Here is a 72,089-nt window from a genome sequence, read left to right on the forward strand (position 1 = left end):
TTTGAAATAATCATTCACCGGTATTTCTTGCTCACCAAGCTTCACTACACTCCCATCACTACTTCGTTGCTTACTAAACCGACATTCCATATATTCAGTCTTACTCTTACTCAACTTAAAACCTCTAGCTTCCAATGTCTGTCTCCATAATTCTAACTTAGCATTAACCTCAGCTCTAGACTCATCAATCAAAACAATATCATCAGCAAACAACATACACCATGGTACATTTTCTTGAATTGATCTCGTAAGCTCATCCATCACTATCGCAAATAGGAAAGGGCTTAAAGCAGATCCTTGATGTAACCCAACCGTTATCGAAAAATTGGTTGTCACCCCTCCACAAGTGCGGACATTGGTTACTACTCCTTCATACATATCTTTAATTATACTAATGTACTTGAGAGAAACACATTTCTTCATCATTGTCCACCAGAGAACGTCCCTAGGTACTCTATCGTATGCCTTCTCTAAATCAATAAAAATCATATGCAAATTTTTGTTCATCTCTCTATATCTTTCAATAAGTTGTCTAAAAAGATGTATAGCTTCCATAGTTGATCTTTCAGGCATAAAACCAAATTGATTCTCCGATATCATGACAACCTTCCTTAACCTAGACTCAATCACCCTCTCCCAAAGTTTCATAGTATGACTCATGAGTTTTATACTACGATAGTTTGTGTAATCTTGTATATCACCCTTATTCTTATATAAAGGCACCAAAGTACTTTTCTTCCACTCATTAGGCATCTTATTTGTTCGCCAAATCAAGTTAAAAAGATTTGTCAACCATTCTAAACCTTTCTCTCCCAAGCATTTCCAAGCCTCGATAGGTATACCATCTGGGTCAACTGCCCTTCTTGATTTCATTTTCTTCAAAGCCTCTGCAATTTCTTTCTTTTGAATCTTGCGCATGAAGTCACGATTTATCTCATGAAAAGGAATGAAGAAGTCTCCAAGATCTTGAGCATGACTATCATTAAATAGCTTATCAAAATAATCTTTCCATCTCTCATTAATCTCCTCATCTTTGACTAAAACCCTTTGTGTTTCATCTTTGATACATCTAACCATACCCAAATCCCTCGATTTCCTATCTCTCATCTTTGCAAGCCTATAAATATCCTTCTCGCCTTCTTTGGTATCCAACTTGTCATAAACCTCCTTATATACCTTAGCTCTCGTGTTTCAAACTACTTTTTTAGCTTCCTTCTTTGCTATCATATACTTCTCCAAATTTTCATTATCACGACTCTTACTTAGATTTTTATAACACTCTCTTTTAACCTTAATGGCTAATTTGACATCCTCGTTCCACCATGATGTATCCTTACCTAGTGGTGCACCGCCTTTAGACTCACCCCATACCTCCTTAGCCACTTTTCTCATGCCACCCGCTATCTTATTCCACATTGACTCTGAATCCTCCTCGAGACACCAATCAGCTTCCTTAACTACCTGCTCTACAAACATTCCTTGTTTAGCTCCTTTCAGTGCCCACCACTTAATTCTAGGATCTATTCTATGTCTATCTCTTTTGCGGCATTGTCTAATTCTAAGATCTAAAATTAAGACTCTATATTGTGTAGCTACACTTTCTCCCGGTATAACCTTACAATCGATGCAACAACCCCTATCTCTCTTTCTAAGTAGGAAAAAATCTATCTGACTCGTATTAACCCCACTTTTAAATGTTACTAGGTGAGACTCCCTCTTCCTAAACCAAGTGTTTGCTAAGATCATATCATAGGACAAACAAAAATCTAAAATCCTTTCTCCACTTTCATTTCTTTCTCCTATACCATAGCCTCCATGGATACTCTCAAATCCATCCCTACTAATGCCTATATGTCCATTAAGGTCACCGTCGATGAAAAGCTTTTCTCCATAAGATATCCCTTGTACTACTCCATCTAAATCTTCCCAAAATTGATGCTTAATGGAATCATCTAAACCTACTTGAGGTGCATAAACACTAATAATATTAATAATATCCGTACCTAATACTAATTTAATAAGTAAAATTCTATCACCCTTCCTACGGACCTCAACTACATTATCTATAAACTGACGACTCATAACAATCCCTACTCCATTCCTATTCCTATTTATTCCTGTATACCAAATCTTATATCCCCAAGGTTCTATCACTTTTGCTTTCTCACCTACCCATTTGGTCTGCACAGACCGAGTCGGGTCTGTGTTTTTTCGACAGATTGACTCAGTCTAGACAAACTGAGTCAAGGTCTCTGTATGGTGACAGACCATCTCGGTCTAAGTAGATCGAGTGAGATTTGTATTTGTAGACTGATTCAGTCTAAACCAAAGTCGGGCCCAATATGGGTCAGACTGACTCAGTCTAGACCGAGACAAATCAAACTTGTGAGGTATATAAAGATATGTGTGCATGTGATTAATCGAGTGTGGTAGAAAATTTGTGATAGCAAAGACCTTGATTTTTTCATTACATGGTAAAAAAATTGAGATAGCAAAGACCTCAATTTTTTCATTACGAATTGGATCCAGGTTTGGGTCCCAATTGAGATCCAAAACTCAAGTTGGATCACGAACACCCAAGTAGATTCGAAACTAAGTGGACTTATTAGAGTTTAGTTCAAAATCCAAGAATGCTCAGCATAGACACCATGCATGTACCAAATCATCACAAATAGGTTTTGATCAAGTGTACCAGATCTAAGATCTAAGATCTAAGATCTAAGATCTAAGATCCAAGATCCAATTAGAATTTTGGTTAAAAAACCTAAGTGATCCATTTTGAACTCAGTGTGGATTTGGATGTAGAATTTAATACAAAGTTGACATGGTGTAAAGAAGTAGTGTACAAACGACATAGATGTTATGAATGGTTGAAAGAGCAAAAGGACTATTTTACCCTTGGTATGCCTACATAATAGATAAGGCATAATTTGGCACCCAGAAATCGGATTTAGGTGATTCTTAAGTCCTTAGATTCTACTGCTTGAGTAGAATCCATTAGTAAGGGATGTGAAGATAAATTCTAAAAAAATAGAGTCAGAGTTTGACAGTTAAGTCTAAGAGTATTTTAGTAATTTTGATAATGATATGAGGTATTTATTGATTTCAGATCAAAGGCTACATGAGACTAAGAATTAGAATTTAAGTGTTTCAAGTGAACATTTGCAAATTTCTTCTTAGTTGATTAAAATATATGCTAGCTAGTTTAGGCATCTTTTTATGTGATTCCAAGTATTTTAAGTATGCTAGTATTGTTTATTGTGAATAGACACTGTTTTGCATGCTTAGAAATCTATAAAGTTAAAGTGTGATGCTTAAACCTGATCATGCATATTTCTTGATTTATTATATAAATGTAGCATAACATAATTACATGTAAGAGATTGATGTGTTATGTAAGAATTGAGAGTAGAGTTCTAAAGTCTTAGGGTAGGTATTACCCTTAAAAATGTCACGCTTATGTCTTGGGAGGGGCATTGCAAGTGTCATAAATTAATCTATAATGGGTTGTCATCCTTAACAGTTTAGACATGTGAACATGTGTTAAAAACTAGTTAGTGAACATACATTGATAATTATATAACGCACTAACTTCAAGATGTGAATATTGAGAGAAAGTTGTGTATAGGATAATCACACAGAATATGATGGAGAACTCTACTAGGAGGCATGGTCTGTGACAATGTTAAGGTATGTACCTCTTGAGTAACTTGAGAATACCTGAGATGTTTTTAGCTGACCCTTAGGGGTTAAAACGTTGTCCACTAGACACATGTAGGATGTAGCATGAACCAAAAAACCTTGAGGGCAAATATAGCTCATTGAGACACCTTAGGGGCAGGTTTAGCCACCCTAGCTCTTCAGCTAGCTACCAATTGAGCTCCTTTGCTCCCAGCTTGCAACCGGCGAGCAGCTACAACACTTGTATCCATAGTCTGAGTCAGTTTAAACTACGTTGTTGTGAGTTGTTCATATGTCTGGCCAACACCGTAGACTCTGAGTTGTCTATATGGGTTGCTACACCTGAAGAGGCTATGTCCGGAACAGCCGACTAGAGTAAAAGATGTGCTTAAGAATAATGTTAGAAATACTAAAAAGGAAGTAAAACTTATAAATAACATGTGTGTAAAATAGTAAACTAAGTTAAGACTAGGAGATTATAGCTCACTACAGTTGCAACGGTCGTGTCTTAATGTGCATGTTTCATTAATGAGATCGCCAGAGTCCATGTATCAGTCTTTTCTGACAATGCAAAAATTGACAACACAAATTTTGGAGTAAAAAAAGTAATGTTTTTTCATTGTAAAACACAATACAAGGGCTGATTCCCACTTAATTAATTACTATGTTGAACACATTTAAGAGGTTAGTTCAATCAAAATGACTTGCATTATAAGGCTCTGAGTTACATTGGGCATGCCACTGATAGTCTATATATATGTACAGGGAGAGAGACTGAGAGTAAGGGGTAGGTGCCTGATGCATTTTTATGTCTACCGCATGTCTATCGAGCTTTGAAAAGATTGTTTCTATTTTTTCTAAAAATTGGCCATACAGATGTGATCTACATGCTTGCTTTTGTGAGAATCGACTTTGGATCGTCCAATTTCAACACCAAGTTAGGTTTTTATAAGATTAAAAACTCAATGGTCTATAATTTCAAAAAATAATCAATGCTTAGAGAATCATTTTTTTTTTCAAAAAAACATGATACAAGTGTGATTTTATAGTAAATCAATCATGCAGAACACATATGCAGGGTCAGATTTTAAAAAAACAACCTGAAAACCCTTATTCAAGCTCGCTAAGCACAAATAGGGCGAGGCACCTACCGTTTTTCTTATATATATATATATATATATATATATATATAGAAAGAGAGAGAGAGAGATAAATGGGTAGGTGCAAAATTGATACATGATAAATGGATTTTTCTACTTTTTTGGTATTTTTTTCATAGTTTTGACCTCATAAATGTGTTGGGCATGGTCAATTTATGAGAAATCTACACCTGGATCATGTGTTTTCAATAAAAAAATGATATTTGTAGCCTAAAATTTTTACAAAGACCCATGTGTCAGAATTGAACACTTCAAGAGTTGGTCCCTATAAATCAAGTACATAGAACACATCTATAATGTTAGAATTTAAAAATAAAATTAAAACCCTCTGAAAAACTCCTTTAGCACGTATCATTTAGCAATACCTATCATTTCCCACCTACTCATTACTCACTCACTCACACACACACACACACACACACACACACACACACATATATATATATATATATATATATATATATCATTACTAGAATATGAGAACTGAAAATACGAAAACTAATGTGTGAACTGCCATTTCATGGGTTTTTTGTTCTTTTCTCTTGAATCTAACCATATGGATGTGATCGACATGTTTGGTTTTATAAGAACCGACTCTTGAATCACCCTATTTTGATGCATAAATGAGGTTTTTTTAAGGCTTTAAAATCAATGGCTTATAATCTTCATAAATATTCAAGCATTCAAAAATCACATTTTTTCATCGAAAATACACTATCCAATAGTTGATTCCTAGCAAATTCACCATATGAAGCACATCCACGTGGTTAGATTTGCAAAAAAAGTGTTGAAATGCTTATATTTCTAGTTCTCATATTCTAGTCACTATATATATATATATATATATGTACCACCGATGATAATCGACATATATCATTCATTCTTTAACAATCGAGTTTTTCGATGATTATACTTTATATATTGGATTTTTATCATTCATTTAGTAAGCGACACGTTTTGGATTATGAAATTTTGATGTTTAGATTCATTTTTTAAAGCCCTAAAAATCAATGGCTAATAATACTTTGTATTGTAAAGTTTTAAATGCAGTGTGGATATTTTTCACGTTTCACAAAATATTTCTATATATCGGAAAGTCTTCATGTAAAACATATTTTTAACTAAATAAATTATAAAGAACAAATATATGAGGTCTGATTGATGAGTTGATCAATCATTAGAGGAGATCGTCCGACCAGTTATAGATTTTGGGCCTTCCATTGGTTGGATCCCTTTTATATATATATATATATATATATATATATATATTGGGGGTGTCAATGGGTTAGTTTTACCTGGACCGGCCTGAAACAAACTCTATAGGGTCTTGGATATGGTGACAAATAAGAAGACACGGGTTCAAACCCAGACTCGACCAGAGTTTTGATTAATACCCATAAATTTTCAATGTAAAAATGATTAAAAAAAACTTATTTCACAGGGTATGGTCCAGGTCTGGTTCATGTAATCTTTATCGGGTCCAAATATAGTTTCTCTTATAGTAGGCCCGATTAGACCCTAGTTTGGACCCAATACCATACTCAAAAATCTAGTCTAAGTCTGGTTCCATTTGGGTCCGAACCAAACTTGAAAATCTAGTTTAAGTCTGGTTCCATTTGGGTCTGAATCAAACCGGCCCGACCCATTGACACCCTTATGTATATATATATATATATATATATATATATATAGTCACTAGAATATGAGAACTAAAAATATAAGAACTAATGTGTGAACCACAATTTTCATGAATTTTTTATTCTTTTCTTTTGAATCTAACCATATGGATATCATCTACATGCTTCGTTTTATAAGTACCCACTCTTGAATCATCTGATTTTGATGCATAAACGAGATTTTTTTAAGGCTTTAAAATCAATGGCACATAATCATCATAAATATTCAAGCATTCAAAAATCATATTTTTCATAGAAAATACATTATCCAACAGTTGATTCCTAGCAAATTCACCATGCCAAGCACATCGACATAGTTGGATTTTACAAAAAATAGATGAAAATGCCCATATTATTAGTTCTCATATTCTAGTGATTATATATAGATATATATAGAGAGAGAGAGAGATGTGGGTTTTGAATGCCATAAGTCTAAACTAGCTGCTAGGGATGCACCGAGTTCGAGCTGAGCTTGGGCTATTCAAACTCGGCTCGTTTCAAAATGCCCATGCTCAAGCTCGGAGCCGAGCTTCAACAACAGCTTGAATAACATTCTAAATAGTATATACAGTGAGAAGGTGAGATTTGAACCCTGACCTTCCCTAACATTGCACAAACAACCCACCACTTTGCCAGACATTGTTTTTCTATATTTTGACCCAGAGAAATATACAAATACTAAAACCCTTAGATTAGCCTCCAGCGTAAAAACATACGAGGCACAGGACTTAATCTCAGCACCTTTTGCAGAGGCTAACGTCCTACCCAGTCAGCTAACGGTAACTCTTACGCTTTAGGTTGGTATATATATATATATATATAGTTATAGTTATAGTTATAGTTATAGTTATTTATGCCAGCCTAATCGAGCTTTTTGAGCTTAATCAAGTTGAGCGGCTTGATCAAGCTGGGCTCGTTTATGCACACTGAACCTGGACTTGTGTTTAAGCTCGGCTCATTTATATTCACGGACGAGCTAGAACCAAGCTTAAACAAGCTGAGCCCGAGCCGAGCTGGTTGTGCATCCCTACTAGCTGCGGGCACTTTAAAGGTCTTTGTCAACTGTTTTGCACGGCAGTAAAGATTTTGTTTTTTATGTTCTTTTGATCGATGGTTTATATTGTTCATTTAACGTAATAGTGTGTATAGTTTTGCTGATTTAGCAGCCCCACCACTAAGCAAAGGATTTGGCTTTAGGAAATTAGGAGATAAGGAGAATATTTCATTAGGTATCTAAAAACATTTCAACTTCTTTCATTTTTGCAAGTGGTGCTCGTCTTTTTGTTAGAAAATTAGCAAGATGGGCCATATATGTATACCCAGCCTGGTATTGTCACTATCTTCAAACCACTCTGTTCCTCCTCAGCCGTTTCTAATCCACTTGCAGGAATAAAACAATCAAGAGTAATATTATGCCAAGCGTATGCTGTGGCATCAGCTGTTCCTTTGGTTTCGTCTAGTATTGTTTGTATATGATCCAATCAGCTTCAATCGGCCGATTCGAACTGAATCAGCACTTCCCCGATTTATTGGAGTTTGTCCTGCTTTGCCATTTTCTTTTTAATATTTTGTGATAATTATGATATTGGTTTATTATTATATTTTAAGGTATTAAATGCATGTTTTCGAAATTGATTGAACTTCTAACTCATCATTTACTTCATTTCTGTAATTTTCCTTTTGTATAGGTAAACTTTTTTCTAAATTTGTTAATTTTTGAGATTTTTAATGATTTTTAAAATTTTCCTCATCTGCCGAAATGAATTTTCCAAGGAAAGAGGTCCTTCTGTTTGTGCGAAAATGCAGGGAACCTTTTGTGTTTCCGCAGAAACACTCCATTTTTTGTGGCATACAGTCGTGCCCGAAGGCTAATTAGGATAAAGGCTTCAATAGTAGCAGTGAACATAACCAAGGCAGTGGATCATAATTAGTCAAAAATCTCCTGTATAAAAATCAATGCTTGATGCACTCTTTCTTCCATTTTTTGAGCAAAATGTGGCAAAAGGAGCTACTGGGGCCTAACTAAAACCACTTCAAAGCTAGGCCCTTTGGTTCATCTCCAATGGTAAACGTGCCAGATGAACCAAAGAGAGGGTGTCCAAGCTTGGCTCAATTCTTGTGTCAAGCCGAGTGGAGGTTGAGCTCATGAAAAGCTTGAGCTAAAAGAGTCGAGCACAAGCAAGCTCATATAGGGTAGGTGCCTGATGCTTTTTGTCTTTCAAACTTGGATAGGGCTTTTATGTTGTTTTTCAAAAATCTGATCCTGCAGATGTGTTCTTCACGATTGATTTGTTAGGAAATCACGCTTGGATCATGTTTTTTGAGAAAAAAATGAATTTTTAAGCATTGAATATTTTTTAAAATTGTAGGCCATTGATTTTTTAATCTTATAAAAAACTAACTCGGAGTTGAAATCCAACAATCCAAAAGTCGATTCCCACAAAATCAAGCATGTAGATCACATCTGTATGGTCAGATTTTAGAAAAAAATAGAAACAATCTTTCCAAAGGTTGGTTGGCACGTGGTAGACACAAAAAGTATCAGGCACCTACCTACCTATATATATAGTTGAAAAAAATAGAATTTATACCTTAAACCTACTAAGCTAAGCTCAAACTAACTCGTTTACAAAATAAAGAATTGTTTAGCAATAGGACTTGAACTCTAAAACTTATTGCTTGGAGGTCGAACACTTCAACCATCTTCATTCTATGATATAAAATATAAGTAAAATGTATATGTGGTTAATAAACAAAGTCTATACAAGCCAAGCCATGATGAACATTGGTTGTTCGTACTCGAGCTTGTCGAGCCTACACTACAACAGAGCAGTAGATTAGCGACGACCACCTTTCGTCGCTAATCCGTCGCTAATCCGTCGCTAACCATGTTAGCGACGGATTAGCGACAACGCGGCGACAGTATGCTTACGTCGCGAATATTTCGACGCTAACTGGCGACGGAATTATTCCGTCGCCAAGTCCGTCGCTAATTGCGACGGAATAACGAGCGCTATATTCCGTCGCCAATCCGCCGGTACTAAACGGCGACCACGGCGTGGCGACGGATTTAATTCCGTCGCTAAGCCGTCGCTAGATTAATATGAATAGCGACGGAATCATCCGTCGCTAATCCGTCGCAAAAACGAAAAAAAATCAAAAAAAATTTATTTAAAAATTAATTACGGAGAACTGTACAATTTATATTTCCTGTACAATTTATATTTCCTGTAAATAAAAAACAAACCACACAAAAAAATTCATATAACAAGTATCTATAATAATTAATCGTTCCACCTTAAAACTAAGAAGTTTAATTATTTACAATTCAACAATTACAATTAGGAAAAATAAAAAAAATAGAACTTCTTCAACACAGTCCTCTAATCATCGCCAAGATTTTGTGCGTCTTCTTGTTCATTGTCTTTATCTGTCCCTTCAGCTCCACTACCCTGATTATCGCTAGCAGCCTACACAAGAAAAGAACAGTCAGTATTGATAAACAAAATATAATGAAATAAATTACACACTATATGTGATTCTATCATGTGCTCATGTGTGATCTAAGGCAATAAAAAAACTCTATATGTGATTCTATCATGCTCATATGTGTGCTAAGGCAGTCAAAAAATTGAATATGTGATTATAGCATGTTCATATGTGTTCTAAGGCATATAAAAAAACTCTATATGTGATTCTACCATGCTCAGATGTGCTTTAAGGCAAGCAAAAAACTATATATGTGATTCGATCATGCTCGTATGTGTGCTAAGGCAGTAAAAAAATTGAATATGTGAATATAGCATGCTCATATGTGCTCTAAGGCAGGCAAAGCCAAAAATTTTATATGTGATTCTATCATAAATGACATATAACATGTTCATATGTGTTCTAAGGCAGTTAAAAAACTCTATATGTTATTATAGCATGTTCATATGTGTGCTAAGGCAGTCAAAAAACAGAATATGTGATTATAATATGCTCATATGTGTTCTTAGGCAGTAAAAAAACTGAATATGTGATTATAGCATGCTTATGTGTTCTAATGCAATCAAAAAAACTTTATATGTGATTCTATCATGCTCATATGTGCTCTAAGACAGACAAAAAGTTAAATATATATATATATATATGTGATTCTATCATGCTCATATGTGTGCTAAGGCAGTAAAAAAATTGAATATGTGATTATAGCATGTTCATATGTGTTCTAAGGCATCTAGAAAAACTCTATATGTGATTCTACCATGCTCAGATGTGCTTTAAGATAGTCAAAAAAACTATATATGTGATTATACCTGAGAGGGACCTGGAATCGAAGATCCCCTATCCTGAACAGCGGCCTTGATCTCATTTCGGAGAAAGGGGGCGACGGTGTATTGGAAGTAGTTATTCAGTGATTCATTAATGATCTCGCGTACATCATCACCGGAAAGAATAGTCGGCTGCTTGGAGCTTATGTCGGCGCAAGAAGTTGGTGAGCCGTAACTGGAAGAACCAATAACTGGTGAAGTGTTCATATTACTCCCAAACCCGAACACGCGACCTTTTTTGGGTTCACCTGCTGCAGTCACCCATGCTGTAGGATCAAATGATGGATGCTGAGTAGCGTCTTCACCATATCGCTCTACCATTTGTTGCTCATATGCCTCCTACAAAATAATGTTTAAAGTATTCATTAATAATTAATGATAACATTATGATGACTTGCATATATATTGCAATGATTATTAATAGAATTAATACATACCGTTGTCGTTCTCGCCTTCTCTGATACGAAGACTCCCGTGGTCTTCCGTTTATGTGTTTCTACAAACACATCCTTATATGGTACACTGCCTCCTTTTTCTGCTTCCTGCGAAGTTAAATGACAAAAGATTTAGTACACAAATTTGCAACTATACTTATAAAATTAATATTATATATTGATGAGTTACCATTTTCTTTAGGTGGCTCCCAAATGTCTTAGATCCACCTGTGTGTAGATGGGCTTCGGGCATCTTCGATCGATTTTGTGAAGCCTTCGTAGAGCGATTTTTAAATGCATCTCCCGCCCACATATCGCACATTTCATCCCAGTAATCTCTCCTGATAGTAATAGGACCATGGCCCTTCCACAGTAATGGATCATCTACTACGCCAGATGCTTTTTTTGCTGCAGTCTTCATAGTGTGCAACATGTCTGCAAATCGATTGGCAGCCACCTTCTGCCACACCTTCCTTGCATCATTTTCTTTCACCGTAGTTGCAAAGCGATTCGAAGCCTACAAATATTTTCAGAAAGTTAGTAGACATTGCTTAAATAAATTAAATATGAAACACATTAACTATGAGGAACAACTGTATACCATGAATGAGGACCACAATCTGTCTAATACCTCCTTTGGGTACTCTTTCCATTGAGCAACTGGTCCTGGTAGATGTTGAAGAAGTGAATTCCTAATCTCCCGTACTACTTCTTGTGGCTCAAACCTCGTGCTGCACATGAATTGTTACACAGTAAATATCAATATAAAATATTTAAAAGATATGCAATAATTGAAAACAAAATACTTACGGTCGATTATCGATATACACTATTCGAATGAGTCTTCTTGTGCCAGCCTGTGAAGACCCTGTTTCCTGTGTTGGCTGTTGACTTGTGCGATCAACTGGTGTAGGTGGGTCGTATACAGGCACAACATCATCTGTAAAAAAATACACACCAAGTTCTCAGAATGTGCATTTGAACTAATCAAGCATCTAATTAGTTATATGATATACCTATCACAGGAGCCCGTGAAGATGAAGGTTGAGCCTGGCTACTACTGGATGAGCGACCACTATAACCTCCACGAACCATATTCTAACAAATAACATATGTCATACAATACATTCAAATAATTCACATCAAGTATTACAATGCATTCAAGTCATTCACATCAAGCATTGCAATGCATTCAAATAATTCAAATCATTGACATCAAGTATTGCACTAATTCAAATCATTCGTTAATTGCATAAATTATAATACATTCAGATAAATTACAATGCATTCGAATCATTCGTATCAAGTATTACAATACATTGAAATAAAATTTTTAATCATTCACACCAAATATTGCAATACAACTCACATCAAGTATTACAATGCATTTAAATAGAGGTTTGTAGTATAAGATTTTTTTCACTAGCTTGAGAATTCTTCCTCGTCACTAGTTTGACTTTCTTCTTCTTCTTCTTCTTCTTCTTCTTCTTCTTCTTCTTCTTCTTCTTCTTCTTCTTCTTCTTCTTCTTCTTCATTGTTTGCCCATCCACTTGGTACATCATTTGGATCACATTCCTCTATGAATGTTTCATCAGCCAATGGAGATATGACATGCATATCATGCGCAACATCGTGACCATAAGCGAAGTCACAGACATCATCTGATTGATAGTAATCACTGTCTTCAGCTAACTCATCTTCTTGTAACTGATCATACTCGGGGTATAGTTTGGATTTCACCTTGCAAACTGCCCACCATTCATTTCTATCTGACTTTTTTATACTCGGATATGAAGTATAATAAACTTGTTGAGCTTGCGAGGCTAATATGAATGGTTCATATGTTCCAAACCTGGATTTATGATTCACCTCCACAATGCCTGAAGCTTTGTCGAGTCTTGTTGCAGTTGGATCAAACCAATGACACTTGAATACCGTAACCCTGTTATTCATGCCTAAGTAAGTCAACTCCATTATTTCCTCTATAACACCGTAGTAATCATGTTCATTTTCACCGTAGCTGCTACCCTTGACACACACGCCACTATTTATCGTTGATTTGTTTATACCGTAGTCTTTTGTATGGAATCGATAACCATTTACGATATACCCGTTGTAGCATTGCACAACTTTGGTCGGACCATTTTCTAAATCACATATTCCTTGATCTTTAACATCACCATGGCGAACCTACGCACAGACATAAACAATTATTGTGATCATGATCAATTAAGTAACTTAGTGTTGTTTATAAGTACAAAATTTATGTTAGCTTCTTTACCAACTGTTTCAACCACTCTACAAACTTAGTTTCACGTTCTTTTTGTACTTCTGCATTAGTGAGATGTGAAACTTTGCTTTGCAACTCCAGATCAAATCGTCTGCAAACCACAAATACTTATATTACCGAGCCATGTATCCACATATAGAACATAAAAGGATTTATAATTGAGTTGCATATACATATACTTACTCGATGTATGGGTCGATCGCTGAACAATTAAAAAGAATATAGATGTGTGCTGCATCTTGCTCTCGATCTGTCAATAGCCTTGATCGGCAACTACCAAATGCATGCCCAAGTCATTGAAATATCGACAGCTTGTCAGCTACAGTTACTTGTTCTCCATCATCGTTACGGGGCGGGCATGTGTAACGTGTTGAAATATGAGGTTCGAAGTACATAGATGAGAAATTTGAAATCTCTTCTAAAGTGTACGCCTCACAAATAGAGCCTTCTACTCTTGCTTTATTACGAACCTTTTTTTTTAGGTCGAACATGCATCTGACAAGAATATACATTTCAAATTTTAAATATCTGTCATTAAAGAGACAAATATAAAAAAACATATACCTTTCAAATGGGTACATCCATCGATATTGCACAGGGCCACCAACCCTTAGTTCATATGGCAGATGTATGATCAAATGTTCCATAACATCGAAAAATGCTGGCGTAAATATCTTTTCTAACAGACAAACAGTGGTGATGACAGAGTCCTCGAGATTCTTTACATCTGATACAATGACCTCCGATGCGCACAATGTTCTGAAAAATCCGCTCAACTCAGACAATACCCCCCATATAGGTTTGTCTAACATATCATGGAATGCTAGGGGTATCAATCGTTGCATAAAGATATGACAATCATGGCTCTTCAACCCATATAACTGTCCATCGTCAATCTTCACAGCCCGAGCAATGTTAGAGACATATCCATCTGGAAATCTCAGTTGTCTCAACCATTGACATACATGTTTTATTTGATCAGGTCCGAGCACGTACTTCGCCTTTGGTTTCAGTACTTTGCCATTATACTCTTTGAGTTCCAATTCTGGTCTTTTACATATTAATTTTAAATCCATACGGGCCTTCGGATTATCCTTCGTTTTTCCTTTAATATTCATTACTGTATTGAACACATTATCAAACACATTTTTCTCTACATGCATCACATTCAAATTATGTCGTATCAATAGGGTCGGCCAATACGGTAGTTCCCAAAAAATAGATTTTTTCGTCCAATTGTGTTCCTTCCCAAATCCACGGAAGGGTGTAGGACTGCGGGCATCTGTTAATACATTTGGAAAGTATCGCAATCTTCTTAAAATCTCTATGCCAGACAATCTTGAGGATGGACCTTCCATTTCAGTTGTGCCTGCTGTAAATGCATTCTTTTGACGTCGGAACGGATGATCGCTGGGTAGAAATCGACGATGGCAATCAAACCAGCAAGGCTTCCTTCCATGCCTCAATCTAAAAGCTTTGGAATCCTCCATGCAGTACGGACAAGCCAACCTCCCATGTGTGCTCCAACCAGATAACATACCATATGCAGGGAAGTCACTGATTGTTCATAGAACAGCGGCCTTCATGTTGAAATTTTGTTTTTTGTGGGCATCATACGTGGTAACACCGTCATCCCACAGTACTTTTAATTCATCAATCAATGGCCTTAGATATACATCAAGATTTTGGCCAGGTGAGGTCGGACCAGGGATCAACAGAGACAAGAAAAGATTTGGACGTTTCATACACAAGCTTGGTGGAAGGTTGTATGGAGTTACAAATACTGGCCAGCATGAGTATGGAGTTGATCTACCCCCAAATGGATTAAATCCATCTGTACATAGACCGAGTCTAACATTTCGCACTTCCATTGCGAAGTTCTGATGAGTACGATCAAAGTGCTTCCAAGCTTCAGCGTCAACAGGATGCGTGATCTTGTTTTCATCGTGTCGAACTTTATTTGCATGCCATCTCATGTGTTTAGCTGTCTTTGAAGACATATACAATCGCTGCAATCTAGGAGTGATAGGAAAGTAGCGGAGCGACTTGTATGAAACTTCCTTTGATCTCGTGCTACCATTGCCTCTTGTCTTTGGCTTGAACCGAGGATGCCCACATGACGGGCATGATATGTCGTTTTCCTGCTCCTTGAAATACAACATGCAGTGATTTGGACAAGCATCAATCTTTTTGTAACCCATACCTAGAGCGTTGACCATAACTTTCGCACGATAGAAATTTTGTGGCAATTTCTCATCTTTAGGCAACATACTCTTCACAATCATGCACAAACGGTCAAAACATGATTGACTCAAATTATACTCGGACTTCAAATTCATTAGTTGAAGAACTGCAGACAAGATAGTGTGACTCTCACAACCGTTCCAAAGTGGCTCATCAGCATCTTTAAGTAAATCATAAAATCTACTAGCTGCATCGTTTGGTGATTCTTCATCTACGACAGTTCTTACATCACTAGAACTCATAGCAGAACCCAATTCTGTTCCTGCAGCATCAAATATCAAATTCGTATATGGATTATCGTGCACCACATTCACCCGTGCATCAAAATCGTTTCTAAATTCTTCTCCATGAAACGCCCAGTTCTGATAATCACTCACAAAACCCTTCCTGTATAGGTGATGTCTAACGCCATGAGGTTCTACAAATCGATTATTCTTACAAATCTTGCAGGGACACCTAATCCGACCTGTGGGATCTACCGTACTGACACTCGCCGTTGCAAATTCAATAAAACTATCGACACCATCCATATATTCATGCGATAACTCATTGTCCACTATCCTACGGTACATCCATTCACGGTTTGCAGTCATTCTGTCGTATGATGTTACGAATAGTATCCTAACGAATTAAGAAAAAAACAATCAGAATGCGACGATGAAGAAAATATCAAATTTATCATGCAATATACTATGTCAAACAATAACAAGAATTTTGATGCATGCATTGATAACTTAATATTTTCATGTGCAAACTATTAATGACATGATACAATCATTTGAAGCATGCTTTTATTATAAAATTTAACATGGAAGTCAAAATCAAATTGAAAGTAACTACATGCAAGCATGGATACAATTACATCAAATATTGCAATACATCATAATCATTCATATCAAATAAATGGCAAACATGTACCTGCAGCAAACACACTTCAATATCTCACTAACTACTACCATGCTTAGCATGGACTCCGTACTCCAAAAATAAGAACACTTCCATATTTCTACATTAAAATCATGCTCAGCATGATCTCCGAACTCCAACAAAGCAGTCCTAGATATCAACAACTAAGTGAGTGTGTGAACAATAAAGTGCTGCATTCAATAAATTAAATAACATGTGATACGTTTGCATCACTTACTCACCACGGGTATTTACCCGATTTGCATTGTTTTTGTCATTTACTTACCACAGGTGGCCGAGCACGAGTTGGTTCCGTTGAGAAATCTGCACAAAAAAACAATTTTTTAAAATGAAGTCACCACGGAAAAAAAACTGTTCTGACAAGGGGTCGACTCCCCTGCTGTTCCGACAGGGGGTCGACCCCCTGCCCGGGTCGACCCCCTACCGGAAAGGCAAGGGGCAAGGGTCCTCTGCCGAAAAATGCAGGGGGTTAACCCCCTTCCGGAAAACGCGGGGGTTAACCCTCTGCCGAAAAACGCGGGGGTTAACCCCCTCCGTTTTCCGGAAGGGGGTTAACCCCCTGCCAAAAACGGGAGGGGGTTAACCCCCTGTGAACCGGGAGGGGGTTAACCCCCTGCCGGAAATGGCAGGGGGTTAACCCCCTGCGTGAAAATGGGGGTTAACCCCCTGCGTGAACCGGAAGGGGGTTAACCCCCTGCCGAAAACGGCAGGGGGTTAACCCCTTACGTCAAAACGGGGGTTAACCCCCTGCCGGAAACGACAGGGGGTTAACCCCCTGTGTGAACCGGGAGGAGGTTAACCCCCTGCCAGAAACGGCAGGGGGTTAACCCTCTGCATGAAAATGGGGGTTAACCCCCTGCCGGAAACGGCAGGGGGTTAACCCCCTATGTGAACCGGGAGGGGGTTAACCCCCTGCCAGAAACGGTAGGGGGTTAACCCCCTGTGTGAAAACGGGGGTTAACCCCCTGCCGGAAACGGCAGGGGGTTAACCCCCTGTGTGAACCGGGAGGGGGTTAACCCCCTGTGTGAACCGGGAGGGGGTTAACCCCCTGCCGGAAACGGCACGCAGGGGGTTAACCCCCTGCCGTTTCCGGCAGGGGGTTAACCCCCTGCGTTTTCCGGCAGGGGGTTAACCCCTTGCCGGAAACGGGAGGGGGAGGGCGTTACCTTTCTCCGGGCGGCGAACGGTGGGACCAGCGGACGGTGGGACCGGCGGACGGTGGGACCGGCGAACGGCGGGACCGGCGAACGGCGGGAGCGGGACCGGCGAACGGCGGGAGCGGGACCGGCGCAGGAGCAGCGAAAGAAGAAAAGGAAAACCTGGTTGGGATTAGGGTTATTCGAAAGTTAGCGACGGCTTAGCGACGGATTAATTCCGTCGCTAAGCCAACGTAAAATCAAATTCACGAAAATAGCGACGGATTATATTCTGTCGCCACATCCGTCGCTAGTTAGCGACGGACTAGTTTCCGTCGCTAACGTCGTCGGTAAATGGTGCGATCGTACCGACAAAACAATCTGTCGCAACATCCGTCGCTAATTAGCGACGGACTAGGCGACGGACTATCTTCCGTCGCTACTTTCTTAAGATTCAGTGATAATAGCGACGAATATTTGTCGCTCGCCAATCCGTCGCTAACTAGCGACGGAATCTTTCCGTCGCTAACGTCCGTCGCTAACAACCTATTTTCTTGTAGTGCTATTTCATGAGTTCAGATGAGATCTCACTACAAGAAAATGTCATTTAGCGACAGAAATTTATGATAGAAATAATCCGTTGCAAAGTTGCGACGGATTAGCGAGAGAAAACTATCCGTCCCTAAAATTGGAATTAGCTGTAGAATTAGCGACAAAAAAAAATTGTCGCAAATGTCGTCGCAAATTTGCGACGGATTAGCGACAGAAAAATTTCATCTCACACTCTGTCGCAACTTCGCGACAGATGAGCGACACCATTTTTTCGTCGCTACTCCGTCGCCAATTGGCGATGGCATTTGCGATAGAATTTTACCATCGCTAAATTTCTCGTAAAACCCTAATGCGAGCCCCCTTTCTTTTCTCTTTTTGTTTCGTTCATCGCACACCCCTGCTCTTTCTCTCGCTCCGTTGCTCGCCCTCCTTCTCCCCCTTCCGACGATCGCCTCCCTCTCTGGCAGCTTCGTCGGCACCACCTCATTGGTCATCCGACCTTTCTCTCGCCCTCTCTTGCTCGTCTCCTCTCTCCTTCCCTCTTGCTCGTCTGCCGACATCGGTGACCTTTTCCCTCAGGTACGTTCCCTCCCTTCCCTTCTCTCTCTCTCTCTCTCTCTCTCTCTCTCTCTCTCTCTCTCTCTCTCTCTCTCTCTCTCTCTACCCTCTATCACCCATCGGAAGGGGTCGGGACCCCCCCCCCCCTTTTTCTTCTTGGTCCAGCAGGGGCCATCGACCCTTGCCTCCTACTTTTCAAGAGCCATAGGGGCCTTTGGTCCCTGTCCCCCCCCCCCCCCCTTTTTCTTCTTGGTCCGACAATGGCCATAGGCCCCTGCCCCTCTTTTATTTTCGGCACGGGTCGATGCCTCTGCCCCTCTTTTTATTTCTGGCAGGGGCTGATGCCCCTGCCCCTCTTTTATTTCTAGGAGGGGTTGATTCCCCTGCCCCTCTCTTGCCCTTTCTTACCTTGCTCGCTCGATGTAACCCCAGCCTCTGCCTCGCTCTGCAGCCAACCCGCGATCGGATCCCCTTCATCGGTGAGTTTGCAGGTATATTACATCTCTCTCTCTCTGTCAGGCAGTGGCGGAGCCCCTGCCGCCTCTTGATGAGTTGCTACCCCTCTCACATATAAATGTGCTTTAGAGGTGCGTAGATGAGCTAATTGCACGATATTTAGTGCTAAGCATCGCATGCGGCTAAAAATGCAATGCAAAAAGAAATAAAAAAAATAGAAAGGCAATAACATGCAAATCGGGTAAATACCCGTGGTAAGTGATGCAAGCGCATCACAGGTTATTTAATTTCTTGGATGCAATAATCTTTTGTTCACACACTCACTTAGTTGTGGATATCTAGGACTGCTTTGATGAAGTTCGGAGATCATGTTGAGAATGATTTTAATGTAAGAAAATAGAAGTGCTCTTATTTTTGGAGTTCGGATTCTATGCTAGTCATGATAGTAGTTAGCGGGATATTGGAGTGTGTTTGCTGCAGATATATGTTTGACATTGTTTTGATATGAATGATTTGAATGTATTGCAATGTTTGATGTGAATGTATTCATGCTTGCATGAAGTTATTTTCAATTTGATTATGCCTTCCATATGAAATTGTATCATGAAAACATGTTTCAAATGAATGTATCGTGTTATGAATGGGTTTGCACATGAAAATGAATGATAATTTATCAATGCTTCAAATGAATGGTTTTGCACATGAAAATATTAAGTTATCAATGCATGCATCATAGTTCTTGTGATTGAATGACATCATATATATATATATATATATATATATATATATATATGTGTGTGTGTGTGTGTGTGATATATCAAATCATTACATCCACCATGAATGCATGATAAATTATATATTTTCTTCATCATAGCATTCTTATGATTCTCTTTTAACTGGTTAGGATAATATCTATAACATCATAGGACAAAATGGCTGCAAACCGTGAATGGATGTATCATAGAATAGTTGACAATAAGGTATCGCTTGAATATATGGATGGTGTTGACAGTTTTATTGAATTTGCAATGGCAAGTGTCAGTACAGTAGATCCCACAGGTCGGATCAAGTGCCCCTGCACGATATGTAAGAACAATCGATTTATAGAACCTCATGGCGTTAGACATCACCTATACAAGAAGGGCTTTGTGAGTAATTATCAAAATTGAATGCTTCATGGTAAAAAAATTTGGAACAATTTTGATGCACGGGTGGATGTGGTGCACGATAATCCATATATAGATTTAATATTTGATGCCGCAGGACCAAAACTGAGTTCTGCTATGGGTTCTAGTGATGTACCAACTGGGGTAGAGGAAGAAGCAGCAAACGATGCAACTAGTAGATTTTATGATTTACTTAGAGATGCTGATGAGCCACTTTGGAATGGTTGTGAGAGTCACATTATCTTGTATGCAGTTTTTCAACTAATGAATTTAAAGTTCGAGTATAATTTGAGTCAATCTTGTTTTGATCGTCTGTGCTTTATTGTGAAGAGTATGTTGCCCAAAGATGAAAAATTGTCATAAAATTTCTATCATGCGAAGGTGATGGTCAACGCTTTAGGTATAGGGTATCAAAAGATAGATGCTTCTCCAAATCACTACATGTATTTCAAAGATCAAGAAAATAGCATATCATATTCGTCATGTGGGCATCCTCGGTTCAAGCCAAAGATAAGAGGCAATGGTAGCACGAGGTCAAAAGAAGTGTCATACAAGTCGCTCTGCTACTTCCCTCTCACCTCTAGATTGCAATGATTGTATATGTCTTCGAGGACAACTAAACAAATGAGATGGCGTGCAAATAAACTTTGACATGATAAAGACAAGATCACGCATCTAGGACCGATCACTCAATGGAAAGCGTACTCGAAGGAGGTGTTGGACAGATTGTGGTCCTCACTCATGGTATACAATTGTTTATCATACCTAATGCGTTTCATATTTAATTTTTTGTTAGTCATGTCTACTAACTTTTTGAAATTATTTGTAGACTTTGAATTGCTTCGCGACTGCGATGAAAGAGCAGGATGCGAGACGAGTGTGGCAGAAGGTCGCTACCAGTCGATTTGCAGACATGCTGCACAATATGAAGATTACAACAATAAAAGCATCTGGTGGGATAGATGATCCACTGCAGTGGAAGGGCCATGACCCTCCTACTATCATGTCAAATTTTTGAGATGCAATGTGCGATAAGTGGGCGGGGCATGAATTTTGAAACCGCTCAGCAAAGGCTGAACAAAACTGAGCGAAGATGCTCGATGTCCATCTATACAGAGATGGATCTAGGACTTTTGGGAGCCACCTGAAGAAAATGGTAACTCATCAATATATATATTGTCAAATTCATAAGTATTGTTGCATACTTTTTAAATGATTTTTTTATCATTTAAGCTCGCATGAAGCAGAAAAAGGAGGCATTGTACCTTACAAGGATGTGTTTGTTGAAATACATAAATATAAAAGTATGGAAGAGTTTGTATCAAAGAAGGCGAGAGCGACAACAGTATATATTTATTATATTAATAAACATTGTAATATACAAGCTACCATGAATATTTTTATTCTTAATTATTAATTCATACTATAATCATTACTTTGTAGGAGTCATACGAGCAATAGATGGTAGAGTGATATGGCGATGACTCCACTCAGCATCCGCCTTTTGATCATGCAGCATAAGTGACTGCAACCGGTGAACCAAAAAAGGGTCGTGTGTTCAGGTTTGGGAGTAATATGAACATCACACTAGTAGTTGCCTCCTCCAGCCAAGGCTCTCAGAGTTCTCCCATTAGCATCAACTCCAAGCGTCCAATTGACTCAGCTAATTCTTGGGATGGTATCCGCCAACTTGTTAAGGACATAATGCGTGACTATTTACATGAAGCAATTTTCGACGTTGTCTGTAATAAGTTATGCAACTTTTTTCAGAACAGGAGAACTTCGTCTGTAGGTGCCTATCAAGTATGAAAGTCCTGTCATTTGTTTCATGTCATTATATTTTAAGCTAGTATATGTATGATTTCATCACATATGAGTATGATTTCATCACTATAAAAGTTTTTTACTACCTTATAACACATATATGCATGATTGAATCACTATGAAAGTGTTTTGACAATATTAGAACACATATAAGCATGATTCCATCACTATGAAAGTTTTTGACAACCTTAGAACACATATATGCATGCTTGAATCACTATGAGAGTTTTTTGACAATCTTAGAACATATATATGTTTGATTAAAACAGTATGAGAGTTTTTTGACAATATTAGAACACATATAAGCATGATTTCATCACTATGAAAGTTTTTGACAACCTTAGAACACATATATGCATGCTTGAATCACTATGAGAGTTTTTTGACAACCTTAGAACACATATATGCTTGATTGAAGCATTATGAGAGTTTTTTGACAACATTAGAGCACATATAAGCATGATTTCATCACTATGAAAGTTTTTGACAACCTTAGAACACATATATGCATGTTTGAATCACTATGAGAGTTTTTTGACAATCTTAAAATACATACATACTTGATTGAAGCGCTATGAGAGTTTTTTGACAATAATAGAACACATATAAGCATGATTTCATCACTATGAAAGTTTTTTGACTACCTTATAACACATATGAGCATGATTCCATCACTATGAAAGTTTTTTGACAACATTATAACACATATGAGCATGATTCGATCACTATGAAAGTTTTTTTACTACCCTATAACACATATATGCATGATTGAATCACTATGAAAGTTTTTTTACAACCTTTGAATACATATATGCATGATTGAATCACTATGAGAGTTTTTTGACAACATTAGAATACATATAAGCATAATTTCATCACTATGAAACTTTTTGACAACCTTAGAACACAAATATGCATGCTTGAAGCACTATGAGAGTTTTTTGACAACATTAGAACACATATAAGTATGCTTTCATCACTATGAAAGTTTTTGACTGCCTTATAACACATATATGCATGATTGAATCACTATAAAAGTTTTTTGACAACATTAAAACAGATATAAGCATGATTCCATCACTATGAAAGTTTTTTGACTGCCTTATAACACATATATGCATGATTGAATCACTATGAAAGTTTTTTGACAACCTTTGAATACATATATGCATGATTGAATCAATATGAGAGTTTTTTGACAATATTAGAACACATATAAGCATGATTTCATCACTATCAAAGTTTTTGACAACTTTAGAACATAAATATGCATGCTTGAAGCACTATGAGAGTTTTTTGACAACATTAGAACACATATAAGCATGATTTCATCACTATGAAAGTTTTTTATTGTCTTATAACACATATATGCATGATTGAATCACTATGAAAGTTTTTTTACAACATTAGAACACATATAAGTATGATTGAATCACTATGAAAGTTTTTTGACAATATTAGAACACATATAAGCATGATTACATCACTATGAAAGTTTTTTTACTGTCTTATAACACATATATGCATGATTGAATCACTATGAAAGTTTTTTGGCAACCTTTGAACACATATATGCATGATTGAATCACTATGAGAGTTTTTTGACAACATTAGAATAAATATAAGCATGATTTCATCACTATGAAAGTTTTTGACAACCTTAGAACACAAATATGCATGCTTGAAGCACTATGTGAGTTTTTTGACAACATATGAATACATATAAGCATGATTTCATCACTATAAAAGTTTTTAACTGTCTTATAACACATATACGCATGATTGAATCACTATGAAAGTTTTTTTATAACATTAGAACACATATAAGCATGATTCCATCACTATGAAAGTTTTTTTATAACATTAGAACACATATAAGCATGATTCCATCACTATGAAAGTTTTTTTACTGCCTTATAACACATATATGCATGATTGAATCACTATGAAAGTTTTTTGACAACCTTTGAACACATATATGCATGATTGAATCACTATGAGAGTTTTTTTACAACATTAGAACACATATAAGCATGATTTCATCACTATGAAAGTTTTTGACAACCTTAGAACACAAATATGCGTGCTTGATGCACTATGAGAGTTTTTTGACAACATTAGAACATATATAAGCATGATTTCATCACTATGAAAGTTTTTGACTGCCTTATAACACATATATGCATGATTGAATCAATATAAAAGTTTTTTGACAACATTAGAACACATATAAGCATGATTTATTCACTATGAAAGTTTTTTTACTGTCTTATAACACATATATGCATGATTGAATCACTATGAAAGTTTTTGACAACCTTAGAACACATATATAAGCATGATTTCATCACTATGAAATTGTTTGACTGCCTTAGAACACATATATGCATGCTTGAATCACTATGAAAGTTTTTTGAAAACCTTAGAATACATATATGCATAATTGAATCACTATAAGAGTTTTTTTACAACATTAGAACACATATAAGCATGATTGTGATACAAAAGACATTTATTTGATAGCCTTATAACACATATATGCATGCTTGAATCACTATGATATTTTTTTGACAACCTTAGAACACATATCTGTATGATTGAATCACTATGAATTTTTTTTTTCAGCCTTAGAACACATATCTGAATTCTACTAATGTCCTTCACTTTATTGCTAGCTAGTCTATGTGTAATTCATTCATGTTACTTTGATTGCCTTAGATTAGGTGCATTGCATATAATTTATTTTATTATATTTTGTTTATCAATACTAACCTTTCCTTTCTCTTGTAGGATGCTGGGGATAATCTGTGTAGAGGAGCTGATGGAGGCATGGATGAAGGGGTAGATCGAGACAATAAAGAAGATGATGCTCAGATTTTTGGCGATGATTAGATTCATGTGTTGAATTTGTTGTACCTTCTTGTTGTTTCAAAAGAAACTCTTTGTAAATAATTAGAACTTTGCGAGGATTATAGTGGATCGATAAATTTTTTCACCGTGTATCTTGTGTTAAATTTGTTTCAGCTGCTTTGTATATGTATTTTTTATGTGTACTTTGTTTTTTATACACATGATATATAAATTATATAACGAGAAAAATTTTCTCGATATTTATATTTTAAATACTCTTTAAAAAAAATAATTTTTTTACAACGGATTAGCGATGAATATTATTTGTTGCTAATTATTATTGGCCTCCATTTTAGCGATGGATTAGGGACGGATATTTATCCGTCGAAAAACTGAATTGATCGATGTTTTGCGACAGATTGTAATCCGTCCCAATTCTGTCGCTACAATAGCGATGAATGTGTATCTGTTGCAAAACCAAATTTATGCGGATTAATGACGGCCTTGCGATGAATTATGGCATTCACTAATTCATCACAATTTAGTGACGGAAGTAGCAAAAGATATTTTTGTCGCTAATTAGCGACTAAGAAATTGTGACGTCAGTTATCTGTCGCTAAACTGTTCAGCGACAGATTTGCGTTGGATTACAATCGTCGCTAATCCACAGATTTCTTGTAGTGTCTTTATGAGCCGGACATGAGCCAAGCCACAAGTGGCTCATCTCGTTTTCCAGCTTTACTAACAAGAGAGCTCCAGCTTGACTTTTCACAAGCCTGAGCTCCACCACTGATTCAGCTTGAGCAAGCCGAGCTTGCCCTCAGGCCAAGCTGGGTTCCTTTGGCTGGTTTAACAGCCCTATCACTAGGCAAGAGTTTGGCCATAGGAGAATATTTCTTTAGATACACGCAGATCATTTCAATGTCTTTTAGTGCAAGTGGTGCTCGTCCATTTGTTAGAAAAATAGCAACATGGACCATACTCGAAACCAAGCTGGTGTTGTCACTAGCTGGTGGACCTTGATGCTTCTTCGAACCACTTCAGACTGGGCCCTGCTCAGCCATTTCTAAACCACATGAAGGATTATTGAAACAATCTGCTTTGCACTATTTTGTATGTCGACAGGCCAAGCGTGTGCCAGCTGCTCTTCTGGCTTCATTGACCAGCCGCACACCCTTCACTATTACTCAATGGTGGAATTTAAAGTTGAGAGACAAAGAGAAAAGTTTCCGTGTGCACCAAATTTGTCAGATTATGAGTAGGGTTGTGGGTTCGGATTCGGATGGGATGTGACCAATATCATATATCCAACTAATCGGATGTTGGTTAATCGGATTCGAGTAGTGAATAGCTCATGATAAATCTGTTTTTTTTCATGTAAATGGGTTTGGATATTCGTCAGATTCGGTAACAAATTGGAACCACATTTGCATCCAATTATAATCGGGCATGGTCTTGGCTTACCAAATGCAACTAAATACAGTCCAATTCAGTCTGAATATAAGATAAAATCCGATCCATTGACATGCTTCATTACGAAGGCAAAGAGGGAAATGATTGCAATTTTTTCAAGTTTGATACACCAACACTGACAAAAGTCTTCACCAAAGACTCCTTGCACCTACTGAGTTGGCTCAAGGCATTCAAATTGAACAACATCAAGAGTTCAATATGTGTGTCCCCCCTTGCACATGGTTAAAGCAGCAATTATGAAGGAGGAAAAAAAAAACGGCAGACTCCATTATGGTCGAGGGGGCTGGCTGAAAGGTTTTAACTGCCCGAAGGTGGTTGAGGGGGGCAGCTGAAGGTAGGGGTGGGCATGGGGCCGGCCCGGCTTGAGCCCATTTAGAGCTCGGCCTACCGGGCTTTATGTGTGGCTCGGCCCGGAGATGGCCTGGCCCGTTTACTAATGGGGTGGGCTTTGGCCCGGTTCTTAACGAGCGTGGGTTTGAAGAGCAGCCCATGACCTGGCTCATTGGCCCAATGTGAAGGGCCGGTCAAAACCCAACTAATTAGTGCAGCTAATTAGGTAAATAATAAATAATTAACAAGTTTTCATGTATCAAACTAATTATCTTTCTAGTTTTCATAAAATTAATGCAACTAATTAGGTAAATAAAAATAGTTACCAAGTTATTATGCAATTAATTATTATTTTTTATTTTTATATTATGAATAATTAATAATAGCTCAGGCCCATTAGCCTGCGGGCTGACCAGACCCGGTCAATGTATATAACAAGCTGGGTTTCAGGCCTGTAGATAATGGGCCCAAGCCTAAAACCTTGACCCAAACCTGGCCCATGGTGGGCTGTGTCGGCTTGGTCAATCGTCCGCCCGGCCCGTTGCACATCCTAGCTGAAGGGTGGGTTTTAACTTGGCGGGTTTATGAAATTGGATCATCATATATCATATCCACCCTTACCGATATCCACATTAACTTGTGAGTTGAGAAGGGTGGTGGCCGGCCAAGGAGCGGGTAACAAGGTGGCTGGAGTGCAAGGCGAGTCTAGCAGGACCACGGTGGAAGGCAAAAAAAGAAAGGGAGATGAAAAGATGGTGAAGAAGATGGAAGGAGAGGGAGTGAGGCTATCGTGAAGTAAAGAAAACAAGAGGGGTTCCCTCCTATTTATAGGGCAAAGAGGAGACCTCAAGGTCGCCATGTGAAGGTGGTGAATTAGGTGGGAGCAAAATTGGCGTGCTTCCCGCAAGGTGTGGATAATGAATCTGGATCTTGGGTAGATCCAGATCCATAGCTTTTGTGTGCCCAACCATATCAGGTCTGGTTAGGTAGAGGGCTAACCAGATTAGTTGGGGTCTAGTTTCCCCAATTAGATCCACATACATTCCAACAAAATATATTTTTAACTATAATATTTATTATTATTATATGTTTTTCTTTTATATAAAATTATAAATAGTGTTTGACTGAGATTAGTCAACATGTGGATGGATGGATATGACCCTCTGGTCATAGATATTCCTGTGACATTTATAAAATGACTTTTTTATTTTTGAACTTTTTGGGTGAATTTCAAGAGCATGCAAGCTATATTTTTTTGAGGAACACTTGAGTTCTTTTCGGAATTTTGATGTGGTCGCAACCGTGCATTCTAAAATCATAAAACAAGTCATAAAAAATATTCATTTCATTTGATATTTATATTTAAGCAAAATTTATGAAAATTATCAAGTATTACATAAAGAGATAAGTGAGAAGTGACAATAAGGAAAAGGAAAAACGTTAAGGAAGTGGAAAGGAGTCAGTTTGAGAAACAAAAAGGAAGTGAGCTTCTCACTAAAGGGAAGCAAGTTTCTCAAAGCTTTCCATCCTTTTGGGAAAGTGAAGTTACGCCATATAGCAAGAAGCTTCCAGTAACTATATGGTGGATCCTCAAAAAACAAGTTGATGATATGAATTTTATAAGTAAAAGAACAAAGAGATTGAGATAAAATCTAAATTTATCTGAATCCGGGACTAAATCCAAAAACATTGCAACCACGGAAGTCCAAATCTAATCCAAAAATACGTCCAGCTTCTGTCCTAAGACCCATATCCGAACATAATGCATTGGATTTGGACCAAATCCTACACACTTTGCCTCTATTAGAAAATACAATATTAATTAGAGAAAAATACATTTAGGTGACAGCCTTTTGCCCCTAATTTCAAATATGGGTCTCACGTTCCTGAAATTTCAAATAAGAGCCCCAAAGGGTTTGGCATAGTGGGATGGGACCAAGGCTGCTAGGCAGGTGGTATAGGTTCAAATCTCATGGGCGTCACCTGTTGCAGTGACTCCCTGAGTCAAGGGTCAAGCCTACGGAGTTTTATGCTGTCAGGATAGCGATCGTAAGTACAACAGAAAGAGCCAACGTGGCTAGGTCTCTAACACTGGGGGTGGTTTCTCCGTGTAAATATATAAAAAAAATAAGCCTCCGTTATCCAGAAAACTGGCAAACAAGTGTCTGCATTTATTATTGTCCTTCATGAATATTGAATGATTACTTTTCAATTTTCAAGGGACAATACAAGAGACCAAAGATGAATCACATTTTTCCAATATGATAGATCTTCATATGAGGTTCTTATTGGACTGTTTTCAAGAAAAGTTTGGCTCATGTATGGAAATTTAGATAAGTATGGCCCATGTCTGGAATTATAACCCCTAAATGGAATTTTTCCCTACTAATTACCAACACAAAACAGACTACTAGAAAACACGTGGTTAAATCAACATGGTCAAGTTGAACTTGTTTTCTGGAAAATGTTCTGTTTCAACTCAGAGAAACTCCAATTACTCATTATACTTCGACAGCTAGATATTTGAATTGGCATCAGTGGTTACTCAATACAAGAGCTCACGGTTTGTTTGTCTTAACCTTCAAAAAACAAAATCATAATACCAATTTCTATAATGAAAAAACTAAAGGAAAAACAACAAAGGGCCAATAAATTCACAAGAAGCTTTTGGAGTAATAACAAATCAACTCCAATGTAGCAATGATCAGGAGTGCTAACTGTTTCTGTGAGTAGGAGTAGAAGCATCATCATCAAATGAGAATCTGAAAGTGTCAGCTGCTCCAAACTTCCTCTTCCCCTCAGATTCCTCATCAGACCCCATGCTGTCCTCATCATCTTCCTCCTCATGACCATGAGAGGGAGAGCTAGGGTCCTGTATACTCTTGGCTTTGCAATCATCAGTAGCAAGCATGCTGACTTGACCAAGATGTGAGATCTCAACCACAACAGTGTCATCTTCACTAGGGAGAGGTTGTTTCCATGGTTCTCCATCTATTCTCATGAATGTGTGTTCTGCTGCACCCTTGTGAAACTCAAACCGGATACGATGCGCCTAAAGACAATAGTTCAAATCAAAATTATTCATACAAATGGTAGACCTATCACATTGTTTTCAATAATAAGCACCAGGTTCAAGAGATGTAGGGATTCAGGTTAAAGTAAAGAGTTTGTGAGCATAAGAATAAGGATGAACACTCATAATCACTCAATCAAACACCATAATTGTCTGATCAAATCAACAAATTCCTACCTGTGCAAGCCGGGTCCCATGTCCTCTAGGGGCAAGCAAAACAAGTCCATGCCAACCATCTCTGAATCCAACCACCTCAAGAAGACCATCATCTACAAATGGTGCAGTCAAATCCCTCTGCCAAGGGTCACAGTTCATGTCAAAGTCAAGAAACAGTTTGCAACTAAAACGCTTACAGCCAAATAAAAATTACAGAAATTGCAAGCACTCACATCCTTCTTTTTCTTACTATTTGGTGTTCCCCATGGATTTAACCCACCAGAAAAGCTAGGCAAGTTTAGACATATAACGGATCTGATGCTGATGATTGACAATGAAAAAAAGAGTGAGCTCAAACACATCAATGACAACCAAATTGATAAGGATTTAGTAAACCCATTGATCTGTGCATGAGACACGCCTTGAGTAAAAGTAAAGCAAGCTCTGCATTATTTTGAAGTTTGCCGGCATTCAATTTCAAGAATTTGTATTATCTTTAATTATCCAAATAAAAGCAGCATATATCTCCTCATACGACCAAATCAAAGATCCCTATGTTGGGTCTATGAATATAGCTAGAATCTTGTGCAGTGCACCAGTTTTGGTGTATGTCAACAAGCTTGAAAAACTTTCCAACCGTAACATTTTTCAGTAACTTCATGACTATGCATTCACAATAATCTTGTCATTGCTATTTGCTAATAACGATGATGAAGAGAGATATGAAGTGGAAAAATGAGGTTGGATGTCAACAAGCTTGAAAAACTTTCCAACTGTAACATTTTTCAGTAACTTCATGACTATGCATTCACAATAATCTTGTCATTGCTATTTGCTAATAAGGAAGATGAAGAGAGATAGGAAGTGGAAAAATGAGGCTGGATGTGCCAGGAATCATACATATCTTTTATCAATATGAAAGTATACCCAGACAGACTATTACAAAAAGTATTAAACGTGTAACATCACATATAGTTAAAACTAAATAAGAAAAAAAAACAATAAACAAACGTTATTAGAGCTTCATCAACAAAAAAGACATTCGCCAATGATATTGAAGCAATGTTTTAATGTATATACTAATTTTTTAAGATACCTTAATTCCCAAACATGATAACAAATGTCATACATTTTCCAAATTACACAAAATACTTTTGATTGTATAAATAAATGGTACTTGAAAGGTAGATAACCTTCCTCTGCACTAATATCAATTGACATAAGACATGATTTGTGATGTCTTACTAAAATTCAACATGGAAGACATCCTCAAAATAGAGAAAGGACAGAGAACAATCAAAATTACCTGTGTGGGATGTGAAGGTCTTCCCAGTGCCCATTTTTCATTATCTTCACTTTTGCAAGTTGAGCAATGTTACTGCAAATGCATTTGGCAGGCCTAGTCAAATTAGCTGACAAATAAAAGGGCATTTTCCATAAATGATAAGCTAGACATCAGAATGAAATCAAATATGACAGGTAGGACAACATAGTTAATTGGTATCTTGAATACTTCATTTTCTGTTTTTTTTTTCTTGAACTGAGTAAATATTGCTAAATCCAATATCAATGGGTTTCAGAAATTTACAAAGATTGAATCAAGATCAGCAAAAACAAAAAAGTATATTCAATATTTTAATGCAAATATATTCTTAATGATGTTATAAAATAAATAACCAACAGAGTGTGAGCCCAGCAAGATAGAATATGGAGGGACCTATTGGTTTGTGATTGTTTCACCATTTTTCTCCTGACATGAGTGGTTAGCAAGGAATTTTGTTGCTCCCCCAACCCTACCCATATCATCTATTTCTAGGGATACTCCAATTCATTCCCATGTTCTGTCCCCTTTATTTACCACTTTAAACGGAAAGTACAAAAAATTTGTGCCCTATGATCTTTTAGCCATGTCCATAAGTCTACAGTAAGTGTATCTGGGTATTTTAGTTATATATAGAAAATCCTGTTCCACATCAATAACCTAGAAAAGAAAAGTTTCCTACAGTGCATTAGTGGAAGAATGGTAGTCTTCTTCCAATCCTTTCCTATTCTCTTCTTTTATCTCTTGTGTCTGATTTTTACACTCATAGCCACCATTATTAATTAACATCAAGTACTTAAAAATTTTGTAGTTAATATTTGTGACATATATTTAATTAGCAGTTCTCATTCAACCAGTTAGAACTGAACTTCTAGAAATAGTCAAAATGTATAACTCTAAATTTGGAGTAAACTCATACGTAAGGTAACCTTTTAGCATCCAGATGTATTCCAGAGAAAATGTCATTCAGCAGCATATATAACCAACCATAAAGTTTTAGGAACTTATTCATAAATCAGACAGGTGCCCGAGCTGTTCTAAAATTAACCCACTTTAGAAACAAATAGCTTGATTCATTTTATTCCTAAGCTGGTGGTTCCCAAATCACAAAAATAAATTAGGCAGTCATTTTCAAATTGTTAATAGTAAGAAACATACAGCGATGATGGATGAGAAAGAGAAGTACAAAACCATCCCTGTGAGAAACTAAGCCTTGCATAGGTGCTCTGAAAAATTGAAAGAAATGTCATCAATACAAGCACCTAGAACAAATATTTATGTTCCACTCAAGCATTAAATAAATGAATATCACATAGTATGCAAGATATTCTACAATATTAAAAAATACTTGTGATCCGTTAATTGTTGCCAATAATAGTCAGTCAAAGTAAAGCACTCGCTAAGACGAATAACTACCCATCTACCAGCGTGAAAATTTGCATCAAATGCCACCAAGGTATTGGTCCCAAATCTTACTCATCCTACATATCATCATCAGTGCCTAAACATGTACAAGCCTAACTTTGTCAGTGAGCTACATGACTACTAAGCTCGATATTTTAAAAATATCATGATATTATAGGTTTTTAAAGTAAGCCAAAATTATCAGAAAAACATCACGATATTTTAAAAATTATTACCAAAAAATATATCTCCTAATATTATCGTGATATTTTTGCGAGATTTTTGAAAAACTTCTTATTTCTATATATTTTAAGCCTATATTTTCTTTTTTCATTTGTTTCTTTTGTATTCTAAGAACTTCTCTACTTGTTTCTTTAGATTTTAGCAAGAAAAAATAACACAAAACATTTCTTTCTTACTTTTTTACTATTCTTTAGATTTTTTTTTGAATTATGATATTTTCCCAAGATTTTCACTTTTTTGAAGAAAACTCTGAAAAAGACCCTCATCGAGAAATTTTCAAGAAAGATATGTACGAAGGAGTAGTAACCAATGTCCTCACTTGTGGAGGGGTGACAACCAATTTTCCTATAATGGTTGGGTTACATCAAGGATCTGCATTAAGCCCTTTCCTATTTGCTATAGTGATGGATGAGCTTACGAGATCAATTCAAGAAAATGTGCTATGGTGTATGTTGTTTGCTGATGATATTGTTTTGATTGATGAGTCTAGAGCTGGGGTTAATGCTAAGTTAGAATTATGGAGACAGACATTGGAAGCAAGAGGTTTTAAGTTGAGTAAGAGTAAGACAGAATATATGAAATGTCGGTTTAGTAATCAACGAAGTAGTGATGGGAGTGTAGTGAAGCTTGGTGAACAAGAAATATCGGTGGATGACTGTTTCAAATATTTGGGATCTATCATTCAAAAGTATGGAGAAATTGATGGAGATGTAACTCATAGGATAAAGGTTGGGTGGATGAAATGGAAAAGTGCAACTGGAGTGTTGTGCGATTGTAGAATGCCATTGCGGTTGAAGGAAAAGTTTTATAGGATGACAATTAGGCCCACTTTACTATATGGTACGGAATGTTGGGCTGCCAAGAGACATCATATTCAAAAAATGAGTGTAGCTGAGATGTGTATGCTTAGATGGATGTGTGGAAATACAATAAAAGATAAGATTCGAAACGAGGAGATAAGTAAGAAGGTAGGTGTTGCATCCATTGAAAATAAGATGAGAGAGAATCGTTTATGGTGGTTTGAACATATTCGGCGAAGGCCTAATGATGCTCCAGTTAGAAGGATGGAGAAATGGGAAAATATATTAGTTAAAAGAGGTCAGGGTAGGCCTAAGAAGACTTGGATGGAGATGATAGGAAAGGATATAAATGCTTTGAACCTCACCGAGGACATGGCATTGGATAGAAATGATTGGAGGAGAAGGATTCATGTGGAAGACCCAGAATGATTTTCTTTTTTGGTTCATATCGACGACCCCAATTGTTTTGGGATGAAGGCGTAGTTGTTGTTGTTTTGTTGTATACTAGTGACTATGCTACTAAGTGATGTATTGATGTTCCTCTATGAGATTCTCACCTCTTGGATAAGAAAGACTATATATTTCCTTCCATATCTGGACTGGTATGAAACTAATTGTGGATAATATAATGGAGGTTATTCAACTGTATTGTTTTAAGATTTACAGTTCATAGCAGAACTGCTTTGTTGACTGTGATAATAGGTGTTATTCATATTTCAGTTACCTAACGCCTCGTAAGCACAATCAATTTATACATATCAGCCACAAATTATAAATTAAATTTATGCTCTGAACATTTTCTCTTTAACTAACCTAGAATTCTACAAAAACTCATGTTGGTTTGCCTAATTCTAATCCCTATAAATACTTTATCTAGGAAAAATGTGAACTTGTAAAAGGTGTTGACTTGTAAGTTTGTTGCATAGGGATATTTCTACCAATTCATCCCATTGTAATTCTTTTAGACCGATTCAAACAAAGAACTTGAGGCCCTTGAATTATTTACCATAGACATGAATGTATACCAATTCTCCCTATTCTGGAAAGCTCAATATCAAGCTATCAAAATGATACTCTCAAATCCAGATAGAGTATTCTTGTCAAAATAAATATGAAACTAACACTAGAACATTTTGTCAAAGACACAAGATAAAACTGACAATGATAGCCTAACTAAGCTCTTTTTCTTTTTAAAGGCAATTATATATCATTAATTGAAGGAAATCAATTTTGCAAGCATAAAACGTTTATGACTAGGAAAGTCCTTGTTTGTTACACTAGATGTTCATTACCATTAATCATTTCTCCATCAATCTTTTTTGTCTTAAACAATTTTAAAAAGAAAAATAACATAGAAACCCAATATATTAAAAAGGGTCAAAAAGATCATAGGCATGATAAAAAAGGTCTCACAAGCAGGTTCATGAGGGTCACAGACTCACAAGCTGTTTTCTACATAGGTACAAATTCCATTCAAAGTTGCATAAAATGCATGACAAACTTACTGTACCATTTGAATCACAAAATGAGATCTCAGTAAGAAATAATAGATAAATAAATGTATTGCCAATATTCAACATTTAAGAGAGCAAGTGTCAAAATTATACCAATTTCCAAGGAGCAAGAAGTGTCAAAAAAGAATTTGTGATAAACACACCTGATTAGCCAATTGATTTTTGAATCTTTCTGGGTGCAGCTTCCTCTCTGAATGAAATGCATAAGATACTTGGGCATCCATCCCTATATCAGACGTCAAAATATAGTCACTCATTTGATTCACAGTGTAATAATGCTTCTAGGACCATAGGACCACAGAATCTATACATTTTCTAATCCATTCATCTGATTTATTTTAAAGAATGTGCCTTTAAAACTTAAAATGTGCATCAAATTAATGTTACTTATCAAAGCACAAGCTGCTTTTCAATGCAAACATTAATGAACAAAAACTAAGTTCAGTTAATAGTTAATACACATCAATTTAGTCAAGCAAGTCTGGTAATTGCTAAGGTTTAATTTACAGAAGCACGGAACAGGAATTGCATTGTTTTGTGAGTTGGGTGTCTTTAAAAATGAACCTTAAGAGGGGCCCTACTCCTAGCTTGCTAGGAGTCTGGGCAAAAAGCTGGAGAGATACTTGAGATGTTTGAATAAGTTAACTGATATAGTGGACTCTTATTCTCTTGGGTCACTCCAGTGGCTAAGCTAGACAAAAAATTGGCCCATAGCATTCTTTTCAAACCTTCTTTGACTAACCAATTTGAGAACTGTTATTTTTGAGCTAAACTCAATTTTGTAATTAATCATTACATCAGGAGAGACCAAGAAGACATTCAATTTAATGTCTTAAGTTTACATGCATATATACCTGCATGTGTATAACTTAATTAACACACCAAATCCCACCTATGCAACTACATATTTGTGTATATGAGTACATTAAGCAAATGAATATATGCATGTGTGTGTGTGTGTGGGGGGGGGGGGGGGGGGGGGAGAGAGAGTTTTGTGATTTGGTATATTTGAGCATACATAGTTATTATACTATAAAAAATACAAGCAATGATACTATTTTGTATCAAAGGTGGGAACCAGGGATTATGACAAGTGATCCATGTAGCACCTCAAACTTTTGAATCTGTTTATCTATAAAGTCAAAATGGTTTCATAGTGCAAAAGTTGATCTTGCTTAATACTATGAAAACCAGGTTTTAAACATCTAGATAGTTGGAATAGAGTGGAGGCCCTGAAAGTATTGTTGGAGAGGTGTTGACTGCCAACTGTGATTTGAGAGGGAAAAAAGTTGGAATGAAAATTCTAGAAGAAATGCTTGATTTGGTAAAACAGATGGATAGAGTCATCTTGGAGTCTTATTGGACAAATTCTCTCAGGATTATCAATAAGCGTATTGAAAGTAGAGGAAGACCAAGACTTGTTTAATAAGGTTATTGCAATGTACTTTGTCAATTTATACATGTAATTTGTAGAAGCATTGTTACAGATATGAACATTCTATTCTACCTAGGTACCTTGCAAATATGAGACTTTTGTTATAATGATATCCCAAAGGATAGACCTCCAAAATTGTGACTTCATGTCATTGAATTACGATTTGTGTTCCCACAATCATAAATAAACTAGTACTTGCTTGCCTAACCCCAGTTTGCCTATTTAAAAAAGTTACAAAAAATGGCCAAACGAAAAAGAGATTTGATAAATGTACATAGCTGAAAAAAGATAAATTCTGATTTCTAAAGTAAAGAAATGACAGAATGTCCTATTATGTTATTGTTCTGTCTATTATAATGATCAGTTAATTGATAGGGGTAATAGTTGAATCAATTATTCTGTAGATCATGCAATATAGCATGCGCTACATTAGTTCATATGTAAATTTTCCAACTAGGCAATCCTGATACCTACTCCACAAATATCCATGCCCTCTATGATTCAGAATTCTGTCAATTATTACAAGAACTATTTGGTTGCAGCAGTCTTACAGGTTGGAAGACATGAGGTACAACACAACCTCAGCGAATGCTATTTTCAAGGTTTTGTACATTGTAAATTTGTAATGTAAAGAAGGGATAGGATATGGCAAGCCTAGAATAGAAGATGTATTGATTCCTTCAACATTTGAAAATTGAATAAATGTTGGCAAAAGCTACCTCTACCAGAAAGCGAATCAAACCATATGGTACTATGGAAGTATTTCTTACCCATGCTAAAGTAGTTCCAAAATCCACCACGAAATGTGTGATAGCCATCCTGGTGAAGTTGATAATGAGTTACCAAACATGAAAATCAATGCGTACAAAATATAATCTAAAACCTTAAATCTAAAACAAGACAACGGATCCATCTATGATTTCAAATCTATTCATGTTTGAATTTGAATTGATGTTCAGTTTGACAATTGAAGTTGCAGAGATTAAAAGTTGATTCATAAATTCTTGAGGAACTTTTCAATAAAAATTAGAATTAGTAATAAATTAAAATAAATACACAGAAGATTCTATCAAGTATAGACAACATTTCTTCCATCATTATCTTTGTAACGGAAACACTTTTACTGGCAAAGAAATATTGATGCAAATTGTTGCTACAATTAGTAATACCATCCAACAATTAAGCAGACCATCACCAATATTACAATGAAAACATCTGCAGAGTTCTGTTAGTAGATTAGTCTCATTATCAGCCAGCAAACATGAAACTGTATATTTTCAACTTTCAATTTGTTGTTTTGTGTAAATGTTGTATCATATAGCTGGTAGAATCTAAAATTCACGGAGATTTGGGAATTAACAAAAAGATAAAGAAATGTTTGGAAGAAAAGAAAAAGACTTCTATATAATGCAGCAAACACTTCAGAGGCTCATTCTTAATTACAGAGGCGACACATTGTTTTTTATCATTTGTATACCTATGCATTATGATCATTAGTGTTGAGGCATTATCATTTTCTATGAGCATAAGGTGAACTTTCATAAACCAATCTGTTAAGAGTTATCATGCTCTTCCGAGATCTATTTATCTCTCATCAAGTATGCACATAAAGAGTATGCCTTGTAAATCTAGGCACAGGCCAACAGAGCCCAAAACATATCCAGTGCCGTAGATGCTATGCATCTGCAAAGCAAATAAAAAATAAACAATAAACCATTTGAATTGATGTTGAAAATCATCATTATAATTAATAGCTTTTAACACAAGTTGTCAGATTTAGAACTTCTATTTCAATTAGGTACCCCTTGGCCCTTTTGACTATGTAGCTCATCAAATAGAAATATAAGGATAAAAAGATACTCATTGATGATGAACTTTAGGTGATAGCATAGTGCGGTCAGGCAGCACAAGTAAGATTAACACATACATACATACATATGCCACCATCTAGCCTGGCCAGCATCCTTACAACAAGATCATGAGCCAACAGGCAAATAGAAAACAAAAGCTTTACACACACAGATAGGGAATATATTTGCTACGGTCAATTGTAAATAAAATCGACTTAGCAAAATGGTGGAACCCTTTTTTTTGGTTTTTTTCTCACATACACCATAGATATGATCTACATGTTTTATTTAGTGGGAACTGGCTTTTGGATATCCAGAATCTGACCTGTATATAGGTTTTTCAGGCAATCCAAAAACCAATGTCTGTGAATATATCGATTTTTCTTGACTAATAAAAAGATGTTTTTTCGTTGAATAAACATGTTCCAAGAGTCGATTTCTGCTAAATCGAGCATGTTGAACACATCTATGATGTTAGATTGTGTCAAAACAACTAGCATCATGAGATTCCAAGAATCAATGGCTATGAATGTATCGATTTTTCCTTACTCATAAAAACATGTTTTCGGTCGAAAAAACATGATCCAAGAGTCGGTTCCTGCTAAATCGAGCATGTTGAACACATCTATGATGCTAGATTGTGTCAAAACAACTAGCATCATGAGATTCCAACTCGATTGTAGGTACAATCAATTATAGCAAATACTAATCCATATATATATATATATATATATATGGGTTAATATTTGGTGCTATTAAAGGCACAAAATTATATGGAACTATTGAGATGGAAATCATTGGTTTTAGATTTCTTTTGTAGATTAAATCCAATGGATGTGATCTACAAGTTTTGTTTAGTGGGAAATTAGTTTTGAATATATGATTGTGATACATAAGCCGGTTTATTAAGGGCTTCAAAAATTAATGGTCCACAATGCACTAAAATTTCGTGACTCAAAAAATCATAGTTTTTTTATCAAAATAACATGATCCAAAGATTGATCCTTAGCAAACAAACCATCATGGACACATCTATGTGGTCAGATTGAGTTGATAAAGCTTGAACCTATGATTTCCAGCTCAATAATTCCATATAACATTGTGCCTTCAATAGCACCAAATATTAACCCTGTGTGTGTATGTTAGGGCTTACTTAAGCACTTATTCCTGTGAAGTCCTGTAAAAAATTTGAACTTTTGCTAGAATAGCAGGTTTCACAATGTCAGTGTCTTCATAACACATGATGGAATTCACATGACCATGAAAAGTTTCTAAGGCCTAAACACCACAATAAGTCGCATCAAAAGGATAACACACTTTATCAGAAGGATGAGCTTGTGTGTGTTTGTGTTTGTGTTTGTGTTTGTGTTTGTGTGTGTGTGTGCAGGTACGGTGCAATTAGCATTGAGGGCAGCAATCAAATTTTGAAGTTACCATGGCAGTTACAGAAGTGTTTCTCCCCATGAAATATACAAAGACAAAACAGAACATTGATTATATGAACTTTGAAAAGGTAAATGATATTTAACATGTAAATTGTAAAGTTATCAGCTATTATGGAATTCCAAAATCTCTCTAGAGCGAAAGATGTGATGAGCTTGTTCACATCCAACTATATTGTAGTAGTTAGCAACAGATACGTACATGTATCAACCAGGTGATTGATTGCAGTAGCACATAGTGCATTAATTAGGTAAGAAAGAGCAGAGCTCCTTGAGAAAAGCACAGTTTTTTCTTTTCCCAATATTGAAAGCGTAAACTTTTATAACTGAGTCCAACCCTAACATATATATTGCTGGCAAAAATATATATACCTCGTCATAAAATTTTCCATTCACCCATTGTATTTGAAATTTGAATAAAGATCATTTCTTGTTATATTTGTATCAGACGCTCATTTAAAAGTGAAAAATAAAGCCACGAAAAAAATATAAGGAGTTCATTAATACGAGAAAACAACCTAACTGTATTCTCGAGAATGGATATCACTATTATAAAACAAATTTACAACAGTGATGATTCAGTATATCAGAAAATTTACTCAATCTAGCTAGTAAGTCCACAAATAAAGTAATTGAAAGTACATAAAGCAATCTATGTAAATGTTACCTTGTTCATTGAATCTGTATGAGATACACGCTTAAATGCATGCAAAGAATGTGGCAGCTCTAGAGGTGCAATAGGATCACAAACACCTTCTGTTGGAGCTTTCATCCTCATCAGAATATGCCAGCTGAATAGCAGAACAAAAAAATCAATGAGAAATTTATTTCAACAAGTTAGATTGCAATAGGATCAATCATACTTGTTTCATGAAGTATTAATCCAAGCTGGTTGAATATGTTGTTAAAAGAAAAAAACACATTATAAAAGTCTATTATTCCCCGTAGAAGGGCCTTGTGTCATTGTGTCCATATGAGTACTTTTGGGTCAATTTTTAGCTTGTTCAAGTAATTTTGTCCAATTGACATTACCCTAACCCTTCTCATGCATTACAGTCTTTTAGTGAATGAGAATGAAGAATCAAGGACTCTCTCTCTCAGTTCGCCTTCATCCGTAATAAGAGGGTCCAACACTCGTTCATCATGGCGTCTAAGGTTGTTCATTCCTTGCAGCATAGCGGTCAGCCTTATTTTGTCCTTAAATTAGATTTTCATAAAGCTTTTAATTCCGTGCATTGGCCCTTCTTATTTCACATGTTATCAAATTTCGGTATTGGTAGTCATTTTTCTGGTTGGGTGAGGGAGCTGGTCTCAAATGCTCAGGCCATGTTAAATATCAATGGTGTTAGAGGAGACCGATTCAAGCTGGGGTGGGGTCTGCGGTAAGGGTGCCCCCTCTCGCCTTTGTTGTTCAATGTGGTTGTTGAAGGTCTTGTGGTCTTGCTTAAGCGGGTCGCGGTATCGCATTTCATTGATCCTTTGCAGGTTCCGGACTTCCCTGGTCATATTCTTACTTATGTTGATGATATGATCATTTTTTGTCGTGCAAATGTTCAGCAGATACTTAGGTTCAAGCTTATTCTTCAGTTCTTCCTCTCTCTATCCGGGCTTTCTCTAAATGAGAACAAATGCTCTCTTACCATGTTCAATGTTCAGTCCAATATGCTTGCAGCTAGGAGGAGGATTTTTAATTGCACTATTTCTGACATACCTACAATGTACTTGGGTTTGCCGTTACAAGTGAAGCACCTCTCTTTTGCTGCATGAGCTCCGACGCTTCAAAAAGTGAAGCGCAAATTACTTTCGTGGCAGTCGTCTTATCTCTCCATCGCTGGATGTCTGACTTTAGTCAAACATGTTCTTTCCATTATTCCAGAATTTTTCATATCTATGTTTGTGATGCTTGTGGGAGTAGAGAAACAGATGACGTGCTTGCTGACAGGTTTTCTATGGTTTGGGTATCAACTCAAGGGTAAGCGTCACTTGATTGGTTGGCATTCGGTGGTCTTACCTCAACGTATGGCTGGTTTAGTCATTCTTGCGCCCAGACTGCGGAGCGTTGTTCTTGTCGCCAAGCAATGTTGGTTGGCCCACCAACCAGATAACCCTTGTGCTCGTTTGCTTCTTGCTAAATATGGGGCTCCTGCTCTTATCTCGATTCATCTGGGAACCTGGGGTTTGACGTTCTCGCACTTGCGTAAATCGTGGTTGAGGGCTTTAGCCTTCTTCAGAGACCATTTTGAGGGCGCCAAAAATTTTTGTCAATGGTTGCAGTGGGCGCTGACGTCAAGCGGGGAGTTCCTCACCTCAAAAGTCTATAGATCGTTGCTCCCCCCGCGGGCTGACTGGTTGCCCGAGAATGTGCTTTGGGCGAAGGGCCCTTCTTCCCGTTCTCGGGTCCTGGCTTGGTTAATTTTGCACGATAGGATCCAGACCCACAATAATTTAAAGAAGTTGGGCATTCAGCTCCCGAGTTGGTGCGTGCTTTGTCAAGCTGCGAAAGAATCTACGTTTCACTTGTTCTAGTCTTGCCCAATATTTGTGGAACTCTTTAGCAGGACCTAGAGGCATCCGGAAGTGTTTGTTAAGGAAGAGTCATTTGCACTCAATTTGATCTTGGGCCCGGTTTGTATTAGGCGTAGCACAAGGTGGAGGTTGATCTGGCGGACGTGGTTGCTTACCTCTTGGTGGTTTGTTTGGATGGCACAAAACGATGCTTATTTCGTCAAATTTCGGTTAACATTCATAACCTAGTGCATAAAATCTTGGTAGATGTTTATGCGATCCTGCGTATGCATCTTAGTGATCTTCCTCTCCCTCCTGCTGACGCTCCCCCTCTTTTGCCGCCCTCTGGGCCAGCGGCTCCTGCGTGAGCCCGTTTTGTATGTCTGATGTTCTTTTTCTGTTCTGCTTTCTTTTATTTGTTTTGGCTTTTGCTCTTGTTCAGTTCATGGGTTCAACATTTTGTTGATCTTCATGAGTGGTGGTAATGTTGAATTTCTTTCGGCTCTCTCTCACATACCATGCCTCTATAACCCCCATTTCTCTTTATTTTCTGTTTATTTCTCAATCACTTCAGGCAAGATCAACATCAATCGTAACAAGATGCAACTCCAAGTTATGTTTGCTTCATTGGTACAATTTCATTTTCATCAACAGAGAGGTATTGGGATCAAATTCCAATTTTGACCATTCATCAAGATGGGTTATTATCACTTAAAAAGGGGGGGCGGGGGTGGAGGAACATTATCCAAACATGAGAAATCATTGCAGATGAATGATAAAAGAATCGACGTTTGTATTGCACCGTTAAGCATGCTACATAGATCACATTCTCAGATTTTGAATTCAATCCCTATGTGCACCAATGTTGAGGAAAGGAGAAAGAGGAAGAAGTGGTTAACAAAGTGAAACTGTTGGGTCCTATTGAAAGAACTAATTGTATTATTAACAAAGTATGAATATTTTTGTCCAACCATACAGGAGTAGATAATGCACACTGGAACAGCATGTGAAACATCCTAGAACTCTCATAATGTCATATGGAAAAAGGAGTCGTATCTGTTCTTAAGAGAACCTAGACAGGTCGAAGCAACTTATGTTCCATCGAGATTGTGGACATAATCAAGCTGGAAATCATGTTTTCTAGAAGATGAATTTTAGGTAGCCCTATCAATACCTAAGAACAGAACTTCCATGTAATCCGAAGTGTTTTCTGTTTGCTGCTAAGAATGATTTGGATTGGTGAAGATGGAAACTCAAAACGAGTAAAAAATATAAGACTGCATACATCTAGTTCCATATCTAGATAAAATACCATCTAGAATACTTCAGTTTGTTTGACTAGATTTGTTAACAGAGTAAATCTGGCATGCTTCAGTTAACACTGTTGATACCTCTTAACAGATTTGTACTTGGAACTATAAAGATTTCAAATTAGACTGCTTTGAGCACTAAGAAAAAGAAAACTGCATTCGCACCTAGAATATCAGTGAAACACATGCCCAGCAGAACTGAAAGTGTCTGAGAAATCAATTAAAAAGTAAAAATAGAAGAATACCTATCAATTTTCATCTCCTTCGCTTTCTTCACTTGATAAAGGAAGGACTTCACAGACTCCCGATCTGTCCCTGGATTTTTCTTTCCCTGCAAAAAACGCATAACTGTTAACGAGTATGCCTTAACCCCAACTCATTCTTTAGATGCATGTGTCATATATCATATTATCCTATAGTTCACCACTTGGAACAAGTTTCCTCTTTTAATCTTATGTGCTCTGTTTACAAAAGGTGTGGAATCCCGATAAGAACAACCATCCTAAGAAATAAACCCAATAAAGTAGTCCCAGACATGCTGTGCATTTCTGTGTGACATCACCAGTTATCTTATGATTTTTGTATCATCTCAAAATGACAATTGTCATGAGATTCTCAGGAGATTTTCCAAAACAATTTATTTTTCTAAAGTTTTTTGGGAAATCCTGCAAAAAAGTGCACATTTCAAGTTTCCAAAATACAAGAAAAGCATAAATATGTGAAAAACCAATTTACATAATTTTCCCCAAGATCTTTTATGATTAAAAAGTGCATAATATGATAAGGCCTCCATGTATTCATTTAAACAATAAAAATATCATGATTTTATCAGCAATTTAAACCATAACAGACAGAGAGATGAAAATGAAATATGGGTTCTCAATGAACGGCCAAAGTTGATGGTTTCCCTAAACAGTGTTTTCATTCTTCCAATTCACCAAGAGAAAGAACAACCTGAAAAAATAACAGTTCATAGCTTACCCAACCAAATGAAAATGGCAGATTGTTTCCAGTTCCTAGAGGAACTGTAGCTACAGGAGGTGGCCAAGCTAGATTTAGATCACATACTACACCAAGAAGCCAACCAGCTGTACCATCTCCACCTGCAACCTGTATCAACATGCCGATGGAAATTAATCACAAAAAAAAACCAAAACTACACTTAATTTTGTAAAAGCTCAGTCAAGAATATCTTGTTGCTCGATATTAGTTCTATATCTGGCCATCTTTTTAAGGTTGCATACAACCATGAAGCAAAAAGGACTTGGGGACAACACTTACAACTAGTTTCATCCTTTTCTCGATATCAGAAGCAAAGCTGTGACCATTGGCCTTAAGTCGTTCTATGTTGCCATAAACCTTGTGAAGAACCTTGTCAGGCGCATGCTCTCTCAAATCAATAACCTGAAAAAAGAACACAGAGTGGATTCTATATCTTTTCAGATTTTAAACTAAATAGTCCTTTGTTTCTCTTATGTTTAAGAAGGCATCGGCTCCTACTGGTTCTACTAGTTCTGTGGAGCAAAAAAACTCTACATTCAGAAAATGTCAATGCAGCCAGCTAACTCACTTGAGCTGAATTAAGAAGCGTTCGATATGTTTTTAGCAAGTCCCCACCAAGGTGACCTCCACTTTTGGAATTGATGAACACTATCACTGGACAGTCTGGTACATACTCCATTTCCTGGATGCTGGCTTCAGAGTCAATTATGTAGTCTGGAATATAGAACTCTTTGAGGAAATGAGTAGTGTCTGAAGATTCTGAACAAACTGAACTGCAGTCACCCATCTCTGCTTCCCACTGTTATCTCGCAGGTTTGCAGTAAACTTATTCGAACCCTGTTACAAGCTGTGACGAACATCATCACTATTCAGGACCTTGTATGATGCTAAAATAGAAAATTTTGTTCAATGCAGTACCAAGACAAAAATGAGAATCACATTAAACCAAACATGAAGGGAATTGCCTAAAGTAGATCCGTGTTAAGGGAACTTCTGATCCAAACGAATGGATTGAATAGCAAATCAGGATCCAAGAAGAATCAAATGCAGAGTTGGTGCCAATGAGATAGACACCAAGGATGTAGATCAAGAATAAGACAATTCAGAAAATCTTGAGAATGGGAATGTACCAGAAATATAGTAATTGTTTCTACATTCAAGGAGAGAAAAAAGGAAGAAATATCTAGAGAATGTAATCCTTATCATGTTCATTAAAAGGAACATCTCTTCTCTGGAAAACTGTATAGAGAAAGAGAGAAAAGTTTATGTGCTTGTGGACGTAGGCTCATAGTGAGATGAACCACGTTACATTGATCCCGTGTTCTTCTCGTGAGTTTATATTTTTCCCTTGTGGTTGATACCTTTATAGCCCGAAGGTTGGCCAAGTTACCCAAGGCATGTCTCCAATAGTGTAAAAATAAAGTCAGCGGATTTTTTCACTAGCAATTCTGTAAATGATAACGATACATCTGTTGGCTGTATCTTAATATATGCACTATAACTTTTAATGTATTTTTTATAAAAATACTGAAATTTTCAGGTACCAGGTTATCTCTATATTGTTTAGGATTATAAAATTTGTGGTCAACCAGTTAGCGGCCAAAGATAGCCGTAGACGCTAACTGCTCCAATGAATACCTAATTTGTATACACATATATTTAAAAAGAGAGAGGGTCACGTCACGTCAGAGGCACCTAACATCGTCAGAGGCGCCTTCGATGTCGGTCATCTAAAAAGTGAACCACACCCATCAAAAACAACGAACAAACTCATTGTGAGCTTTTCATTTTAAAATATGAACATCAGAAAAAAAAAAGTGAGACCCATCCAAGTAATGGGCATCCCATTAGATTTTGGATGCCGTTCATCTTGAGATCAACAGCATCCAGAGGTGTTCCCACTCTAACCTGATCCCGTCTCATTAAAAAACGGGGAACAAGAAGCAATGCATGAATGGTTGTTCATGAGTTTGATCAAAGGAGTGGCTAAGTGCCATAGCCAATGGCATGACAGTATTGTATGAGACCCACAGCTACAGAGTGCAGGCCCCACATGAAATTATGTCATGTGAATGGTTGTATAGAATAGTTGCTCAGTTGGAGTTGAGATAAAAAAGAGCAGCTGTGTCATATAGCCAATCACATGACAACATTGTATGGAACCCACAGCTACGTAGTGCAGCTAAATGAGCACAAGAAGCAATGCATGAAGCGGAAGCAGAAAGTGGGGATACAAATGTAGAAGCATACAGGAAGTCAAAAAAGAAGTGCATGATAAGCTATATAAAGCAAAAGTAGAAGCAGATAAAAAGCCACGTAAAAACGACTATGATACGATATGCCTCGTTCAAACGCGGATTCCACTGGAAAACGCGTTCCCCGGACCTTCTAATTTAATTTTAGTCTTGTGGTCACGTTTGGAAGTGAGAAAAGAACTAGAAAATTCTGTCAGAGATGGGGATGCAGAAACTATCCTTTACTTCCAAACGAGAGAAAAAAAATTCTGTCAATCTTTTTCATAATTTTGTACATTCTTACGAAGCTATACATAAAAAAAAACTTTCCACGTAAAGAGGTGAGAGAATAGTGGTGCAAATTTTCCGAAGCCGTACATCTGCATCCCATGCTTTGTGTATGAGATATCTGCATTAAAAATTTCTAAGGCTACGTTTGGAAGTGTAAGTTTTTCTAAAAAAAACAAAAGAGAAAGAAAAGATATCGCCAATCCGGAGGAAATAAACTCCGTGGAACTCGTTTTCCTCCACATTCAAATGGCTCGGAAGGAAAACCAGCTCTAACATCAAAGCCAAACATCGCCGAACAAGAGAATCTAAACGATTTAGTCAACGAAAAATCGGTCCTCGATGAGGATACCGCGCGTGGGCATTTTCGTAAGTCCGATTTAAAAAAATCCCGCGCGACCACAATCACGAACGACCTCTAATTTTCCCGAAAACTAAAAAATCTCAAAAATTTGAAATCCACAAAAACGAGAAACGGGAAAACAAGGGTATTATCAACCTAACGGGCAAAAAGCGTCTAAAAATATTCCCGATGAAAACACGATTAATAAGGCGAAGATTGCAAATTTGCAGTCCAAGTCCATAGGAACAAAATAAATCACGAAAACAAAAGAACCAAACGCCGAGAAATCAAAGGACTCACCACGTCGTTTGAAGCGCCTTCTCTTCTTCTCTCCTCTCTTTCGCTCGCTTGCTCCTCTGTAAGCGGGAAACTCTAGAAGATCGCTTCTGCCTTGGGATTAGAGGGGATTTGAGGCTCGAACCTTCAACGCAGAGGGAAGGATGGAGGAAAGGAAGAAAGAAGGAGCTATCTCTCTCTCTCTCAGACTGAAACACTTGCTTTAAAGTAAATCCGGATCAAGCGATTTGCCAAACAGAGCCCGCCAAACTGGAAGAGCCAGAATATCAGCCACCGCCCTGACTTTTCGCCATGCTCCTCTTTTTCGGTTTGGTCCGTTGGAAGAAAGAGGAAGTTCACGTGTTTCTCTCTCCAAAACCGTGTTGGGATTGCCTCAATCTAGGGCCAACCTTTTCCCTTTAATTCTAAATATTACCTCATGGTTTTCGAAATTTTTAAATATGGGACCAACTTTTTTCTGAAAACAGTTAAAGGACCTCAGGTCAATTGGCTGTCATCCTGAAAAACATTCTTTTTGTTTTTTTTTAGGGAACTAGCTGATCTGCTCATGGTTCGACTCACCAGAAACTCAGACCAGTCAAGCCACAAGCAACTCCTTAACCAAAAATGAGCAGAGGAGGTTCAGCTCATGTAAGCTCATAAGAATTTGGTAGTGGATTCTCGATTTGGTTAATTGGTTACCAAACTGGATTATTGATCAAAAACTTCATTTAATTCAATTTGAATGTATAAGGATTTGTTTAAGTTTATGAAATTTACTGGATTGGTGTTTGGTATGATAGTGGTAACATTCTTGATTTATCGTTTTTGCTATTGTTTTTTTTAATTTACCTCAAAAATTAAAATTATAAATCGGGAGGGGTATAGTTGGCAATATAAACTTAAATTGCCTACACCAGCTAGCTCGTGTTTCCACTCGACTCATCTGACTCGAGCTCAGCTCATCTAGCTACGAACACGAGCCAAGCCCAAGCTAACTTAAATGGTAAATTTGTCAGAGCCTAAACAGGCTATATAATAGGTTTACCAATTGTGTTGTCCCTTGAAAATTGTAAAGTATTCATTCATCTTTAAAAAAAAAAAAAAATAGTTTGAACCGGTAATGATGAATGTCACTTTTTTATTGATGAGCTTTTGATTTAACCAAGCTCAAAGACAATAATAAATGCAGCCCTTTATTTGAAAGCTTGCAGCAAAATAAAGGCTCATATTCGAAATTCCTAAAAAGTGAAGCTCATATTTGAAATGAATGACATTGGGTTAGCTCGTATAAATGAATTTTTTTCAAATCAAATTTTATCTTGATATCCGACCCAATCCGATTTCATTGAGTCAGATTTTTTTTTTTTTTTGGAAAGGTAAGCTGGGGGTTAGGCGGACCTAGCCGCCTCATGTGGCAGAAGGATTTGATCCTGGGCCTTCAATTTAAATGAACCCCGCTTACCACATGGGATACCAGCTGGGTGACATTCAGTCAGATTTTACCAAGCAAAAATCACTGAGATGGTTACCACGCAGATGGTTTTAAGTATTTTCTACCAAATTTGATAGATTTTCATATTTGAAAAATATCCGTATCCAATTACATGTAAAATTTTGGATATGGTATGAGCTTTTCTCCATCCGCATATTATCCGAGTAGGACTCCATTAGCCCATATCCTATTAATTGGATATAGCATTTGCCATATCCAACTCAAATGCTATGGTATGATCTAAGAAGGTCTAGGTATGATTGGAGATAAGCAATCAACATATGACATTGGTCGGTGATGCATGCTCCTGGTTGGATTTGGATCTGCATTGTGCACCAACTTTGGGTCTATAAACCATTATCCCTTGATTAAATGAACTAAAATATAGTTTTCTTATCCGTATAAAAATATTATCCATTCTGAAGAAAACGCTTGTCAAATTCCAAAGAATTTAGACTTTTTTATTTGAGTCGTCCAAGTATGCTGTTCACATAGCCTCTTTTTTTATATTTACACGTAGAAACAACCCCAGGGTTAGAGACATAGCCGCGCTGGCTTAGCCAGACATACTTATGGTCGTTGTCTTACACCCCTTGCCTCCAAGGAGTCGCCACGCTTTGGAGTGACGCCCATGAGATTTGAACCTGGACCACCCACCTAGCGGGCGTAGGCCCCATCCCACTACGCCAAACCCCTCTGGGGGGCTAGTTTCACATAGCCTGTTCAAATGATTTGAAGGAGAACTTAATTATATCTAGGTTTATGCAACAATGCAGTATCCAATATAATTGGGAAATCTGGGGATATTTCCAGACCCCACACCCTAAGGCGTTAATCAATTTGAAGTGGCAAGCAGAAGTAGAAATCCAGATGTTTTTGTTAACAAAATTTCAGTTAGGGGGCCAACCTTTTGCCCTCATCTCGAAAAAAAGGCATTTTATTTCTGAATTTCCTCATATTGGCATCTGTTTTCTAAAAATTGCCAAACAGAGTCACTGTTACAATTGACCGACTCAGTTAAATTGAATAACAATAATACCCTCAAAAGGCAATATAGAAAATTCAAAAGAATCAGGTTTTTCCAAGATATTGTTGGTTAACTTGACTGCCTGAGCATGCAGTTTTTAGAAAACCTTTGTCCCATATCAGGAAATTGACAAAAAATGAGGCCCATTTTTAAATTTAGGGGCAAAAGCTTGGTCCCTAAGTAAAATTTTCCCTTCTTCATTTCACAGTGACAAATATCGTGATCTTCTTGAAATATTGAATGAACGTTTTATATAGCGTGATATTTTGGAAATATAACGTTTGACATATGATTGCCTTCATGGAAAATATCACTCAGTCATAAACCTTGAGTTTGCAGACGAAATCAAAATGGCAACTCTCGCTCCTTAGAATTAGGTAGTAAATGAATATAACTGCTTAAATGAATGCATGCTCGTTACGATTTATTATGATATTTACGTTGCAATGGCAAATCTCACTAAAAAACTTTGTTCTGGTCATTCATATATTTCTTATCTTTTATGTTTTTATATAATTTTTAAAATATTTTTCTGATAAAAAATTGAGAAAATGAAAATTTTGAAAAATAATATCACAAGAAATTTATGATCCAATCATTTTCATTTAAAATTATTGGCACTATATATGGTCTAGGGTGTGTTTTGGATAAATGGGTGCAATTTTCTTGAATCAGCCTTATAATATTTAATGTATTTAATGTTGGATAGAACACATACCAAATCTCTCTAGGCCAATATGTAATTATTTTCCAAACCATTTGTCATTTTTGTCTTTGTCATGATCATGAGTAAAATGGGGTCTAATTATGTCAAGCTAACTACATAATTAATGTTGAATAAAATGGGTTTTCATCGTGATACTTACATTTTTGCAAGCACAGTCTTAAAGAAAAACATGTATTTAATTTCCGGTATTTAATTTGGATTTTTCTGGTATTTTCCATCACAGCCAGATAATTGCTATTTTGGCCATGGACGTACTTTGACAATTGGTTACCGTTCAACACGCTTTGCATGACGTCCACTGCTCCCTCACTTTTTTAGGCTCATGTCCACATGAACATCTTTTTCTCAAGCTTCTAGAATATTATCTCTAAGCGTTCATAGAATTCAAAAGCGTAAATCGTGGTGTTACCAATTTATGAAATTATTATGAGAAATTTTGAAAATTCAACTTTTAATTAACGCAAAATGGAATGGAATTATTTATGGCGACTCTCTCTCTCTCTCTCTCTCTCTCTCTATATATATATATATATATATATATAGAGAGAGAGAGAGAGAGAGAGATATAGAGAGAGAGAGAGTAACCCTAGGTCGGACGCAGGCGCATATCACGCGAGTCAACAATGAAAAGGATTTTTAGCATCAGTTGCAACCGCCGCTAAAAGTCCTTTTTTGCTGGGGGCATTAGAGAAGGTAAAAAATCAGCGGTAATGCTTGTTTTTTTATAGACATCAACAAGTGAGCATCGTTTGACGCTCATTCGATGATTGCTTTTAATATATATATATGGTGAAATGCATGGCTGCTTGATGAATAGGTGCACCTATTTAATTGCTCTCACCGTCCATCATGGGCGTTGATGAACAGTAGGCATGCTAAAAACAGGTAAAAATACATTTTAGAGGTTCTCATAACCGCCACTAAAGTTAAAAGGGGGCACACATGGCATTGCAAATTTGTAACGCCGTGTGCATTTTTTGATGTTAAAGTCCCAATGAAAACTGGGACATTTAGCAGCGCTTCAAAAAATGCCCCTAAAGGTTTCTTTTTTTCTTTTGCTGGTTTTTGCGTCGTGTCTTTTTTCATTTTTCATTGCTCAGCTCATTCTAGCGAAAGTTTCATAGGATTTTTCCTTTTTTGGTTAAGGTGTAAACCAACATGAATAACACTGTACATGATTTTGACGACCCTAGGGATAAATAACTATTTATCCGAGCTTTGAAAGCGGCTGCTACTCGATCGATGATAGGCTGCCAGACTGAAGGGTTGATCAATGGATTGACAACCCCAGGTGTGATGAAGGGAGACAGCTTAGTGATACCTCATCACTATCACTTCTCTGTTTTACATTACTGTACTCTGACCTGTTCATCAATGAATATATTTTTTCTGTCAAAAAAAAAACAGATGAAGGAAGACAGCTAGCGAGACAACCAAAGATAACCACGGCCGCATATGTTATGAAGTGATCACCATTGAAGATTGTAATAGAACTCTTTGGTCTCATTGACATTTAGGCCGGATAACCGAGCAAAACATTGCAGGATAAATGCAACCTAGGTCATATGCTGGATGGTGGTCTCCCCCACAACGATGAGGTCATCAGCGTATTGCAAAAGTGAAATATGTTGGCCATGCAATGGTACAGAGATGGCACAACATAGCAGCTAGGCCCTCAGTGATTATATTAAACAATAGGGGACTGAAGGGACACCCCTGCCTTAAGCCTCACCCAATATGGAAGGAATCACCAATATGCTCCTCAATTTGGACTGCAGCCTGTCCATTTTCAATAAACTCCTTGATCCAAGCTCTCCACCTCCCTCCAAACCCCATTTTTTCGAGATTATGAGCAAAGAATTCATGAGATACTGAATCAAAGGTTTTACAGAAGTCTACCTTGAGCATAAGGGCGCTTAGAGAGGGAGAAGCTGTGGATAAGTTCATCGGCCAAACTGATACACTCTTGGAATCTCCTTCCCGAGATGAGCGCTCTTTTAAAGTCGTCTATGACTTGTGGAATGATGGGCTTGGTAGCTAAGACTTTAGTTATGATCTTGTACATGGAACCCAACAAAGATATGGGTCGAAAGTTGTTGATGTCACCAACCCCCAATAAGAATGAATGACGGCTTGTTAAGGGCAGCCGGCATTTTGTTTGTCCTCTACATCCAAGCATATAGCAATCTTATATTTCTGTTCTTTAGTTGTGAACTTTTGTTGTAACTAGTCAATGTTTTATAGTTTATTTTTGTTAGTCAATAGTAAAACAACAAAAATATATGATTTAGACTCAAAAAAATAAAGGATAAGATAAAATGTTTTTATAGAGTATATCTTTTTTTCATGTCTTGATTGTGCATTTTTTTTTACTCTTTTTATGAATCTTGCTAAATGCTACATATATGATAAATTCATATTAGATCGTATGTATACAAACATAATAAAAGAACAAACAAACAAATTCAAACCTAACACTTACGTCACTTGCCATCCAAATATGTTCATAAAATTTACTCTTTTAGTTCATTTAGACTTTCCTTACCAACCTTTACAAGTATCTCATGCACCACAATTGCTTCATTGCTTAGGGCTAGAGATGAGTCGTTTCAACAATTTTTTGATGCGATGTTTTTAGTATGGTTTATAACTATTTATTACAAACTACCTAAGATACACATAAAAAACATAAGACATCATTAAATAAAAAAACACTGAATTACCCTAACCTCATTACACTAACACAGAAACACCAAAAATTAAATAAAGGACAAGCAAAAACACATAAATTATCTACAACACAAATATAATAAACTCTAAACAAAAAATCACTTAAAAAAATATTAAATAAAATACTAGACAAGCAAACATTCACACACAAATACACATGGGCCTAGATGATACTTATTTCTAAAAAAAAAAAAGTTTGAAATGAAAATAAAAGAATATATATGTATATATATTATTTGTATGAAACTCACCTTTGGACCTAACCAAAGCCCCAACCTCGTTGAAACACAATGATGAAGTATCGCCAATGAATCATCGAAAAAGAGTGGACAAAAATAGTTGCCAATTTTTTTTGCGAAAGATTATGCAAGTTGGAAACCACAAAGAAACCCTAAAAATATAAAAATAGCATTGAGGTACAGATAATCGCTTTTTATACCATAAAAAATCAAAAACATGAAAACTTCATTCTATAAGTATCAGATATATGTGATTTTGTTAAGGTATTTTTTAAGTCACTATCATAATGAGGTCGACAAAACTTTTTTTGGCGTGCTTCGTAAAGACTGCAAAAAAATATGTGTGAATATACATTTAAGTGAGGGTTAAAAAAAGGAGAAAGAAAACTCGCATAGTTTTCTATGACTTTGATATAAAACATATGATTTTATTATGATATTTGTGATTTTATGATTAACAGGAAAGACCATATAAATAACATATTTTTTGTGTGCTCCATGAAGTCTACAAAAAAAATGTGCAGATCTCCTTTTAAGTGAGAGTTTGCGATACCCCATGAGCGGAGCGATATATCGCACGAACTTTGTGAGTTTCTTCACGCATGCGAAGGGTAAAAGGTCCTAACAAAGTTGGCTATTTGCGATTTTGATCATCGGGCGGATTTTAGTAAATTGTGGAGTTTTTAAAGAAACATGTCATGTTTACCGTACAATACGATCATTTTTCATTTTTTTAAACGAGTCTAGAGTTTTATACCAGACTCAACACCATGGGTCTTTCAAAATTAGGTTAGGTTGGGTCTAATCCATTCATGTACACTTATTCATGTCCGAGTATACTCCAGTCAACCCAATTATACTCCTAGGGCCAACATAATGGGTCGGCTCCATATATGACCATAAGTTCTTAACTGATACATTGAGGTAGAACCATCGACCCACATGGATAATTGAAATCCAATAAGGCTATGTTTGGGAGCCTGCTTTGAGAGCAGCGATGGGGATTCGTAGTATGTCTCTACTGGTTGGTGTCCGGAGTAGGGTTTGCAAGCGGGTTGGATTCACAAAACCAAATTTGCAAAACTTGGCTGTCCTGAAATGAAACTGAACCAATCCGACTTTCTAATGTATTTTGAGATCCAAAATAGGATCCGTTTGCAACCCTATTTGGGAGGAGAAGGGGAGTTTGGATTGCAGAGTAGAAGGGAGATAACTTTCAACTATATCTGCGGGGAGGATGTTGTTGCGAAATCCACGGATAACAACTCCCCTCCAATATCCCTCCCAACACCGGCTCCCAAACATAGCCTAATTGGAGCAATCAGCTTCCATGGTGATCATCGGCTCCACACAAAGCCCGGACGCGAAGGCAAATGAGGGAACTTGAAGACCAAGTTCAAGCTTGACAATATAAGTGAGCCAATCGAGCTTGATCAGATAACCAGGCTCGATTAAATGCTTCAAGCCTGATTAAGCTTCCTAATAAGGTATTGGAGCTCAAGCTTGCTTAGGTTTGGCTCGAGCTGCACTTGAGCATTATGAGTTTTAGACGAACCAAGCTCAGGCTCAGCTCGAGCCAAGCCTCTGTGCACCTTCTCCCTAACTGCGTAGCTGTTGCAAGTTTATGTCTAGAAAAATAAAATCACCTTCCTATGTACTTTGGTTACTTGCTTTCGTTTTGATCAAATAAGTTTTCTTCCGATCGAGCATAATACGTTATTTGAAATCAAACCATCATATCATAAAACTCTTACCAAACATGAGGTGTTGAAGCTGGACTCAATTTTGTGACAAGTCAAGCCGAGCTCAAACTTATGAGGAGCTTGAGCTAAAAGAGCATTTGAACCTGTTATTTATAAAAAAAAATATTGTTTCAAAGTTGAAACTAGTGGGATTTGATCCATTAAACTAATGAACTAAGCTCAAGTTGTCTCGTTTGAAAGGAAAAAAAAAAAAAAACGTTGCTTCAATGGTGAAAGTCATTAGATCCGAACTCTAAACTTATTACTTGCAAGCTGCACATTTCGACTACACTATATGAAATAAAATAAACTCATAATAGATTGATTATTACTTAACGAACCTTGTTTCTTTCCAAAAAAAAATGTTTGTGCGTGCATGGAATTGAAGCACAGTGGTTGTTCAACGTTGTTTTCAGAGGATTCTGCCTAGACCTGCTTGCTACCACGATTGGCATGAGCTATCGATAACTCAGCTACCACTATGTAAATGATTGTGTTGGAAGAGTATTGAGCCTGTTTCTTGCATAGATATAAATTCTTTTTTTTTTTGTGAAATTTTTGGATAAGATTGGAGGGTATTTAGACTCATTGTATGATCAAACTACAATCCTTGTAGTTTGCTTGTTGTATACAAGTATTTAGACTCATTGTAAGATCAAACTGCAATCCTTGTAGTTTGCTTAAACTCCATGTAAAATTTGTGAACTCCTATTTAAAAAGGCATCCTTCTCGCGTATCTCAATCGAATAGAGAAGAAGGCATCCGTGTGGTCGTGAATTTTACATTAGAAAATCAGTAGCAATAGCCGTTTTGCTGTGATTTGTGTAGCGCGAGTACTCCGGCCCGAACACTTAACCACGCCTCGTGCCTAACGTGTGCGATCCCCGAGATGGACGGTTGATTTCAGGGATTCCAACTCTTTCACGGATAGGAAAAGGAGCTGCGTTTCTCACCATTGTTTCCCGACCCCTGAGCTCCATTTTTCCCGACACCATGAATCTCTGCTACCGCTCTTGCGAATTCCGTTCTCCTCTCCCTTCACGCACTCTCTTTAATCCCCATCGTCCATTCTCCATCAGGTCTCTCTCTCTCTCTCTCTCTCTCTCTCTCTCTCTCTCTCTCTCCCGAGTGTAAATTTGGATTCACCCACTCATCCAGAGAAATGGGTTAAGCATGCATTGTTCTCCTAACACCCCAACTTATCTCAGTTTTCTGAACATGTTGATATACTAAAAGAACCCCACCGCCCACCATCCTATTGAATTACCCCTCACCAGTGTGTGTTTGGATGTGCTTAAGTAGGCACTTCGGGAAATTCTTCACTATGCATTGCGTTATCCCAGCTTATCCCGGTTTTTTTGATGATTTGGTGCACTACAACACCCACTAAATGATACCCATTGGTTTTCTGCCGTTCTTCGAGTTTCAGGTGTAATCTGCCGTTTCCGGCCGAGAAAGCGAAGTTCCGGCGGGAGCTCGAGGCTGCGGTGGATGTGGTTCGGAGAGCATGTCGGCTCTGCGTCGAGGTGAGCTGAATTTCCATCTTTTTCTTTATTTTGTTCATTCCTTTTTCTGCATTGTTTATCTTACATCATTCATGAATTCGGATTAAAGGGATGTTTATCTTTGCGTGCTGCCTGATCCGCAATTAGGTCAAGAGAACGCTGCTTTCGGGCGACAACAGGCGTGTGCTCGAGAAGAATGATCAGACGCCCGTCACGATTGCTGATTTCGGTGTCCAGGCGCTGATCAGTTTGGGTATGCGATTCACCTCACGTGGCTGTTTCTGAATCTGCTGTGAATTGGTTTCTTCTTTATTGGAGTTATTGTTATTGCTTGATCTTTGATCATTTGTTTCATCAATTTTTTTCGTGAACTCTGAGTTAATTTCGAGTTTGAGATTAGTTTTGCTGTTATTGGTATTGCTTGACCTTTGATCATTTGTTTCATCAATTTTATTGGTGAACTCTGCTTTAATTTCGAATTTGAGATTAGTTTTGTGAACTTAAACCTGTTGTTTGCTGTTCGTTTCATGGCGAGTTGATTGGATGAGAATTGTCGACCTTGAAAAATCGAGTCTTGTGCAGGCCATGTTTGTGGTCTTGCAAAAAATGTATGTAGGAATCGGTGGATTTGGAGGTTGATGATGAAACTAATGAGCTTATCAGTATGGATGCTAATAAGAATTTGAGGGTAACAAAATTTGTTGAAGTTTTAAATACAATTAGTCATTGTACACATCACTGTGGATCCAATCACATTGGATTTGATTGATACCTATTTATGAACTCAACTGTTTAAATCCATACTCATTAAAGGTCATAACCATGAAGCTTCATTGACACTTATCTTTAGAATCTAGTGTGTTGTGAATGTGCTTTGCTGTTATGGATTCATGGACGGAAGATGTTGGTGCACTTGCATTTTTCAACAGTAAAACTGCGAGATTGACAGCATCTGTCATGGTACTTTAAGATGCCAGCATATGATTGTCAAAATTGGTATTTTAGGGTACTGGTGCTAATCCTTGTCCCAATTACATGGCTTTGACCTCACGAGTCTTGTTTCTCCATTTGTTCCTTTCTAAAGCTACACCCTGAATCATCTTAAAATCTTTCTTGTTTCCTCTAGCAGCCTCCGTCCAAGTCTTCATTGGTCTTTGTTTCTTTCTTCTTTTTTTCAAATATCTTTTATTTGCATTGCGTCAACCTTTTGTCACAGGTGTTGCAACAGGTTTCCCTGTGACGTACAAGCCATCTTAGACAGCACCTCTTTCTTCTTTTTTGTTTGCCATCTTGTACATACCATCGTCACAATTGTCACGTGTTTTGAAAGCATCGCGATATCATCATGATACTGTAAAAAAGATTAAATGTTAAATGAATTGCAATATTTTCTAAATATGAAGTTTTTTTTAAATATCAGAATAATATCGAGATATTGTGATGTTTTTTAATTTTTGTCTTCATTTCTCTATATTTAAGCATGATTTTCCCTGTTCTTTCTCCTTTTTACATTTTAAAAGCTTTTCTAGTTTTTCTTTACAATTTGAAGGAAATTATTTTTCATATTGTTTTGTTATACTTTTTATTATTTAAAATGTTGGTATTTTCTGAGATTTATTAAAAAAAATATACTATGCCCTGCACCCTTTTCTTTACACTTGTATCTGCATCAACTTTGGTGGCTTCATGGGTCATTAGTTGCCCAAGTATGGTATAAATATTCACTAGGAGCAGGCGCATTGGAGCACAAGGCCAAAAAGGTGGATTCACCTAGGCAGCATATGTACACAATTACACTCACAGACACATGCATACTCACACCTCATATGCAAATATCAGTAGTGAATTTGAAGAAAATTTTCTACTAGGCTATTATGTGTACATATATGTGCATTTATATTTGTGCTTGAATATAAGTATTTCAAAATCAGAGTGCATTTATAAATACATGCTTTTCACTTGTTTAAAACCATTAGCGATAAATATCCTGCCCCCATCACCAATGAGTCGGGGTCATCAATCCCTCCTGAAGCATTTTTTTCTTTTCCTGCCCTTCGAAATATGGAAGGTCATCATTCTTATTGGTTTTTTTAGTTTGGAAAGCGAGAAAAGACTTGTTCTGGGCAAGTGGTGAAAAATGTCTTTGGGGTCTGAACATTCAAAGGATCAGTACTGACAATGATGCTAATCATTGGAACTTCTTGCAAGAGATTATACAAAAACAGAAGGTATAAACATCTCCACCAAAGGAAAACAAAAATTGAATGAAATTGTACCATTTAGCGTGTAAGTTGTCAATGTTGTGTAATTGGTTTCAGCTTAATTTAATTGAGTGAGTTTAAGCTTGGTGCATTGAACATACTTGCATACACACACACTCTCTCTCTTGCCTGCAATCACGTCACTTCGACTTCATCAGCGCTGCAGTATAAGTTTCCTTAAAATGGATCTAGAGATTCAATCTGGTTGTTTTTTTGACAATGACAGAGATGAGCAATTTGTTTCCTTCCATTCCTTTGGTGGCTGAAGAGGACTCTTCTTACTTAAAGTCAAGTCTTGTGAAATCTGACCAAGATGGGGATTGTGCTTATAGCTTTCTGGTGGATTCTATATTAAAGGCTGTGACAAATAATGCGAGCCATGGAAGTGGATCTCTGAGCTGTGATGATGTATTGCAAGCAATTGATAGAGGAGGAAAGGATGCACATACTTTTGGTTCAAAACCTGCTACATATTGGGTAAGATAAATAGGAAATGCAGTGGTTCATATTAAATGCATACAAACTCATGGACTCCTATTCACTATACGAGGTGTGATGTTTATTTTTGTGTCATTCCCTGCTCAGTTGTTGTTTTTCTTATTTAATAAAGATGCATGCAAATTTGTATAGTTACTTCAAGTTTAGCTATATGCTATTATAATTTTTCTTATTATATAATAGATGTTCAAGGAAAAAGAAATTGATGCTTACATGCCTGGAAGTTGCTATTGAACTATGCAAAGTGCACATGTTTATAAAACAAATGGAGCAAGGGGAAGATGCTTTTTTTCATACTTCACCCTTACACTTCCATGGAATATCCCATTACTGTAGTAGCCTTGCTTTTTACAATGTCTGCCCAGTTACATGGTTATTCATAAAAAGAATCCTTGATAAGTTTTCTTTTGTTAATGATCACTTTGTGCATTGTGTGCCAATTTTCTTGGACGGCTCATAAACTTGTAAGTATTATTTTATTTCTCTCTTGATATCAAGTATGCTTGTAGGCCTGCTTTTGTGTGCCTATACATATGCATGCATGTGTGCTGGAAATAGCCGTATTTTCCTATTTTAGCTTACTTGACACAATCAGTCTTGATGACAGGCGTCTTATGCTTAATTGCAGGTACTTGACCCAATTGATGGTACACGAGGATTTTTAAGGGGTGCTGAGTCATTATACGTGGTAAGCAATTCCATTTCTTAGCAAAGCTAGAAAAGAGAATTTTTCTCCACATGTTATCTTGTGAATAAGTGTGTCTCCCTAATAAGGGCTATCTAACTATATCAAAGAGAACTTTTAAGTGCTATTTTTATAGCGCTCTCACACCAAAGATGATTCCGTAAAATTTTCAAAATCCTTAGAATTCTGCTATTGGTTAATTTAAGATTGAATAATGCCAAAAAAAGTCTAAGTAGAATCTTTCATCAGAAGAGAAATAATGTAACTTTCAAATTTAATCGAGTAATGATAGTATATTTCTTCTAGTACATAGAAACACCTCTCATATGCGATAAACATTTTCCATGCTTTTCAGTGTGAAAGATCACCCACTCCGGCATCTATGTCGTCTATAAATATAATATAAATGTAGCTATAGATAGACAAATGTGGACATCTGCGTCCATCAATCAATGTAAACAAATATACCAAAACCGTTTCCCTAAAGAAAGTTTTATATCACTAGGTTGATATTCTACATTAACTGCCATCACAATTCACAAGGGTATTTCTTTTCGTTGACTGCACACTCTTACCTATCAGCCATGCCTCTGTTAGAAACCTACAGAAACACAAACAACAATTCTTTCTTTTGACAGATATGACACTTTTATTTTCAGTTCATTGAATATACAAAACTTTCTGACACTCCACATAAGTGTCCAGCATTTGCCGACATCTGTCTTTCTTCTTCTTCTTCTTCTTCTTCTTCTTCTTAAACTAAAACATGCTTTTTCAAAGTGTCCAGCTGTCTTTGACATTTTGATGATTGAGTTTTACTATCCAATGTGTCTTCCATGTGAATTGTGAAACACAGACTTCTAGAATAACAAATCTATGTTGTTGATGCTTAGTCTTATACTTTGACGTTACTAATTTGACACTTCCTCACTTGCTGCACTTCAAAGTTCAAATATGTCATTCTTGCGCGCGCGTGTGTGTGTGTGTGTGTGTGTGTGTGTGTGTGTGTGTGTGTGTGTGTGTGTGTGTGTGTGTGTGTCACTGCCTATAAAAGTGCACTCATGCTTATGTATGCATGTGTGTGCATGCATGCTAATGTATGCATGTGCATGCTTGCATATGTGTCTGTCTTATGTGTGTGTCTACATCAGTGCCTGCAAAAGTGCACACATGCTTATGTATGCATGTGTGTGTGTATGTGTTCTGTTAGGCCAACTGGGGGTGTTTTAGCCATTTTGGCTGTCAAGGGAATTTTTGTCTTTTTTGCCATTAACAAGGATAGTCTGATCATTTTATTGCTGGACATCCCAATAGTGATAAGAGTGTAGTGTGTGTGTCACTTGATATTTGTTTTGTAAAATGTAGAGGTAGATAAAGGATGAGATGATGTAGGAAGATGTAAAGGTAACTTATAGTTCAAGTAAAAGCCTTTAAACAAAGCCATGGAGCAACCAATTGGTATGTCTTTTCTTTTGGGCTCACAAAGTGATGTTCTTTCTTCTTCGTCCAAATCCGTTTCTCCTTTGGTCTATTGCAGCCAATTAAATTACCAGATTCACACATGCATGTGTGTCTCCATATCTAGTTTTTTTAATCTTGACATGTCCTATATTCCATACCCATGTCCAACACTAACAATTAAGTTATGCATAGGTAAAATAGGATATTTCTCTATTTTTACATAATTCAAAGTCTATTTGATACTTCCAAAAAGTAGAACTGTTTCCAATAATTTCTTTAGATGGTACCTCATTCAATCCCACTGTTTCTAAGAGTTGATATTGATTCTTCTATCATTTATTGAAGTACTAGTGCTGACAATAGTGTAAATCATCAACTTAGGATTTCAAAAATTGCTAGGGATGCAGCTCCTATATGTACGTAGCTCCAACACACAAATGCATGCGCATGCACACACACAAGTTTAACTTTTACAGAAACATGGGTTGGAATACATTGTATTTAATCCATGAATTCCGTTGTGCTCAATTAAAGTACAACCTCATCTGGCTGCTAAATACTGCAATATATGCAGTCCTTTCTGGATCTTGGCTGTACTGTTCATTTTCCATCTTGTGGATCATTAAGCGTTTGTTTGTGTAATGTGGAAGGGCACTTCACGCCACAATCCGTGCCGAGTGTCCTTCCGCAGTAAAGAAATCAGACCCCCACGGGAGTGGTTTCCGTGGAAATGGGATGGGGGGGAGGGGGGTGTGGCCGTTGATTTTGGGGTTGCTTTTCTGCATGGAAAAGCTTGGCAGCGTTTGCGTAACTACGGTGGGGCCTGTTAGAAAATGATCTTGAACACAAGAAGTTCAAAAATGAACCGATAAATACGCACATAAGGTGCGAATACACAAACCCACTAAGGGGTAACCGTAAGCACATGAAGTGCAAGCACACAAACCCACAAAGGGGAAAAGCCAAAAGGCTAAAATAAATTATATCTTCACTGAGGTGAGAGTTAAACTCTACAAAGAAATGAGGGGGTTGCACCCCTTTATATACAAGAGAAAAAGGGAGAGAGAGGGAGCCATTGGGGCTCCCACTAGGTAGACGTTGGGGAGCCCCAACGATCATATTAATGACAGTTGGGACCCCAACGTCTACACAAGTGGGGGCCCCCAATGGTCCCAAGTTGAAAAAATAGGAAAATAAAAAATACAAAAGAAGAAAAGAAGAAAACCCTAAAAATAAAATTACATAGTGAAAGGACCAAAATACCCCTATCGAGTATTTTGGATACAACCGAATATATATATATATATATATATATATATAAACACGCCGCCTCAAACTTTGCGTGGGGAAACAAAAAGTTTGAAAAAATACAAGAGAAAGAATTTCAAGTCTTCAATAAAAATGTCATTTTTATAGCATATCAGTGAAATTGGCAACTGTCATCCTTCAATTAGTCTTAACGGGGAGCCTTCGATTGTCTTCAATAGTGATCATCCCCAAGCACTTTCTCGGATGGTCTATATCAAGGTTATTCTTCCATCTCATCTTTAAGATCCTGACACAAATCAGGGAGCTCAAAGTATACAAAAAATATATATAATTTGAAAATAAATAAGATATATAAACTCATTTTTCAAGTGATCATAACATTGAGCATTAAAGAACATATGATTCAGTATGCAGAAACAAAATAATGATGCCCAACCACTTAAAAACATTGAATCAATTAGAATCAATTAAGGCAAGATTGAATCATGCAATAATTTAGTATTGAAGGAAGTCTCATATAGACCATCTTTCAAGAACTTATACTTGAAAATAAGCAAAAATGAGAAAATTCTAATAAGTGCCCAAGAGTAATAGCTATTATGACCATATGCATACGATATCATCTAATGAATTGATATTAGAATAATTCACTTATGGACACACACACTTCAATCAAGTATATTACTTAGCCTCTATGTCACATGGGTGCGGGTGCGGGTGCGGGTGCGACACGGGTGCGGCGCAATTTTAAAAATTTTGGACACGGGGACTCGGCTATATATATATATATCCAGTGTGTGCATATGTCTATATAAATTTTGGACTCGGCTCGTGACTCTTCCAAGTTGTCTCAGATCCTCAACTAACTGAGTTAAAATAGTAGTATAACTGGGTTAGAACCAGAGTTACCGGAAGCGCCTAGCTAAAAGGGGAAGCGCGCTTCCCCGAAGCGCGCTTCGGAAGCGCGAAACGTCGCGCTTCCGAAGCGTGGGGGGAAGCGTCCCCCTTTTTTGGGAAGCGCGCTTCCCTTTAATGGGGGACGCGTTTCCCTTTAATGGGGGACGCGCTTCCCTTTAATGGGAAGCGCGCTTCCCCCACGCTTCCCCCTCGCTTCCCCCACGCTTCCCCTGTTTTTTCAAATTTTTTGTATTTTTTATTTTTTATTTTTATTTTTTTCGCTTCCCCCTCGCTTCCGAGACGCTTCCTGGGTCGCTTCCGAGACGCTTCCTAGGTCGCTTCCGAGACGCTTCCCGAATCGCTCCTAAGTGGTCCCACGCTTCCCCGCTTCCTAAAATTTTGAAAGTGCCTCGCTTCCCGCTCCCGCTCCCGCTTCCCGCTCCCGCTTCCTCAACTGGCAACCATGGTTAGAACCAAACTAGGCTGAGTTTATCATTGACTCAGCCGAGTCTTAGCTACCATGGGAATAAAACATCATCAAGGTATTAATTAAAAGCATTAACTAAAAGCATGTTCTGGTAAATGCATTAAATATCTTTTGCTAAAATTCATAACATTAATTAAAAGCATTAAAAGCTTTTAATTTTTCAAAGCTAGATTTGAAAAAGAGAGAGAGAGAGAGATCTCGGTGGATGAGAAAGTGTTGCTACTCGTGGATGAGAATTTATTAGCTTTTATAAGAGAGAGAACTTGGTGGATGAAAATTGGTACTCGTGGATGAGAATTTATTAGCTTTTAAGATTGAGAGAGAGAATTAAATGATAATATTTAAGAATAATTTTTTTTTCTGGGCCTAATGTTTAAGACTCATGCTATATATATATATTTTTTAAAAATATATAAAAAGATCTTTTTTTTTTATTTTTTGTACTAAAAATGGACATTTTTGGACTCGGTCAACATTGACCGAGTCCAAAATTAAGACGGACTCGGCCTGGACTCGTTGACCGAGTCCGACTCGGCGTTGACCGAGTCCAGACCGTGTCCGAGGCCGCACCCGTGTCGGGGCGTGTCGACTCGGGTGCGGCACCTCCCTAGCCGAGTCCGTGTGACATAGCTTAGCCTACAAGAAGCAAAATCAAGTATAGAGCAATTCTCTTAAGAGAGATTTTTCAAAAGGAAATGCTTAAAAAAAAACATATGATAAAAGAAGGTATGGACCTTACACTAGAACAAAGTGTAAAAATACATGCAAGGTCACTTATGGGACGATACAAAAATATATCCTTTTGATACTAAAAGCATGTGCACATACAAATTGTGCAAAATATGCGAACAACCATTTTTTTTTACAAAAGTTAAAGAATCTCATCATAGAGTTTGCAAATTAATTGATGATGACATATTTGAAAAAATGCACAAACATTTGCAAATTTCAACACTAGTTTTTTCCACTACAAGCAATCACCTCAACAAACCTCCAAAACCCACAAATCAAGTGTATTAGTGACTAGACCAAGAGCATAAGTATAATGTCACTAAAAGGTTAAATACACACAGGAAGGTGTGCATAAACACCTCTTGTCTACATATAATGATACTTGAAGTGAGTGTGTCAGTGACTGGAGCAAAAGTACAACAGTCAACCATGGGCTAAAAGTCACATACAAAAGTGTGAACAAACATCTCTTGTCTATATATAATGACACTCAAAATCAAGTATGTTCAATGACTAGAACAAGAGTACAGAGCCAACCATGGGCTAAAACACACACGAAGGTGTGACTAAACATCTTTTGTCTACATAAAATGACACTTAGAATGAGTGTATCAGCGACTAAAACATGAACACAAAAGCCAACCATGGGCCAACATCACATACAATGGTGTGAAACAACAAGCCTTGTCTACATATAATGACACTCAAAACAAGTGTATCAACTACTAGATCAAGAGAACAAAGCCAACAATGGGCTAAAAAATACACACGAAGGTGTGAACAACATTTCTTGTCTACATAAGGTGACACTTAGATAAGAGGCATAGAAGGAGAAAGTCAATTGAGGTAAGAAGACTTGTAATGACAAACACTAATGCAAATAAAATTAACAATTTTAAATATATTTTGAAACACTATGGTTTCAAAAACAATATATATCCATCACAGGTACTCATAATAAAGAACATCCATAGTAAAATCAAAGGCCAAAGCGAAACCGAGTGATACCACACACTCATAATCAGAGGACATAAAACAGTCAGTTTGAGTCAAACCACATGCGACAACCAAAACTGACCTAAACCAAGGTGCCCATAACTCACCTCAACAAACATCTCTGATATAACAATAATACGGCCAAAAAGGGATTGATTCATTATATAACAACTTGTGATGGACAACATAAGTGCCATAAAAGGCAAAGAATTCTCTTAAAAAGATATTCTTTCAAATATGCAATGCCATGTGAAAGAACCATTTTGGGATAATCTAAGAGTCAAATCAAGTTTTAGCTATGCAATTATATGCACAACAAGTGCAATTCAATGCAAAAAATCTTGAACAAATCACAGCCAATGTAGGCATCCTTTAATAGAGATGATAAAATTAAGAAGTTTGAAAATCTCATGTGAAAAAATTCACACACAAAAGAGAAGTTTACAAACTAACAATATTAGGAGAAAATCCAAACTAAGGGATTAAGCTTGTAGAACGGAATGGAATTCTACAGTTAGACCTTCAAAAGCTTACAACAAAACTTCCCAAAAGAACCACCAAGATTCTCAAAAAACAATTCTTCACAAACCAAAACTTCGAAGGATCTTCACAAACATTCTTCTCACAAGAACCATGGAAGTCTCACAAATAGTATTCACCAACAAGAACTACAACACTAAAAAACGAGTATGCAAAGCAAAGAGGAAAGATAAAAAACTTAATTCAAATGGGAGAAATCCACACTCAAGAATTACTAGAAGCATTCATACATTAATTACACAAAGAGTAACAAAAGTGCACTAAGACACACAAACAAGACTATTAAATGAGAGAACCTCACAAAAAGTGATTAGGTTACAAATGAGAGTCAAGTGCATTAAGCAAAGACCAATAAGACTCATTAGCAATAAAACACATGATTTTTGAAGTTAGAACCAACTCATAAGTCAATCATGAAACAAAAAGAGAATGTAACAAGCATTAATCTAGTCAAATAATGGACATGCATAAAGCTTACAATGAGACACATAATTGAAGATAATCATATTTGAGATTCTTAAGAAAATGACTCATTAAGTAAACTTTGTTGATCATATTATAGAAATTTCATGAACGGTTCAATTATATGTCAAGGATTTTTCCCGAAAACACACAATATTATAAAAAGCCATATACAAGATTTTGAGTGGATAGGCACAAACATGTAAGGAATCTCTAATAAACATCCTTTCACTACCCATAATATACAATAACAATTATGGTTTTTGTAAAAAAGTATGTGAATTATCACAATCTTTCATATACTAAAAATTTCAATCTCAACCCAACTTTCTTTAAGAACTTCTCACCCATATGTAATTTATGCTTTCAAACAACATTAAGCATATAACTTCAAAGTACCAAAGTTATTTTATAAAAATTTAAATTCAAAGAGTCAAAGATTTTATCACAACCACGTATGTCCATCAATACAAAGCTTTAAATCACATGCAAGACTTGAAATCAACAATATAATCATAAAAACTCCTAAAGCCATACACACGAGTTCAAGTAAGATTGACATCAAATTATGCTTGGAAGATAAACATGATAAACGACCCATTAAAGCAAATTTTGAGCAATCATATATCTAGAAAAACAAGTTCACCAATTTAAAAATTATCATTTAAAAAATCATAAAAACATGTGAATAAGTGAAATGTGATATGCGAAAAAGTAAGGGTTCAATGAAGACCCAAATAACACAAGTACTTAATGTGCAAAATACATTTTGATTTAAAAAACATAATGATAGAGGAAACACATGCATATAAATGATCAAGAAAGTAGCTTCATAATGCATGATACTTCAAGAAAAAGAATACATACCGAATAACTTTAAGAAAGAGAAGAGAAATAACGAATACTTCACCATTTTTCTTGAAGCTTCTTGAGTGACACGCTTTCCGATGCACCAAAAAACAACTCGATCACCGCCTAGCTCTGATATCATGTTAGAAAATGATCTTGACACAAGCAGTTCAAAAATGAACCAATAAATACGCACATAAGGTGCGAATACACAAACCCACTAAGGGGTAACCGTAAGCAGATGAAGTGCAATCACACAAACCCACAAAAGGGAAAAGCCAAAAGGCTAAAATAAATTATATCTTCATTGAGGTGAGAGTTAAACTCTACAAAGAAATGAGGGGGTTGCACCCCTTTATATACAAGAGGAAAAGGGAGAGAGAGGGAGCCATTGGGGCTCCCACTAGGTAGACGTTGGGGAGCCCCAACGTCTACACAAGTGGGGCCCCCAATGGTCCCAAGTTGAAAAAACAGAAAAATAAAAAATACAAAAGAGGAAAAAATAAAAAAGAAGAAAACCCTAAAAATAAATTTTCATGGTGAAAGGACCAAAATACCCCTATCGGGTATTTTGGATACAACCAAATATATATATATATATATATATATATACATGTCTATATTTTAACAGGGCCCACAGAAACACTTTGTGCTTTGTGCATTTCCACATAAACCACACTGTTCACACACAAACACCCCCTTAGTCATGTCTTATGATGTCAAATGTTCTTGTATTTGCTGCCTTTTGTTCTATAGATTTTCTATTTCGACGGAGAAAAATTTTCCCTGGCTATAAACTTTGATAAAGAAATGAATTGTAATAGGTAAAATAAAAAATAATAGATCTCAAAAGCAACAGTTTGTTTTGATTTCATCCATTGTCGTTTTCAGGTGGGTTTGGCACTTATCGTAGAAGGAGACATTGCATTGGGTGTTATGGGCTGTCCAAACTGGAAATCTAATTTTGTTTCTGACAGTGAACCCAATCATCAAGGTACTGAAATTGAAAATGACCATGGGGGGCTAGGAATTATCATGGCTGCCCATGTTGGCTGTGGGACGTGGATGAAGAGATTTTTAGACTTCTCACAAAATACTGATCCCATTGGAATACCAAGCGGTTGGGTGAGGTGCTTTGTAGACAAATGTGTTGTGGTACATGAAGCGAGGTTTTGTATCCCTGATAGTCAAACATGGGACTCATTGCCATTATCCATGTTGCTTAGTCCAACAACTGACACTGAGAACAATGGAGATAAAACACGAGTTGTTCTTTTGCCAACTTGTTGTGGAAGGTTTTCTTCTTGCCACAATACAAAATTTCTTTGGTTGTCTATTCTAATGCTTGCTAAGAGTACTTCTGTTCCTTATTGAGTGGCTGTCTTATATTCCTGATAAATATGTTTGTATTTCTATCAAGAGTTTCTAATTGAATTTCTTTAATGTGGTAAAATCTACATTATGTGCACGATTTACCATAGTGAAAGACATGAAAGCTAGTTATATTGTGAATCTTTCAGATAAACCTCAAGGAATTAGAAGGCCCGGTATAATGCAATATGTGATTTGATCAAAATTATGAGTATATGAGTACTCTAGTTAGCATCATAGATGCATATCAGGATACCTGTGTAACTTGTCTGAGTCATAAATGCAATAGCATAGACTTTCGCATGTTTCCTATTATTTCCTCTCTTTTTCTTTTAATCTTTTAATGTGTCTGTAATTAATGACTAGGATTTTGTGTTTCAATTAACTTTGGTTGATTGCTTCATGTGCAGCTTGTGTAAATACTTGATGGTTGCTTCAGGCAGAGCATCAGTTTTCATTCTGCGGGCAAAGGCTCAATGTCTTATCAAGGTTTGGTGTCATGGCATGTGCAATCAATAAAGATGGAATAATGTGAATGCGTTGTCATTTCCTGATGATTTTTTTTATTATAAACATAGGTTTGGGATCATGCAGTTGGTATGATATGCGTGCATGAAGCAGGGGGCAAGGTATGTTGAATTATGGTTGGTGATATTTTCAGTATGTTTGAATCTAATTATCAGGATGATGTCCCTATTTTGATCCTGCTTTTGAGTTTTACTCAAATGGCCTATTCTAATTATCAAGATGATGTCCCTATTTGAATTATTTCAATTGGTTTAATCCCAGACTAACAGGTGATTGACTCATTTTTGTTGATATTCTGAGAATAAAGCTCCGAGTACCATCTGAATGATTTTGTGGACTAGGTCTTTTATGATGTGCTCTGAAGTTTGAACTGAATGAAAGTATAGGAAGGCCATTGGGAATAGGAACAAGTAACAAGTTAGTAGTTATGGAAAAAAAAGCTACTGGTGTCTGTTATGAAGCAAGCTCTTAAGATGTAGGCTTTTTTTTTTGAGTTGTGTATGACGAAGCACATTCAATACAGCTCCCTTTACTCCATCCCCCATGCAAAAGTATTAATTGTCTCTCGTTTGACATCAACCTAGTTTTAGAAATTGTCTAGGATGAAATCTATCCAAGATAACAGGATCTCTCCTACACTGGAACATAAGATATATGACCTGAACAGTGAGCTCTGCAAGGTGAGCCATTCGATATTGCCACTAATTCACCTAGAATTTAAATGCACATTGCTTATGTACCACCACTTGTAGGGTATGTCAAAATCAACTTGATCATCCAGTTGAGAACTAAAGACTCATGCATGATGTTTGATAACTGGCTATGACAGGCATCCACGATGATGTATCAAAGACGTGAGAGCATGGAAAAAATTCATTTATATTATTTCCTTATCTCGAATAACATTTACAGAATGTTCCTATACTCACCTTTCAAAAACAAAAGAATGTTCCTATACTCAAAAGAATGATGGTATTCCCTAGTAATTCTACCAGAGCATTTATCATGAACTATGTCTGATGCTTGCTGTTTGATCACAAAATGAAGTTTTGAGGCTCTGGACTATAGATGATGAAATTGCTTTTATGGTCAGGTTACTGATTGGAAAGGTAGCCAGCTCGAGCTTGCAGCAGATCAAGAAGGGCGGAGGATCATCTTTCCTTCAGGTGGTGTGCTAGTAACAAATGGTAGTTTGCATCAGCAGATAGTAGAGATGATCTCCACTGACTCATCTATGATTTGATGCATATGACCAAGATTAGGTGCAAGTCTAAGCCTTAAAAAAATTCCCTTCACCTCAAGTTCCCATCATTATTGTACG

General features: G+C 36.9%; 3 protein-coding genes across 8 annotated transcripts in view; 1 reads left to right on the forward strand and 2 right to left on the reverse strand.

Moving 5' to 3' along the window:
• Positions 1-9,791: 9,791 nt before the first annotated feature.
• Positions 9,792-11,071, reverse strand: LOC149834682 (uncharacterized). The gene is made up of 2 exons (XM_090010243.1): positions 10,816-11,071; positions 9,792-9,987 (listed from the first exon to the last, which is right to left on the reverse strand). The coding sequence occupies exons 1-2, from the start codon at positions 11,035-11,037 to the stop codon at positions 9,901-9,903; spliced, it is 309 nt and encodes a 102-aa protein (XP_089866369.1). The 5' UTR covers positions 11,038-11,071; the 3' UTR covers positions 9,792-9,900.
• Positions 11,072-29,704: 18,633 nt separating this feature from the next.
• Positions 29,705-48,464, reverse strand: LOC149834683 (diacylglycerol kinase 1-like). Of its 6 annotated transcripts, none has more exons than XM_090010245.1 (13): positions 48,292-48,464; positions 45,695-45,973; positions 45,406-45,528; positions 45,106-45,234; positions 44,370-44,455; positions 40,977-41,100; positions 37,788-37,836; positions 35,726-35,808; positions 32,780-32,847; positions 31,607-31,678; positions 30,534-30,621; positions 30,322-30,438; positions 29,705-30,123 (listed from the first exon to the last, which is right to left on the reverse strand). In XM_090010245.1, exons 2-13 carry the CDS (start codon positions 45,911-45,913, stop codon positions 29,785-29,787), a joined length of 1,497 nt encoding a protein of 498 aa, XP_089866371.1. In that variant the 5' UTR covers positions 45,914-45,973; positions 48,292-48,464; the 3' UTR covers positions 29,705-29,784. The 6 variants fall into 6 exon arrangements, with proteins under 6 accessions (XP_089866371.1, XP_089866372.1, XP_089866374.1 ...); XM_090010246.1 differs by having other exon boundaries at positions 45,695-45,963; positions 48,292-48,405; XM_090010248.1 differs by lacking the exon at positions 40,977-41,100 and having other exon boundaries at positions 31,607-31,712.
• An 8,622-nt stretch (positions 48,465-57,086) lies between these two features.
• Positions 57,087-72,089, forward strand: part of LOC149834684 (Inositol monophosphatase family protein) — a 15,100-nt gene continuing 97 nt past the window's right edge. The window contains exons 1-9 of the mRNA XM_090010251.1: positions 57,087-57,306; positions 57,657-57,753; positions 57,880-57,985; positions 60,220-60,470; positions 61,120-61,179; positions 69,761-70,164; positions 70,651-70,729; positions 70,819-70,869; positions 71,862-72,089. The exon at positions 71,862-72,089 is cut by the window's right edge and continues 97 nt beyond it. Coding sequence (XP_089866377.1) covers positions 57,221-57,306; positions 57,657-57,753; positions 57,880-57,985; positions 60,220-60,470; positions 61,120-61,179; positions 69,761-70,164; positions 70,651-70,729; positions 70,819-70,869; positions 71,862-72,011 — 1,284 coding nt within the window. The 5' untranslated portion in view covers positions 57,087-57,220 and the 3' untranslated portion in view covers positions 72,012-72,089. The remainder of the gene's footprint in view (positions 57,307-57,656; positions 57,754-57,879; positions 57,986-60,219; positions 60,471-61,119; positions 61,180-69,760; positions 70,165-70,650; positions 70,730-70,818; positions 70,870-71,861) is intronic.

This window comes from Nuphar pumila, chromosome 6 (assembly GCF_984573655.1).
Source record: "Nuphar pumila chromosome 6, dmNupPumi1.hap1.1, whole genome shotgun sequence".
NCBI classification, from domain to species: Eukaryota; Viridiplantae; Streptophyta; class Magnoliopsida; order Nymphaeales; family Nymphaeaceae; genus Nuphar; species Nuphar pumila.

Coding starts and splice junctions, on each gene's coding strand:
- LOC149834682 (XM_090010243.1), bottom strand. CDS start 11,037: ATGAACACTTCACCAGTTATTGGTTCTTCCAGTTACGGCTCACCAACT. Junction 9,988..10,815: donor CGATTCCAGGTCCCTCTCAG/GTATAATCACAT, acceptor TTTCTTGTGTAG/GCTGCTAGCGATAATCAGGG.
- LOC149834683 (XM_090010245.1), bottom strand. CDS start 45,913: ATGGGTGACTGCAGTTCAGTTTGTTCAGAATCTTCAGACACTACTCAT. Junction 41,101..44,369: donor AAGGAGATGAAAATTGATAG/GTATTCTTCTAT, acceptor TCTGCTATTCAG/CTGGCATATTCTGATGAGGA. Junction 30,622..31,606: donor GACCTTCACATCCCACACAG/GTAATTTTGATT, acceptor GTCAATCATCAG/CATCAGATCCGTTATATGTC.